Source organism: Strongylocentrotus purpuratus, unplaced genomic scaffold (genome assembly GCF_000002235.5).
Source record: "Strongylocentrotus purpuratus isolate Spur 01 unplaced genomic scaffold, Spur_5.0 spur5_scaffold_1, whole genome shotgun sequence".
Taxonomy (NCBI): Eukaryota; Metazoa; Echinodermata; class Echinoidea; order Camarodonta; family Strongylocentrotidae; genus Strongylocentrotus; species Strongylocentrotus purpuratus.
In genome coordinates this window covers 43374335-43446423 of record NW_022145594.1, presented here as the reverse complement: position 1 = coordinate 43446423, position 72089 = coordinate 43374335, and the positions used below count along the sequence as shown (strand labels likewise).

Below are 72089 nucleotides of genomic sequence, written 5' to 3'. Positions count from 1 at the left end.
GGACCTGCATTGTTTTTGTGAATATAATTAAGCAGGTCTATACACGCATATGATTTATTAACTAACTTCTCACTGCATTTTGAAATTTCTCACGAATTCCATAAATACTTATTTGCATTCCTAATAACAATCTCAACAAAAAGGAATGAGTAGATTTTATTTTCAAATTAAATTCTTGTATATTGAAAAAAAGAACACACTAAAGTTTCTATTGAGAGGAGGATTTGGAAATAGTGTTATACAAAAATAATTCTATATGTATTCTTATATGGCTTAAAACCTGTTTGCATTTATAAGTCCTACTCCTACTAACACTGAAATTAAAAGTACCCAGAAATATATATTTGCTAATAATGTATTTAAGGTATGCATAACTCTGGGTTTCATGTGCACAAGACCCTTAAGTCAGGTTTGTTGCTATGGAACAGTTTGGTAAATTTAAGCCTTCATTAAATTTAGCTCTTAAAAAAGTATATGACATATTTTTTTCAATTTTCATACAAAATCAAACTTGGACAAATGTGGATATTGATTATTGATCGAAACAATATCAATCTAATACAGACAGGAATTCAGCAGAATCAGTACATGTGCAGTTTGCTTTCATTCCATGTTTCATGAGTGTTCCAACATACCAAGTGAATGGCCTTTAAAAAAGGGTATTTGGATAGAAAAAAAGATATATATATATGTACAACATATAATTATTACTGCTGTTTGTGTCAATTAATGACCATCCATGACATTGACATTGGAACACACATACGATACCTGTATGGATGATGCCTTTGCTTTCAATGTATAGTATAACTCCTCATTGAGAATCCTTCCAAGTGTCAAGTCAGTCAGTTTCGGCATAGAACAAAATGCTTCTACTAGGTGATACGATGAGGCTTGTGTGGGAAACAGGAGATCATCAAACTTGAGAGTCTTGACCTGCATTGTTTGTGAACATAGGTTAGGCAGCATGTCTCCACATGCGTATCTTTTATTTACTAATTTCTCACTGTATTCTTTATACATTTCACACAAATTCCATTAATTACATAGTTGTATTCATGATAACACTCTCAAAGAAAATCATTGAATACATTTTATTTTCAAATTCAATTCTTGTCTATTAACGCCTGTCTGCACTAGTTTGGCCAGGAGGTATTAGAACTCCAGGCCTGGTCATTGACAGGTGGTTTTTTCATCAATTCAGCTCTCAATCAACATAAGAAATTTGGGATCATTGGGGACCAACGGGTACCACTTGGGCATTGTTTGTTATATAGAGGGCGGAAGTAGCTGCAAGTAATGTAGTCCCGCTTTAAGAAGAAGTAAAAAACAATACAGTTCTATTGAGAAGATGATTTATTAAAGAGTGATTTTTAAAAAACATTCTATATAAATTCTTTGTAGGGCTTCCAACCTGTTTGCATTGATAAGTCCTACTCCTACTAACACTGAAATTAATAGTACCAAGAAATATACATTTGCTATAAATGTAGTTAAGGTATTCATAACTCTCGATTTCATGTACACAAGACCTATAAGTGAGGAGGTTTGTTGTTACGGTACAGTTCGGTTAATTCAAGCATCCATTAAAATTGGCTCTTAAAAAAACTATATTACATATTTTTATATCAATCAAACTTGAAAAAAGGTTGAATATTGATTATTGATCAAAACAAATTTTAATCTTATACACACTTGATTTTCAACTGAATCAGTACGTGTGTAGTTTTGCCTTCATTCCATGTTTCATGACTATTCTAAAATACCAAGTGAATGACCTTTAAAAAAGGGTGTTTGAAAGAAAAACGTATATAGGTGTGCACCATATAACTATTACTGCTGTTTCTGTAATTCAATGCCTCTCCATGATATTGACATTAGGACACACATACCTTTATGGATGATGCATTTGCTTTCAATGTAGAATAGAACTCTTCATTGAGATTCCTTCCAAGTGTCAGGTCAGTCAGCTTTAGCATAAGACAAATTGTTTCTGCTAGGCGATGAGATGAGGCTGGTGTGGGACACCGGAGAACATCAAGCTTGAGAGTCTGGATCTGCATTGTTTGTGAATATAGTTAAGCAGCACTTCATACATGCATATGTTTTATTTACTAATTTCTCAATGTATTCCTACATTTTTCACAAATTCCATTAACTACGTATTTGCAGTCATAATAACTTTCTTAACAAAAATGAATGAATATATTTTTTTTCAAATTCAAGAACACAATTAATTTTTAATGGAGAGGATGATTTAGTAAGAGTGATTTAAAAAAAAATCTATATGTATTCTTACTAGGGCTTCCAAATTATTTGCATCGACAAGTCCTACTCCTACCAACACTGAAATTAATAGTACCCAGAAATATGCATTTGCTTTTAATGTATTTGAGGTATTCGTAACTCTGGATTTCATGTGCACGTTACCCCTATTAAGTCATGGAGGTTTGTTGAAATGGTACAGTTTTGTAAATTCAAGCCATCATTGAAATTGGCTCTTAAAAAATATTTTTCCTGTCAATCAAACTTGGAAAAGGTTGGATATTGATTTCTGATCAAAACAATGTCAATCTTATACACATTTGAATTACTACTGTTTGTGTTAATAAATAACTCGCCATGACACTGACATTAGGACACACATACATGTATGGATGATGCCTTCGCTTTCAATGTAGAATAGAACTCTTCAGTGAGATTCCTTCCAAGTGTCAGGTCAGTTAGGTTTAGCATAAGACAAATTGCTTCTGCTAGGCGATGAGATGAGGCTGGTGTAGGACACGGGAGGTCATCAAGCTTGAGAGTCTGGACCTGCATTGTTTGTGATAGTTAAGCAGCACGTCTATATGCGTATGTTTTATTCACAAATTTCTCAAAGTATTCTTACATTTCACACAAATTCCATTAATTACATAGTTGTTCTCAACCAAAATGATTGAATAGATTTTATTTTCAAATTCAATTCTTTTCTATTGAGAAAAAGAACACACTAATTTCTATGAAGAGGAGGATTTAGTATAAGTGATTTTTAACAAATTATATATGTATTCTTAATAGGGCTTCCAACCTGTTTGCATTGATAAGGCCTACTACTAATATCACTGAAATTACTAGTACCCAGAAATATGTGTTTGCTATTAATGTATTTAAGGTATTCATAAAGCTGGATTGCATGTGCACAAGACCCCTTAACCCTTACTGTACTTGGCTTTTTTTTTAGCATCTCCATGACTGGGGGGGGGGGCTGGTAGGCAAAAGAATTCAACTTACAAGGTATATTTATATATACACTGCAGTGTATTTAGAAGGGAAACAAATATCAAATTCTTGTCTATTAAAAAAAGAATACACTAAAGTTTGTATAGAAAGGATGATTTTAGTAATAACATTTGTTTATATTCTCTAATTCTATATGTATTCCTTATAGGGTTCCAACCTGTTTGCATTGATAAGTCCTACTCCTAAAATCACTGAGAATAATAATACCCAGAAATATGCATTTGTTATTTTATCAAAGGTATTCATAGCTCTGGATTTTATGTGCACAAGACCTGTAAGTCAGGAGGTTTGTTGGTTTGGTATAAGTAGGTAAATCTAAGTCTTTATTAAAATTGGCTCTAAATTGTTGTTATAACATAAAGAGTAGGCTTACGGTTGCATCATGTGAGAGGGGGTAGATTAGAGAGTCCTGAAATGGACTGTTGGTAATCTTTCTTGAGCATTAGTAGGAGAGGATGGATAGTAGGAGAGGCTCAACGTAAACAGGCTGGCTATCCGTTTACATTACCATGCAAGCCGATACTTAGAAGCAGTATATAAAATATGTTCCTATCAATCAAACTTGGAAAAGGTTGGATTTTGATTGTTTATCAAAAAAATGTAAATTGTATACATGCTTGCTTTTCAACTGAATCGGCACATGCATAGTTTGCTTCAATTCAATATTTCATGACTATTCGGTGAATGGCCTTTAAAAACAAACAGGTTTTTGGAATAAACTAGATGAATCTTCAACTGCACACAGTGAAAAATGATGCCTCCACCATAGAGCAATTTTACAAACCAAAACAGAAGCAATATTTTAAATTCAAGTTTGATCGTAATCCATTAACAGGTTCTCAGAATATTGTGATTACAAGCTACCGGTAGATAGGATAGATAGAAAGGGTTTTATTTTTTAAATTCCATCACCGCAGTCTTACAACTAAATTGCCATTGGAATACAATTGAAAATTAAGTACAATAGTCCTAAAAACTATGACAGAATATACTTTGAAAAATCAAATTAAAACTCTCCATAAAATTCAATGAATGCGGAAAGGAAGGAGGGATCAGTAAGAAGCAAGGAGCAAGAATCAACGGAAGGTGAGAATAGAATGAAATAGAAAGAAAAGGGTATTAAAGTAAAAGGAATATATCAAGAAGATGAGGTGGAAAACATGTGTAATGAGCCTTCTATTAATTAGCTTTAAAATGTACAGATCCTCATGACTTATACAAACCATGAACATATAAAACATGTTTTAAAAATTAGATAATGAGAGTGAGAACAAGATAGAGAGAGGCAGAGAGAGGGGAGGAAGAAAGAGACAGGCAGATAGGGAGAGAAATAAGAGACAGGGAGAGATAGAGAGAGAGAGAGAGAGAAAGAAAGAGGTAAGCAGATACAGAAAGTGAGAGTGAGAAGATAGAGATAGAGGGGGAGGGGAAGAAGAAAGAGATAGGCAGATAGGGATATAAATAAGAAGAGACACGGAGAGAGAAAGACAGATAGGTAGACAGAGAAAGAAAGGCAGAAAGAGAAAGTGAGGATGAGAAGATACAGTGGGATTACGCAAAAGTGTACGTGTGGGACCAGGCTCATCTTCCTCGTCAGAGTCAGTCTCGCTCTCCTCTGAATCAGAGTCGGCTGTTGGAACAGGGTCCATCACAAGTTCTCGTACCTGATCAGCAGTGAAGAAGTCCCGTCTCCTCCTAATAGGGGCCATCCTAGCTCATCAGAATATTTGCAAAAGCAGTTTCAAAAACTCAATTTTTCTCGGAAAATGTCAATGTAAACAATGTCTGCGAAAGCGGTGCAATGAAGTGTGATGTGTATACAATGCGAAGCACGCGTTACTATTGTGTGTGTGTGCGTACAATAGAATTAAATGCGTTCCGTGTGTATTGTGAATGAAATGTGACTTGAGTCGAAGTTGGCAGCCCGCTGTATGTTCCGCTAGCCGAACGTGGCGGGCAAAGAGTTAAGTTCTGAGTAGACATTCCAAGGCTGGATACGAGGTACACCGTTCTCCTGTAAGGGTTGATATGCTGGCCGTGAAGGAACATCTGCTATTTTTCATATACATGTATGCCCCTTTAATCTTTGACCTCATGACCCCAAAATCTAATTGGTTCATTGGCTCTGCAAGATACATACAAGTCTTGAGTTTGATGGTAATCCGTCCATTGGTTCCAATGATAATGCGATCACAAGCTATTTTTGCATGCATGAGCTATGTGACCTTTGAACTCGTGGGCCCAAAATATAGTCACTTCATTGGCTCTGCAAGATACATAAACTACCCGAGTTTGGCAGGAATCCATCCATCAGTTCTTGAGATAATGCTATCACGAGAACAGGACGTTCGAACGGACAGACAAACCTAAAACATAACGCTTCCGGCTACTTCGTTGTGAATGAATAAAAAACCTATACATGTGCATCATATAATCACTAATACTCTTTTGTTTCTTCAATGACCTTTAAATCACATATACATTAGGACATGCATACCTTTATGGAGAAGGCATTTGCTTTCAATGTAGAGTAGAACTGTTCAGTGAGATTCTTTCCAAGTGTCAGGTCAGTCAGGTTTGGCATAGAACACAGTGCTACTACTAAGTGATGTGATGAGGCTCGTGTGGGACACTGGACAACATGCAGCTCGAGAGTCTGGACCTGCATTGTTTGGGAATATAGAAATATGCATTTGCTTTTAATGTATTTAACTCTGGATTTCATGTGCGCAAGTCAGGAGGTTTGTCGCTATGGTACAGTTTGGTAAATTAAAGCCTTAAATAAAATTGACTCTTCAAAAATATAAAAAGACATGTTTTTCACATCAATCAAACTTGAAAAAGGTTGGATATTGAACATTCATCAAAGAAATGTCAAACTATGATTTCAACCGTCGATTGTCTGATGAACACAAACATTTGCATGTTTGTAGATGTTCACGTAGCGAACAAGATGGTATAATTAATTTTTTCCTAATAAGCACTACTGTCCTTTGGCAAGACATTGATCTACTTTTGCCGCACTCAACCCAGGAGATGTAAATGGGTACCTGGCAGGAATTAATTCTTTGAAATGCTGGAGCACTGCAATGGCAGCACAGCTAGAGCCGGGGTAATAATCTCCAAGTTTGGAAGCGCTTAGTGATTGTAATAAGCACTATATAAAAACTGAGTATTATTATTATTATTATTATTACATATTATCTAGAATCTTGAACATGAACTGAACTAATGTTTCCTTCATTTCAAATTCATGAAGTTTCATTGTAATATTTAAAAAGGCATAGGTTAATTTGCATGAATTATGAATATGCAAATTACTTGATTTTTTTCTTTTTTCTGAAGTATATTTAGCACTGCAAGCTTAACTATCATTTCACCAACTTCCTTACTGTAGAATAATATTTATCCACTACCCATCTGCATACTACTGCTCATAGCCGGAAAAATAGTTGGAAATTCATCAATTTATTTTTTTTAATTTATTTAATGGTTTTGTATTTCTTATTATATCTGTTTTATTTCTAATGTATTATTTTGTTCTGGGATGCATCAAGTTACTTTGAGAAACATATAAAAGCAATTTGATATCAATTCATATCTCCCACTTAGGAAGAAACACATCTAAACCTGCATTCACACTTCTGCTTGTACATGAATAGATGCAATTATGGCACTTTTTGATGAGATGCGCATACACATTTTTTATGAAACACCTTACAGGTATATCCAATTTCGACGAAAATGATATCAAAATGTGCATAAGACTTAAGGGAAAAAGGTCTTGCAATGATAATTTAAAACTCCAAGGGGTTGTGGCAAAATCTCTGAAAATGTGGAAGGGGGAGCCTCCCAGGCCCCTCCCCCAGTACAGTAAGGGTTAAAGGCCAAGTCTACTCCAATTTTCAAAAATTATAGCATGTTGTAAATAAATCACAGGTTAAAACTGGCAAATATCACAGGGCGAACTTCAATCAGGTGTTTTTTGGGGGGTTATTTCGAGCAAAACATTTCAATTTGCCGCACGGATGTCAGATTGGTGATCATGTGATGTGACGTACACTCCTCACAACGAAATCGCATGCCGCACCAGCGGTATAAATTCAAGATGACGATGTGCCAGGCTTACGGTTGTTCAAATCGGCCAGATGTTAGTAGTTATTTGCCATCCCAAACCCTTTGAAAGACAGAGAGAGATGTTCCCAATGGCTAAATGGGTAAAAACAGAGTGGTATGCGAAGACACGTTTGAATGCACATGCACTGTATACAGAAACGGTCTAGTATAGTAGTTGAGACGATGACGTCTGTGTCAGGACCCTACGTCACAAAAAATGTTGCGCAATTCATTATGGGGAGAGCCGGCTCGATCATTAACTTGCTTTTTGCTCATTGACAAAAATTAATAAAAATAAGTCCGAGTATCAATTTCCAAAACCAAGTTATATATTGGCTTCTTAGATTTTTGTCTATCTAATCCGCTTAACTTTTCAGTGGATTGGACTTGGCCTTTAAAGGGATCGTTTAACAATGTTAAATCTGAGATACACGGCTCTACCTGCTATCAGTGTCTGTGATATGGTGTAATATTGAAGCCCTAAAAAATTGCATTTCAAAATGATCAAGAAGTGCCTCAAAAAAGTAAAAATCTTTGAGTGACCGGTTTTACCATACTCGTTATCCCCCATAGACTGTAGTATTATGAAAACCGTCAGGCAAACGGTTTTCAAAATTTGTAATTCCAATCATAAATATCTCGATAATCAGACAGGCGATCGGCCTGTAAAAGTCATGGGGTTCCTGACTGACCTAAAGGTTTATAATTATCATTGCATCATGAGCTAAATCCAGAATTTTGTTTCAGAATCTGAGACAAAGTTACCGGATCCCTTTAAGTCAGGAGGTTTGTTGCTATTGTACATTTTGGAATTAAGTATACATTTAATTGGCTCTTAAAAAACTATACAACATATTTTTCATATCAATCGAACTTGGAACAATGTCAATCTTATACAATCTTGAATTTTAAGTGAATCAGCACATGCATACATGTAGTTTGCTTTCCTACCATGTTTTGTGACTATTACTACATATTCGGTGAATGGCCTTTTGAAAATAAAAAGTGTGTTTTGAATAAAGAAACTTATACATGTGTATCATGTAATCACTAATATTTTTTTTTCTTTCTTCAAAGACCCTTTAAACAACATATACATTAGGACACACATACCTTAATGATTGACGCATTTGCTTTCAATGTAGAGTAGAAATGCTCAGTGAGATTCCTTCCAAGTGTCAGGTCAGTCAGGTTTGGCATAGAACAAATTGCTTCTACTAGTTGAAGCGATGAGGCTGGTGTGGGACACAGGAGATCATCAAGCTTGAGAGTCTGGACCTGCATTGTTTGTGAATAGAGTTAAGCAGCAAGTATATACATGAATATATTCAATTTTATTAATTTCTGCCTGTATTCTTACATTTCACACAAATTCCTTTAATTACATAATTGTATTCATAATGACATTCTCAACAAAAATGAAAGAATAGATTCTATTTTTAAATTTGTTACTCGTCTATTGAAAAGAGAATACACTAAAGTTTCTATAGAGAGGAAGATTTGGTAATAATGATTATAAACATACTCTAAATGTATTCTTTAATGGCTTCGAACCTGTTTGCATTGATAAGTCCTACTCATAATAACACTGAAATCAACAAAACTCAGAAATATGCATCAAAGGTATTCATAACTCTGGATTTCATGTGTACAAGATCCCTCATTCAGGAGGTTTGTTGCTATGGTACGGTTTGGTAAATTCAAACCTTTATTAAAATTGGCTCTCAAATAACATTAAAAATACTTATCAATCAAATGTCAATCTTAACAGACTTGAATTTCAGCTAAATATCCAAATGCATAGTATTCAATTCAATTCAAATCAATTCAATTTATTTGGCATGAAAACAAAATTACAAGTCATACATATAAAATACATAACAGGCCAGGACCTCTAAGAAGCAACTTGTCCTTGGTAAATGAGGCCCCTATCAAAGTCAAACAAAAAGTATCAAATTCTTGTCTTTTAACCAAAAGGAGGAGATAGCTGCACCAACTTTGGTCGCCGATCTCATTAAAAAACAAAAGAATACATGGGCTCGCGGCGACGTCATGCCCCCAGCGGAGATTAACGGTATTACTCATAGTGACAAGCTACAACCTAGAACGAGCAGAAAACAGACTTCAAAATGTGGAATACAAATTTTCTGTAACAAGAATACAACCTTTGCTGAAACCATTAACAAATTAACAAACACATGGTTCAACTTTATGCATCAAAAGAAGTCAATTGCCACAGCTAATGTCTAATACTCAGTTACTCAGATCATAGTCCATACTCATTCAGCAATCTATGAAAATATGGGACAGGACTGTTTGTAAGTCTGTTAGTTCTGCATCTTGGTTCAGCAGACACACTCTGTTTCCTGAGGACTCTACGTTGTTCAGCTGGGTTGAACTATCCGTGCATTGTGTTGTACTTAAAAGTATCACAAGCAAATGAAAGACACAACTTATCCCGACGATCAGACAGCGTCAGCAAATTTGTCAAAGTACGAGCATTTCGGTAGAAAATTTACAGATTAGACAGAATGATTCGTAGGGCACGTTTCTGGGCGCTCTCAATAGCAATTGCTTCCTGCTGGGTGTGAGAACTATGCCACACTGGACATGTGTATTCCAGCACAGGTATGATGAAACCGGTGTACACTGCTATCATAATAAGAATAATATTGAAGGTTTAGGTGCGCTAAAAACAATAAGTACCATAGCGCTTACAAATACAAATAAATGAAAAGGGGACAAAATGTACAGTACAGGAAGTATATCACAAAGATCATTGGGGGAAAAGGTGAGTTTTGAGGGATCTTTTGAAGGTGGCAAGACAGGTAAATTCCCTGATGGAAAGAGGGATGCTGTTCCAAGTCTTTGATGCAGCTACTGCAAAGCATTTTTCAGCTGTTGAGAGTCTAGATTTGGGAATGTTAAGTTTACATGTGTCGGTTGCTGAACAAAGATTACGAGTTGGTGTATATATATGGAGGGTGTCATTATGATTGAGAATTTTAAAAGCATACAGACAGAATTTAAACAGGACACGTTGGTGGAGAGGTAACCAGTGGAGCTCCTTAAGTAAAGGTGAAGTATGAGTTCTTGACCAAAGGCCAAAGATTAATCTAGCGGCATGATGCTGGACAGTTTCAAGTTTCCTTCTATCTTTAGCAGATAAAACAGTATAAAGACTATTGCAGTAATCCAACCTAGAAAGAAAAAGAGCTCGGACAGCATGGTGACCTGTCTTTAAATCAATAAATGTACAAATCCTCTATAAATTGCAGAGATGATAATTACAATTACGGACTACGTGGTTTACATGAGGGGTCAATTTGAACATAGTATCGATGCATACACCAAGATCTGTAATTTTAGGAGAGAGAGGAATGAATTGATCATTTACTTTAAGGGGGTCTATTCGCTATTCATAAGGACCGCTATTCATAAGGTCCGCTATCCATAAGGACCGTTATTCATAACGTGTAAATTCCCGTACTTCCTGGTCCGCTATTCATAATTGCAAAAGAGGGTCACTATTCATAAAGAAATAAGGTTCGTTAATCATAAGGACCGCTATTCAAAACGTGAGATGAGGGTCGCTATTCATAATTCATATTAAGGTTCATTAATCATAAGGACCGCTATTCATAATATGAAATCAGGGTCGCTATTCATAATACGACGAGAGGGTCGCTATTCATAATACGAAATAAGGTTCATTACTTATAAGGGTCGCTATTCATAACACGGGAAGAGGGTCGCTATTTATAATACGAAATGAGGTTCGCTGTTCATAATGCAAAATGAGGGTCGCTATTCATAATACGAGAAGAGGGTCGCTATTCATAATAGGAGTAGAGGGTCGCTATTCATAATAGGAATAGAGGGTCGCTATTCATAAAACGAAATGAGGGTCGCTATTCATAATATGAGTAGAGGTTCGCTGTTCATAAGAGGAGTAGAGGTTCGCTGTTCATAATATGGAATGAGGGTCGTTATTCATAATAGGAAATGATGGTCGCTATTCATCATAGGACTAGAGGTTCGCTGTTCATAATAAGGAAGGAGAGTTGCTATACATAATACGACTAGAGGTTCGCTATTCATAATACGAAATGAGGGTCGCTATTCATAATAGGAATAGAGGGTCGCTATTCATAAAACGAAATGAGGGTCGCTATTCATAATATGAAATGAGGGTCGCTATTCATAATACGAAATGAGGGTCGCTATTCATAATATGAGTAGAGGTTCGCTGTTCATAAGAGGAGTAGAGGTTCGCTGTTCATAATACAGAATGAGGGTCGCTATTCATAATAGGAGAAGAGGGTCGCTATTCATAATAGAAGAGGGTCGCTATTCATAATAGGAGAAGAGGATCGCTATTCATAATAGGAGAAGAGGGTCGCTATTCATAATACGAAATGAGGGTCGCTATTCATAATAGGAGTAGAGGGTCGCTCTTCATAATAGGAGAAGAGGATCGCTATTCATAATACAAAATGAGGGTCGCTATTCATAATAGGAGAAGAGGCTCGCTATTCATAATACGAAATGAGGGTTGCTATTCATAAAAAAAATGTAAATTAAATAAGCAATAAACATTAGTATCGAAATAATGGATAGAGGATACCCCACGGCTGTAGCGTAGGCGGGAGGGGGCCATATGGCCCCGAATATTTGTAGAAAACATTTATTGAAAACATATTGAAAACATTTCTGAACAAAAGAAAATAAAAAGGCGTGCCCCCCCCCCATCAGTCCGACCATTCGGCCTACCCTTCCTGCAGTATTTCCGTGGTACAAGTACATATTACTGAAAATTCTCGTCCAACTAGTTCATAGATGGCGTAGACTGTTTGTGTTTCACGGGGGGGGGGGGCAGCGGTTGGGGGTTAGCAGTGTTGCCATCAAGGGGTTGATCTATCATGTCCCTTACCTTCAGCAAAGGATGGAAGCGACAAAAAGGGGGTTGTAGGCAGGGGCGTCGCTACACCTTTTTCAGTTTCAGGGGGGGGGGGTGAAGAGGCCACCGAATACCGACAAAAATAGCTACCATTTATATATTAACATATATATGTTAATGTCAATGTCCTATAAATCCGGGGCCCGGAGCGAAATTATTTTCACCCCCCGCCCTTCCGGTGCGAAGCGCGGAAGCTTTGACGTTCCATTAAAATATTAGAGAAAGAAGACGATTAGTTGTACCGTTCACTACTCTTAATCCTTGTCTGAATTCATTTTTCCCCGTATAAGTGCCCTTCAAAGCTTATTTTGATCCCTCCCCTGTTGTTTTCTAGAACTTCCATGATGACCTAGTACATTGTATAATGCTTTACTTGCAGATGGTTTACCTAGTAAGATGCATGTGCTTGCTTGCATTGAGGTCAATTCAGGTCTTACATATTGATGAGCTGTTTGAAATTAACTAGGAGGTATGCGCGTATTGGGGAATGTGGCTTGCTGCTTTACTTTTTTTTTAAAACTTCCCACGACATGTAATGAGTGTTTAGTGTACATTATATGGGACGTACAGTGATAGATGGAAAGTTATTTCAGTATATTCGAAATGACTTTGAGGTAACTCCTTTTTCCTCCCACATCATCAACATTCATTCATTTCATTTCATCTACATTAGTTCATGAAATGCATTCGAAAAATGAAGAAAAAAAAGAAACGAAAATAACCCGTTAAAGCGCGGAAGCTTTAACGTTTCATTAAAATATTAGACAAAGAAGACGATTCGGACGATTCGGACGATTCGGGCGACTCTTAATCATTGTCTGAATTCTCAAAAATGTTTCTTTATCCGATAAAAAGTCACACTTCGTAGGGGAAAAAAAATTACCGACTTAATACATCTCACCGACTTCAAACTTCTACATAAATATAGTATACGAAGATCGAGCAAGAATACCGACACAGAGGACCCGACACAGCAACAAAATTATCTATGTGTATCTTTCTTGCTCCCTCGACGTGGCGACTCCACCAAACATACCCCTCTCTCTCTTTGTCTTTAATCCCCTTTTTCTTTTGCTCCTTTTCTTTCTTTTTTCTGCTTTTCCTTTCTTTCCTCTCCTTCGTCTTTGTCTTTTTTCTCTTTCTTTCTTCTCTTCTCTTTCCTTTCTTTCCTTTCTTTTCCTTTACTTTCCCTTTCCCTCTCTATTTTGTCTGATATCACTGTAGTTTTGGGTTTTATTTAATGAGTAATTTTAAAATAAGAGCCGTTTTACTGTTTTAATTTACTGGATCGTACCATTAAAGTCGCAGGGTAGAAAGATGCATTTTCCAACCGCGTCAAATTTAATTTACGTTCTGACATTCGGTTAAATGGGTTCGTGTTGTTAAGAATCTACTGCTTTCTGCTCCACCAAACGTCCACATGCGGAGTCGTTTATCAACTAAATTATTCAAATTTATGGATGCTTCCTTCCCAGGTGTTTGTGTTGTAGAAGCATTTCATTCACCTGCTATCATTCTTTGTACTTCAATTGCCAGAACGAAAATTACATTTTGGTTTTATAGTTTCATCGATCGGAGTCGTTTATCAACTAAATTATTCAAATTTATGAATGCTTCCTCCCTAGGTTTTTGTGGTGTTTATGCATTTCATTCACCTGTTATTATTCTTTGTTAGAATTGTTAGAATACAAAATGCATTTTGGTTTTATAGTTTCATGCAATAAGTCAATAAAGTCAATAAAAGAGTATGTTCTGCACAATAAAAACAATGTGTGTCCCTATTGTAAAATGTAATTTGTCCCCTTATTTTGTAATAGTTAATTTACCCATTCCCATGATGGAACTACCTGCCCGGTGAAGCCAGTGGCCCATGACCCCTGAGCACTCAACACCGTGTGGGAGTCAGTTTTTGGTTAACTTCTTTTATGAGACAAATACAAGCAAACGTTTCCTTATGTTATGAATAGCGACCCTTTTCTCCTATTATGAATAGCGAACCTCATCTCGTATTATGAATAGCGACCCTCTTCTCCTATTATGAATAGCGAACCTCATTTCGTATTATGAATAGGGACCCTCTTCTCCTATTATGAATAGCGAACCTAATCTCATATTATGAATAGTGACCCTATTATGAATAGCAACCCTCTACTCCTATTATGAAAAGCTCTTCTCCTATTATGAATAGCGACCCTCTTCTCCTATTATGAATAGCGACCCTCTTCTCATATTATGAATAGCGAACCTCATTTCGTATTATGAATAGCGACCCTCTTCTATTATGAATAGCGACCCTCATTTTGTATTATGAATAGCGAACCTCATTTCCTATTATGAATAGCGACCCTCTTCTCCTATTATGAATAGCGACCCTCTTCTATTATGAATAGCGAACCTCATTTCATATTATGAATAGTGACCCTATTATGAATAGCAACACTCTACTCCTACTATGAATAGCTCTTCTCCTATTATGAATAGCGACCCTCTGCTCCTATTATGAATAGCGACCCTCTTCTCATATTATGAATAGCAAACCTCATTTCGTATTATGAATAGCGACCCTCTTCTCCTATTATGAATAGCAACCCTCTTCTCCTATTATGAATAGCGAACCGCATTTCGTATTATGAATAGCGAACCTCATTTCATATTATGAATAGTGACCCTATTATGAATAGCAACCCTCTTCTCCTATTATGAATAGCGACCCTCTTCATCGATTATGAATAATGACCCTTATGAATAATAACCCTTATGAATAGCGACCCTCATTTTGCATTATGAAAAGCGACCCTCATTTCGTATTATGAATAGCGACCCTCATTTTGCATTATGAATAGCGACCCTCTTTCTGTGTTATGAATAACGACCCCGATTTCTATTATGAATAGCAACCCTCTTCTCCTATTATGAATAGCGACCCTCTTCATCGATTATGAATAATGACCCTTATGAATAATAACCCTTATGAATAGCGACCCTCATTTTGCATTATGAAAAGCGACCCTCATTTCGTATTATGAATAGCGACCCTCATTTTGCATTATGAATAGCGACCCTCTTTCTGTGTTATGAATAACGACCCCGATTTCTATTATGAATAGCGACCCTCTTCTAATATTATGAATACCGACCCTCTTCTTTGATTATGAATAGCGGTCCTTATGAACAACGACCCTCATGAATAATGACCCTTTTCTCCAACTATGAAAAGCGGACCTTATGAATAGCGGTCCTTATGAACAGTGGACCTTATGAATAGCAAACCTTATGAATAGCAGTCCTTATGAATAGCGATATTGACCCACTTTAAGCCGTACATCTGATATGTATTGCAGATGGCGAGCAGAAGAACAGAAGGCCATGAATTCAGTTTTGTTATTATTAAGTTGGAGATAGTTGGACGACATCCAAGTGCATACACAGTGATATTTGGTGGAGTGTTTCGATAAAGTTTTCCAGAGAGCATGGATCAAAAGAAGTAAATAACTGAATATCATCAGCATAGCAAATATACTGTAAACCAAGTAAATATCTTTAACGATCGCAACATGAAGAGACAGCGGTTTGCATAAGAAACAATGGCCTCTACCTGTGTATCCCATTTAAGATTGTCCTGAATTGTAATGTCTAGGATTTTGGTGTCATTCACTTGCTGAACCGGTTTTACTGAATGACACCTTAAAGGTGACACATTTGCTTGGGTTTAGCTTAACATAGTTTTCTTAAAGGGATAGTCGAGTTCTGTTTTCAGACCGCAAATGCCTTCAAAGTAGTGCTGTAACATCACGGATATCTCCAATTCCGTTTAACCGCCAGTCAAAACCGGACGGTTTTCGGTTAAACGATTTTAAAAAAATAAAAAAATAAAAAATAAAAATAAAAAAAAAATAAAAAAAATAAATTAAAAAAAAATTTAAAAAAAATTAAAAAAAAAAAAAAAAAAAAAAAAAAAAAAAAAATCGTTTTTTTTTTTTTTTTTTTCTTTTTACCGACTCTGTCGGCAACTTTCATTTAACTGCGAGGTGTATTTAAAGGGGCCGATTTGTGCTTGTGAACTTGTCACAAATAATAGTAAAAATGTTGTTTTTAGAAGAATGTGTAAGATCATTAATGTAAATTAAAAACAGTAGAGGACCTAGGACAGAACCTTGTGTAAAAGTTGGATGAATTATTATTATAAACTACATATTGAGATGATGAGATCTATTACAAAGATTACTTTCAAACCAAGATGACAGACAAATTGGAGTGTTGTTCTAATTTTGGAGTGGTGAGTCAACACACAGATTACTGAGCTGGGAGACATTGCCAGGCATAGTGCCAGGTGGAGGGGCATAAATCGAAACTTTAAAAAAAAAAAAAAAAAAAAAAAAAAGGGAAAAACGAAACCGTCCAATTGAAAACGGAATCCGCCATGGGCGGTCGGATACCGGACGATTAAACGTTTGACTACAGCACTACTTCAAAGTGCATGGTTATTGCTCTTATTCTAATCTATGACATTTATAGTGCCCTTTTAGAACCTAAAATTGCTATGAAGGTAATTTTAGACCCCAAAATGTGTGAAATTTAGCCAATACGATCAAACCATTTCAGCTCCAATTTCAAAACAACACGGTGACCATTATAATTTTATTAAAAATAACAATACATGAGCCGGCTAATTATTGTGGGTAATATAAGCAACACGAAAATGCCATCAACAAAAAAGCCAACATCGGCATTGGCTGAAATACGACGTAAAAGGCGTTATTTTGTTTTTTTCAACGGTTTTTTTCAAATTTTTCAAAATATCATATACTTGTGGTGGTACACAAGTATTAGAAATCGTTATATTTCAGCCGTCTCTGAACCGATTTTAACTCATAGCCTGCCATAAGGCTGCATGCACGCTATCGCTATGCTGCTTCGTACATGCGAGAGAGCTACCTATTGAGTGCCATGTGCGTGCAAGGGCGCTTTCGTAATAGCAGTTATTGTTCATGCTCATTGGACTGTGCTGTGTGTTTTGCACTCGCCATTCATAGAACCATTGCGTTAATCAGATTATCTCCAAAACAACCTGGCACGGGAGGATTTGGGGCTTGGCACACTGGGGATTAGCCCTGTGGCATGATAAGAGTTAATCAAACAAAGATGATTTTGTCATCTAAATATTATGTTCTTTCAAATTTGACACTCAGTTTTTCATTATCTCACAAAAAAATATTTTGTGTAGCACCCTCTGCAACAGAACTCAACTATCCCTTTAACACACCAATTTTCCAGATATGACAATGCATGACGCAATGTTTCATCTTAGTCACATGGTTTTTGTGATCTGGCAATGGACATAACATTGACATGTTTCCAGTGATTCACCAATTGATTCCGCATTGCAAGACCAACAAGTTATGTTAGAGGATACCAGAGAAACAGAGCAAAGATTAAGTGTGATCATAAGTTGCACTGCCTGTATACAAATGTAGACTCCCTTATGAATTAAAGATGCAAGCTTCTAACCAGCATTGAAGAGAGTGAACCTGACATCATTACCATCACAGAGGTATTACCGAAGTTTGGAGGAGATAAAATCCAAGCAGCTGAACTTAAACAAAAAATGGCTATCACTGCTTTACCAATGGAAATGATGGTAGAGGTATACGTGTTTACACAAAGAAAGGGTTCAAAGCCACACAAAAAATAATGACCTATCAGATATGGTTTTCAGAGAAAGTGTGTGGTGCGAGATCAGTCTCCAAGACAAAGATAAACTTCTTGTTGGATGTGTATACCGTAGTCCAAATGGCACAAGTGAGAATAATGAAGAGCTACTAAACCCTGTCAACAAAGCTTGTGAAAGAGAAGATTCACACCTTGTGATAGTGGGTGATTTCAACTACTCTGAAATTGAATAGGAGTCATGGACATCATCAGCAAGTGATCGAGGCACAACTGTCTTCAAGATAACTACCTTTACCAAGTAGTCAACTTCAATAAAAGGAGAAGGCCAGCAGCCAAGTTTACTGGACTTAATCATTGTGAATGTAGATCAGATGGTGGATAGCAACCATGTTGTTATCGAGTTTGACCTACGTACGATGCTAGGCTAATAACGATGATGAGAAATCAAAAAGATACCTCTATGCTAAAGGTGACTACGATGGTCTGAGAAATGACTTGGACAAAACTAAGTGGAAGGATTTAAATAAGGTAGACGTTACTTCTGCAGAACAGAAAGACAGTGAAGTTCTTCAGGAAGACTTGGATAATGAGCAAATGGTCTGAAAGATGGCAACTGAGATTCAACGTAGACATCTGTGGTATAATGCATTATAGTAAACAGGTAGTGAAGACGACGTACAACATGGAAGGAGTAGTTATAAGAAAAGACCTTGAAATTCATGAAGATGAGAAGGACCTTGGTGTAACTTTTGATCCATTCCTAAAATTCAGAAAGCATGTGGGTGTAACAGCTAACAAGGCCAACAGGATCATCAGAGTAATCAAAAAAATATTTGACCATAAAGATGAAGAGATCTTCAAGCCACTCTACAAGACACTGGTGCGTCCTCATCTAGAGTATGCCAACTGTGTGTGGAGCCCATTACTATAGAAAGGGATAGAACTACAATTGAAAAAGTCCAGAGGGGTGCAGCCAAGATGATTTCATCACTGAGACTTACCATATGAAACCTGTCTTCAACGGCTCAACTTACCTACCCTCTCATACAGACGCCTCCGTGGTGACTTGATTCAAGTCTACAAGACCATGCATGGTCTGAATGATATCAAGATGAACAACCTGTTCACAATGAAGGAGCTGGAAACCAATCTAAGAGGCCACAACAGGAGGATCCACAAGGAGCGCGCACATCTCAACATCTGCAAGTATAGCTTCACACACCGTGTAGTCGATACCTGGAACAAACTACTGATGTCAGCAGTGAATGCACCAACCATAAACAGCTTTAAATCAGAGGTGGATGCCTATCTTTCAACACAGCTTGACAAGTTTAGTTATAGGCCCAGCAGGTGATAATCCTGTTAAGTCTTCCCACAGATCCAGCTATGGAAGGAATGAACTCTTTGCAGTAGTGTACTGATGAACTATAGGAGGGCATTACAAGACATTGTCTTTTAAAAAATTGTCTAAGGAGCCAGAACAGACAGGTGACAGGTGAATACTTTTGGTCAACACGAGAAAAATTAGTGGTCCCAAACGCGTGCCCTGCGGCACTCCCGCCTCGATGTGCTGCCATGCTGATCGAGTGTCATGATAACGAACAATGAACTCATGCACGGTTAGGAAATCACAGATCCAAGAGATGACCAAGGGTCGTACACAGAGGTGTCACGTAAAATAACCACCACTATTACTCAACACGGGAATGAGAAGCAAGGCTCGACTAATTATCTTGCAGAACCAGCACAAGAGGAAATCATGTTTCTCACTGAATCAAAGTGGCATGATTTTGATGAAATTCTAAGTTGCCTCAAATCATGCTTTGGTTATCAAGAGACCACGCAGACAATTAGTAGCCAGTTCTAAAATTGTGTACAACGAGAGGGAGAATCACTTAGTAATTTCAGTCGTGCCCTGTTACACACTTATAGCGAGATAGAAATTGCCGTCGACACACAAGCTCAAGGAGAAACGCTGAGCCAACTGAAAAAATAAGGCTTTGAGTGTCCAGTTCGTCAAAGGGGCATGTGAGGCTTGGGTGAGGAGAAAGCTCAGGTGAATTCAGTTGACCCATGAATCCAGCAGGTTCGCTAAGGTTAGGGAAGAGGATCTCCAGCTCCAAGAGACCCCCAATACCCAGAGTGAGAGAAGCAGATGTTGTGGTGGGAAGGACAGTCATAAATGATTTACACCTCTTGTGTGACAGATGGTTGAACAGCAGAAAGCAATAATGACAGAACTAGAGTAACCCCGGGAGGAAGTAGCCAGGCTAAAAAGTGTGAAAACCTCAAAGGAAGACAGATGGAGGATGCTAAAGCTGTGGTCAAGAGGGGACATCTCAGGCAAAACTGTCCCAACGTGCCTCAAAACTTCAGATAGCAAACCTCAGTACAACTTCAGAGATGCCAACCTTATTTGTCCGTAACAAATGGGGGGGGGGGGTCTTTCCGGAACGCAAGACACCAGCGCACAAAAGACAGCCACCAAAATATGACCTTTGACCCTATAACAGACGGTACTCAGGTGGCAGCATCACCAAACACCAAAGATGTGAAGATTGTACTAAAACACACCTCCATACAACATTTGAAAGAGATCTGTCAAGAAATGCGGCAGTTAGAGCGCATAAAAGACATATGACCTTTGACCATATAAAGGATGGAACAATGAGGGCAGTATCACCAAAAAGGAGAGATGTGTAGATTGTACCGAGATACATCTAAATACAAAATTTGAAAGAAATTTGTCATGAAAACAAAAAATGACCTGTAGAGCGCACACTAGATACCTACCAAAATATGAACTTTTGACCCTATAAAACATGGGACACTGGTGGCAGCATCACCAAAAACAATAGGTGCACAGATTTCACCAACATCCACTTTCATACTCAATTTGAAAGAAATTCATCAAGAAATGATGCAGTTAGACCTCACACTGCAGTTAGACCTCACACTAGAGTGCACATGCACAAAAAACACATGACCTTTGACCATATAAACGACGGAAAACGGGAGGCAGCATCACTAAAATCCAGAGGCTTGTAGATAATACCAAGATACATCTTCGTTCAAAATTTGAAAAAAAATCCCTTGAGAAATGTGGCCTATACAGCGCACACAAACCATCCACAAAAATATGACCTTTTACCCTATAGAAGACGGAACACTGGGGGCAGCATGACCGCCTTCCATGTTCCATGGGGCGTCCCTGAATTTGAGAGAATGCCACAGGATATTTGCAACAACCCAAGCCTTATCCAGAGAGATATGTATCTTGATGACGTTCTGGTGTTCTCCAAAACGTTTTAGGAGCACCTAGCAAGACTTGGAGAAGTCTTTAACCAGTTTAAGAAATATGGCCTGAAGCTGAAAGGTGGAAAATGTCAGCTTTCCAAGAAGGAAGTGGCTCATCTAGGGAATATCGTGAGAAGGGTGTCATGGTTGATCCGAACAAGGTATCAAGGATCAACTCTTGGCTAGCACCCCTAAGTGGATAATAATTGATCTCCTTCCTTGGGCTCGCATCCTACTATTTGAGATTTGTCCCTGGCTTCACTAGACTGACAGCCCCTCTTCATGCACTAACCGCACAAAAGTCTAGAAAGAAGACGAGGAGGAAGACAGGGAACACTGTATCAACTCCAAGTTTTGTGTGGACCACAGAAGCAGAAGTGTCCTTTCAGAAGCTAAAAGATCGATAGACTGTCCTCAACGCCAGTCCTTGCATACCCAAGGTTTAGAGAAGAGTTTATACTCGAGGTTGACGCTTCTCTTAAAGTACTTGGTGCCTGTTTGTCACAAACAGATGAAAATGGTCATCTGCATCCAATTTCTTTCGCAAGCCGTAGCCTACATGGAGCCGAAGAGAACTATCCCGACTTTTCAAGCTTCAAGATTGAGCTGCTAGCTCTCAAATTGGCGGTGGTAGAAAAATCTTCAAAGTACACAGCTGGGGGCAACTGAACAAAGATGGCTAGTGGAGCTAGCACCCTTCCAGCTGGATATCAGATATCGTCTCAACAGATGCACTGATGCTCTAGAGTAGCTATGCTGTTGTCCTGGAAATGGCAAGGAAGAAGTGAAGAGATGATTGAAGCTCTGACAATTAGTACTGTCCTTCCAGCGGAAGTTGTAGTAAATGGGGAGCAGCCGCCAGAGGAAGAGCCTCCAGTGCTACTGGAGTGTACCTATTGTATTCCGCAGAAGAATTTGAGACCCTTCAACAACAGGATGATGCACTATCAGTTTGCAGATAATAGCTCATAGGTGGCTGGAAGTCAAAGGATGAAATCAAGAGAGAGAATACAGAAACAAAGTCCTGGCTTAAAGAATGGAACAACATCATAGGATGTGGTGGAGTACTGTACCGTGTGAGTAAAAAATAAGTTTACACCTAGAAAATTGCTAATTATTTTTAAAATCATCCATGAACAGTTAATTATTATACTCAGCACTCAAAATACACGGGGGCGATTCGCCCCCTTGAGCTCCATAATAGCCCCCGTCAGGTTGCTCACGGGAGCATTGCAAAATTAAAAATTAAAAATCGCCCCCGTGGAATTATAAAATAAAGATTATCTTTTCTGTTATAACTTTAACACAATATTCAGTTTCAATTTTCAAACCTTAAACCAATGAAATGGAACTTAGATGAGAGTGCAAGATTTCTCGTTCAAATTTGTCGGTTTCTAGAGAGTAAAGGCCGCCATTATTGTAAAGAAATGTACGCTTATTCGCCGGAGGATGGCGGTATATATCCCATCTCTACGAGTATTATCGATACAAACCATAAAAATCATTACTGATTTTATTATTTACGATATAAATCTACGTATCTACCTATTCTACTTTGCTATTGTTGCACCTCAACATTGCATCACCGAAACTTAAAAACACATCGCCAAATTGCTCATACCCCCCCCCCAATAGCGCCCTCCGTGACCCTTGCGTCCGAGCGCTGCCAACGTAACCTCTTCCTCTTATCACGAGTTCCCTAGAACACACCTTGGTAAAGGCGCTGGGGATGGAGGGAGGGAGGGAAAATAGGTAGATATGTAGATTTATATCGTAAATAATAAAATCAGTAATGATTTTCATGATTTACATCAATAAATCAATGTATCTACCTATTCTACTTTGCTATAGACCAGCACAGATTAATGCCGGGTGGTAAAAACCAAGCAAAATTATCAAATTAATGAGAAATAGACGACGAAGCCGCCTTCAGAGAAGCGACCGCGAAGGCTCGTTCGCCCGCGGGCACATCTTTGAGGTAAAAAGCAGTAAAAGAACTTGGAGACTTCCAAAAAGCTGCCTTACAGATATCTCGAACTGAAACTCCATTGAAAAGAGCCCAAGACGTACTGACACTGCGAGTATCATGAGCACGAGGAGTCCTGCCAGGCGTCAAGGCCTCAGGGCCCGCAGCCTTGATAGCCAGGACTAACCACCTGGAGATCGTATCCCGAGATGCCGCCGAATGTGGCTCTCGAGAAACCAGAAAGAGCTGATCCAACTTGCTAAAAGGCTTCGTCTTGTGAAGATACCATTTGAGGGCGCGAACGGGACACCACAGCTTGTCCCCGGAGACCGAAGACAAATCCGACAAGGGATGGAGCACCACTTCCACTGAACCCGACGTGTCAGATTGATTCTTAGCAATAAAAGAAGCCTTGGGAATCAAACGAACCCCACGTCCTTCCCAGCGGATATGCCCAGGGGCAACTGAAAGGGCATGAAGTGAGCTCCTACGCTGACCAGAAGCGATTGCCATGAGAAAAACCGTCTTGATCGTAGTATGCAGAAGCGTCGCAGAACAAAGCGGTTCAAAGGGAGGGCGTGCTAAAGCTTCCAAAACCTTGGGTAAACTCAACGCTGGCGTCAGAGGTCTGAAGAAGGGTCTCTTAAGGGAGAAAGACTTCAAAAGAGCCGCTAGCTGAGGAGCAGAGGAAACCGAAGTACCATCGGCAAACCCCGAATGAACTGCAGCTATAGCTGACCGATAGCCACGAATCATCGACAGAGCTCTTCCCTTGTCAAACAAAGAGATCAGAAAGTCAGCAATAGAAGGTAAAGACGCCTCTCTAGGGGCGACGCCCACCTCCTCACACCAAGTGTGAAAAGCATCTAACCTGGAGTTGTAAACCGTCCTGGTCGACTCTCGTCTACTCTGGACTAGAAATTGTGCAGCACGTTCGGAGAAACCTGACGAACGAGCCCTCTCCCCGATAACGGCCAAGCGGTCAGATGGAGGATATCCGGCCGCTGGTGTAGAATACCGGACAGAGGTTGCGACACCAGATCCGGATGACATAGCAACGACCACGGAGTCCCCACCTCGCCGGCCACCAAGGAGCAATGAGAATCACCATCGCTTGATCTTCCCTGATCTTCCTGAGCACACGGGGAATCAACGCGAACGGGGGAAAGGCGTAAATCCTCCACCCCCCCCCCCCCCACGGGATCGCGAAAGCGTCCAGAACAAAAGCTCCTGGTTCTCCGGACTCTCGAACAAAATCGAGGAAGACGATGGTTGAGCAAAGTTGCGAAGAGATCGATGTCGAGAACACCGAACACTCTCACCAGTTGCCTGAAGACAGTCGGAGACAGAGTCCACTCCGAAGGAAGGCATTTGCCTCTGGAGAGAAAGTCCGCTATGATATTCTCTTCGCCCGGGATATGTGATGCAATCGGAAACACCCTCGCCCCCTTGCACCACGCCCAGAGTTGAGAGGCCAACTCATTCAGAGCCACAGAATGAGTGCCTCCCTGTCTGTTGATGTACGCCATCACCGACACGTTGTCCGTAAGTATCAGAACTGAGCGACCCACCAGACGAGCACGGAAGTGACGAAGCGGAGCAAACACTCCCATGAGTTCCAACACATTGAAGTGGGGCAGAAAGTCCAGATGACTCCAGTCTCCTGAAATCATTGACCCCTGGCAATGACCTCCCCAACCCAACAGCGACGCGTCCGTGGTGACGGTCACGGAAGGGAGAGGAACTCGGAAGCGTTTGCCCTGAAGGAGGAAGGAACGACGAAGCCAAGGACCTAGAAGACCCTTGATTCTGGACGACAGGGGGATCCACGTCAAAAGAGAACTCACGCCCGGCTGATAAAACTCCAACAGAAAGAATTGGAAGGGTCTCATCAATAGTCGACAATCTGGAAGAACGTCGACTAGACTGGAGAGATACCCTAGCCACTGAAGCCAACGCTCGGCTTTCACCCGACGTGCACATCTCAGAGAACGAGCCGTCCTGACTATCGTCTCGACCCTGTGGAAACTGGGACAAGCCAGCTGATGACGAATGTCCAGCTGAGCACCTAGGTAAGACGGCGTGCGAGTCGGGACGAACTCCGATTTCTCCAAATTTATGAGAAATCCGAGATCTTGAGTCGTGCTGATCAGAATCTGCACATGATCCAACAGCAGAGCCTCCGAATTTGCAACCAACAGCCAGTCGTCCAGATAAGCGAAAAGACGAAGACCCCGTCTTCTCAGAAACGCCATGACCGACGCCACGACTCTCGTGAAAATCCGAGGAGCAGGGCGCAAACCGAACGGGAGCACTCTGTATCGGTAGAATTTGCCCAGGAAGGCAAACCCCAGAAGGTCCCGCGACAGCGGATGTATCGGTATATGAAAATAAGCGTCGCGAAGATCCAAAGAAACCGCGACGTCTGCTGGATTCAAAGACGGAAGGATGGTTGCCAGATGATCCATTCGGAAATGAACTTTTCCCAGATGAAGGTTGATCCGCTTCATGTTGAGAATCATTCTTAAAGAACCCGAGCGCTTGGGAATCACGAACACCGGCGACAAACAAAGACACGGGTGATCATCTACTTCTTCTATTGCCCCCTTCTCTAACAGAGACACGATTTCGGAGGAAATGTGACCCTGATAAAGAGGGGACATGATCGGCTCCGGAGGACGCCATTCGGAAGAGGTTCCACAATATCGATGAAGAACCCTTCTTGCACCACCGACAGAACAAACGCGTCGCTGGTGATCTTCTCCCAAGCCGGGAGAAATCTCCGGAGCCGCCCGCCGACCTGAGACCCAAGCACTCGGGGGAAGCCATCATCTAGAGAAAGACTTCCCCCCTCTACGAAAGGGAGTCTGGGAAGATGAATATCCCCCGCGACTACCCCTGGACGACCTACCCCTAGAAGTCGAACCACGAGACGACGCACCACGGAAAGAAGAATCACGGTAAGACGAATCTCGAGACGAAGGACGACCACGATCCTGGTATTCCTCCTCGACCGGGTACCAGTCCTGAGGGCGGCCCTTAGACTGGCCAACGTTCTTACGAGAAGAACCCGAACTCTTCGAACTTTTCCTACGAGGTCTGGAGGAAGGAACCGGCTTTTGGACATCGCGAAAAGCAACGGACAGGTCTCGAGCCTGCTTCTCACCATCAATCTCGGCTTGCAGTAGAGTAGTGAAACTATCTCCACAAAGGTGGGGGCTGGCCACTGGAATCTGCGGAAGCAGTCCTGGAATTTGGCGTGGTCGAATGCCCAAACTGGTGAGCACAGCCTCCCGACGATGCTTCTCGATGGAATGCGAAGCCACCGCAAGCTGTGAGAAAAGAATACCCGATACCTCTCTCATGACCTGCACCAAGATCGAACGATCCTCAACAGTGATATGGAGATCGTCCGCACTAGCCAAAAGCTCCACCAGCATGTCCATAACAACGGACATCCGGAGACCAGAAGCAATCAATGAAGAAAGATCAAACAGCAAGTTGTCACTTTTATCAAAAGGACCACGAGTCCCAAACTTCTTCCCCAAACGACTGGCCACAGCCACAAGTTGGGAGAAACCCGTTTAGGACACAAATACGACTCATCATCCTGAGGAACGAAAGCGTACTTGTTCACCTGCCGCTTAAGAAATCCCGTCGATGACGACAAGTCTTTTGCGGCGTTCACAAATTCTTCTTTGTGTAGATCAGGAAGAAACAGTCCCTGAACTGCTGAAGAGTCCGATTTAGAAGACAGGAAGCCCCGACGCCCCGACGATAACTCCGGGACGACACAAGAATCGGGCACATATTTGTGAAACAAGGCTAACGATTCCGCCGCCAGAGACACCAACGGAATAGACGCATCATCCCCCGCAGCTGAACCAGACGACTGAGCGATGGAACCAGTGTCCCAACCATCAACCGAGCCCCCCCTATCTTGACCAGATAAACAGGGACGATCCCCGCCTATCGGAGCGCCCAACGATGCGTGAGGTGGAGAAGCAAGAAGAGAGGACCCCGGCGGAATACGACAACTCGAAACCCGCACCGGCGACTGCTCAGGAGAGATCGATGCATCTTCGTAAAGCTCCGAAATTAAATCAACCGCGATCGGATCCGAAACTGAAGTAGGAAGAACCGGAGGAGCCGACTCGGGCATCGAAGAGCGAAACGCGTCAGCAAAAGCCCGCATCCAATCCGAAAATTCCGGCGGGGGTTGGAGGCACCGACGGAGGGAGAGTAGCCACCAAAGGCGGACCCCGAGGAGCCGCAAACGGTCCCGTAACATCAGAGCGCGGTTTCTTCGACGGATAAACAAAATCCGAGGAAGAACCGGCCACAGCGTCCCGGATACCCCGCCTCTTACGAGAAGTAGCGGCCGATGAAGAAACGGGACAGGTATCCGATAAAAGCCCGACGGTAGGAGCTCCACGCAAACCGAAACGGAACACGCACCGAAGGAGAGGTGCGGTTAGTTGAAGCACCAGGATCCGACTCGGCTGCACAGGTATCCGGACCAAAATCCGGAACCGGCAAAGCCGACAAAGGAACAGAAGAACCGGTCGGTGACCGGTTCAAGTCCGGATCCACGGTAGCAACCCGAATATCCGTTGATGGATTTGTGCACCGACCAAACAAAAGACCTGACGGAACAATTGATGGCGGTGCAGAACTAAGGTCCGTTCCACCCAGAGTTGATACCTCTGGGTTTCCGGGAACCGTCCCGAGGGGAGATAACATCACCCCCTCGACCATTCTCATGGGCTTGCCTTGCCCGCATAAATGTCCGCTGACATTTGCATCCCCGGGGTTTGCGGTGTCACCACCACTCCCGAGGGGCGTAACTAACGAAGACTTGCTAGAATCCTTCGTCTTCTTTCTCGCGACAGAATTCGATTTCTTCTTAGAAACACCTGCTAAAAGAAAATTAGAACTGCGAGACATATTAAACCTGCGGGAAAGAAAGATTAAACAAAGGGTACGAGCAATTATCAAACAGAATCAAATAAACTACCAGTGACTGAAACACCCCACCGACTACCCCCGCACGCACCCGAGACCTCGGAGTGAGAACGGGAAAGCGCGAAAGAGGAAAAGAACAGTTGTCGGTAAGAAAACGTTCTAGAATACTGATAAATAAATAAATTCACGGAGTGAAACTACTCTCTAACGAAAAGGAAATCATAGAGAATAATTATAAAAGGCGAAAATGCGAACCAAAAAGCGACAAAAGAGGAAAAGATTTATAGTGTAACTTATCCGTTCGGATGCGAAGAGATAAGAGGAAGAGGTTACGTTGGCAGCGCTCGGACGCAAGGGTCACGGAGGGCGCTATTGGGGGGGGTATGAGCAATTTGGCGATGTTTTTTAAGTTTCGGTGATGCAATGTTGAGGTGCAACAATAGCAAAGTAGAATAGGTAGATACGTTGATTTATTGATGTAAATAACGGAAGCTCGCAGTGCAGTGCGGCCGTCAGCAGTGGCTATACTGTGCAGTTAGTACCAATACGTATGAACGCTGCCGCCCCATATCTGCTGGAGCTGGAGGCGATCGCGTACGGGCTGAAACATGGTCATGGAGAAGTTTTTCACCGTGAAATGCGTGAATCCTCTGAAATGTGTTGATTCCAAAAGACCAGCAAATGAACCTCAACCAGTAAATCAATATTGAGATAGAATATGAAGACGTTGTGGAAGTATATGTTAAAGGTAATACAAAGTTTTGGTATGGGGTCATGAATTTGATTCTAATGAACATATTGAAAGCATATGCGATCCTACAATATTCAGTGATCGTTGTCGCGGTTGAAATCAAGTCTAAACTTATGAAATTGTAAATTAACTATTTATGTTGTATAGCTCCCTCATATTAGGTCAAGATATTAATTAAGCTATAAAACAATGTTTCTTGAAAAAAATCTACCAATTAGTTATTCTCATTTGGTAATTAAATATCACAACTACATATTCTGATATTGTAAGGGTCGTAGCTACCATTATACGGCCGTAGGCGCTATTTGAAATTTTTCAAAATTTACCGAGAGCACCGGTAAATGTTTATATTCAATTTTTCTCGAAAGCAGAAGTGTTTTAGGTGATAAATTTTCTAGTGCTTATAATTCAGCCACAGGGGCATCCAAATATATCGAAATTGTAAAGAATCACGATCCACCCAATTTTCAAAATTTCCCAAAACTTTGTATTACCTTTAACATGTGCGGAGTCACTGGGGAGGGGGTGGTTAGGGGGTTAATGTGATGTGAGTAGAAAACGCCATTATGTGTCCAGACCCACACAGAATTAGGGGAGCCTTCCAAAGTTGCGACTGTGCCGCGACGCGTCGGGGCGCAGAGCAGGATATGAGAACAAAGGAGGCGCCTTATTGCGCCCATTTGCGCCTTTTTGCGTCGGATACGAGAGGACTTCAGATGGTTCCCAGCTCATTAAAATCTGGCTATTGTTTGGAGTCTCATTGTTACGAAATTACACTGCCGGGGCGCGCCCCGGTGAAGCACTTGACACTTGTGAATGGGAGCTTAAACTTTGAATAGCTTTCGCGCCCTTTCGCGCCCGGTCCGGCGCATTAGTTATTCATGTAAAGTGCCTGCTTGTGTGTCGCTCTCGTCTTGCGAGATTTGACTCTGAAAAGCATTACTTTGGATACTGATTTGTTTTAATATTATTTTACGTACATGACATTGGTTACAATGTTTGTTCTGATTGTTTATTTTCCTCTCAACATCGGAGTTCTGTAGGCGTTAACGTTGGCATGATTGTTCATTATTTCATCTCCTCCTGTTCTGTTCATGATTGTGTTCAGTATATTGACTTTAATACAAATTGATTTGTTCACGACAAAAACAACTTTATTTTATACTTACCCCACTCTCTCTGACATTGTTTTCCTCGTGCATGTTTTGACACTTTATTTGATTCATATTACATTAAAATTGTGTATATTTCCTCTAGCGATGTTATCGCATGTTTTGTTTTCTTTAATTTTCGTTGAATCTTGTAAACAGTTCTGTCGTATGATCATTATAAATCATATAATTATATCATCAGTCTGTTATTTCAATACATAGATCCTTTGAATCTTCTTAAAATTAGATAACGTATTTTTAAATCCTTGATGTTGAAAATGATACTTAATCAAGAATGTCGTAGTTTCTCCTTGAATTTGATTTAAAAAGCGTTTTATCTGTATTACGATTTTTGTTTATGCATATGATATCCGTATTGTCGGGAACATCATCAATATGTTTCGTTAGAAGGAAGACGCTCATTTTCAGAATGTTCTTTCTTTGCAAAACACTAATGTTACGAACAAAATTAAATACACTGTACCTGTATCATCGGGGATATCGCAAAACTCCCAGGGAGATTATCAATTGCAAATCAACATAGTAAATTATGCCTAAATCGTAAGAATAGAACATGCATCAAAAAAGAAGAGCGTTACCAGGAAATAATGTTTGAAATTTCACCTCGAACATACTGGCCCGAATTCACAAAGCAAGGTTTGAGTTCAGACCAAGGTTTGAGCTCAAACCTCCTTTTGTTTCGCCAAACCTCCCTTTGTTATTTACAAACCAGGTTTGTAAATAACAAAAGGAGGTTTGGCGAAACAAAAGGAGGTTTGAGGTCAAACCTTGGTCTGAACTCAAACCTTGCTTTGTGAATTCGGGCCAGTATGTTCGAGGTGAAATTTTCTTCTTGATTTCTAATTTCTTCTTGAGATATTATCTCAGGAAGAAATTAGTTTATCATTCTGTTTCAAAGAATTTTAACGAATATTTCTTTACGAAGAAGGGGGGGGGGGGGTTACAGCCGCGGCCAGTTTTAGATCTAGGTCATTGTTGAGAAGAACTGAAATACGTATATATTGTGCTTAATTGGGGCCACGTGGTATCGAAAGAGCGTAGTGCGTTCTAAAACAAATAATACAAGCCATGGCAATTCGTTCAATTGCTTCTCGTAACAGAACTGTCTCACTAGCTGTCTAAAAAATGATCCATCATGCGCGTGTTGGTATCAAGTAGTAGACGGAATTTATAATGATTGCGTTGTTTTGGGCCATTTTTTCTTAAGGGGTGGGGGGGGGGGCTAGCCCTTATTCTTCTTCTACTGGGTCATCACGAAACACAAATAGTGTTTAAATTTTCCGCAATCCCTTTAGCAGGCGCGGATCCAGGATTTCTTAGGGGAGGGCGCCCAATTTTTTTTTTTTGCTCTTGAAAATGTGAAAATCGCGCTGGCCGAAAAGTCGCTTAGTTTGGGGGGGGGGGAGGGAGGGGGGGGGAGGGGGTAGTGAGCACAATTTTTTTTTTTTTTGCTCCCGAAAATTTGAAAATCGCGCCGGCCGAAAAGTCGCTCAGTGGGGGGGGGGGGGGGGGAGGGGGGGATAGTGTGCACATTTTTTTTGTTGGCCCTCGAAAATTTTAAAATTTTGCACCCCCCCCCCTTGATCGCCAGGGGGGGGGGGCAAACCCCAGAAAAGGAAAAAAATAACCCCCCCCCCCCCCCCATGGATCCGCCACTGCCCTTCAGCGCCGAGGGTAGAAAAGCCTATAGAAAAGTCAGCTGGACAATAGCAATTTAATGTTGGTCGAACAATCAGGGAGAAATACTGGGCACACATGTACACAATATTAGCCCACGTCTTCAATATAACCAGGAAATCCTGATATAACTATTTAAGCACATGCTCACAATATGAATTTCAAACCTGGCTATTGTTTGGAGACTTATTGTTATAAAGGGGTACTTTTCATGCACCAAAGTCCGGCTCGTCTAGTACACAAAAGTCCGGCCCGTATTGACTTTACACACCGGACTTAGGGGGCTGTTTTCAAAAGGAGGGAACATGCATATGCGTACCCTACATAACACTCAGTGGGGGGGGGGCGGTGCGCTTAACGGCGAAGCGCTCTTTGTGAATTGTGAATTTGTGAATGGGAGCTTAACTTTGAAAAGCTTTCGCGCCCGTTCCAACGCATTAGTTATTCATGTAATCCCCGCGTGTGTGTCCGCTCTCGTCTTGAAAGATTTGACTCTAAAATTTTCACTTTGGCTACTGATTTGTTTCATTATTATTTTCCGTACATGACATTGATTTAGATTCTATTTCTGATTGTTAATTTCCCTCCCAACATCGAAGTGTTTTAGGCATTGACGTTGGCATATGATTGTTCATTTCTGTTCATCAATGTGTTCAATACTTCAATTATATTAATTTGTTCACGAACAAAACAGAAACGATATGTATAATTGTATTCTTTCTGTATGTTTTGGCACATTATTGTTTCATATTGCATTATTTTGTTCTGTCATCCGATCGAAATAGGTCATATATCTATATCATCAATCTGTTCTTTCTCATGCAAGATCGATTTAAAGAATAGAAACGTAGGTTCTCTAAATCTTCGCAAAATCAGCTATTGTATTTTAACACCGTGATTTCAAAATGATACTTATAATCAAAGACACTGTAAGATTCTGCTTGAAATAAGATTATAGGGCGTTTATAAATATGTCATACGAAACGAACAAACATCTGCAAATTAAAGATATTACAGAAATGATAATCGTATTGTCGGGAGCCTGCATTATCAAAACGTTTCGGTAGATGGAAGACGCTCTTTTTCGAAATGCACTCACCAAAATTCTGCTCGAATCATAAGGAACACTGTCTCCCTGCAAAATTATAAAACTAATTTTACGAAGAAAAAACGAATATCTGCATTATCGGGGAAATCGATATACTCCCAGAGAGATTATTATTTGCAAATAAACATTGTAAATTATGTTTGAATCGTATGGGACCTTGAAGAAAGAAGGAGTGTTTATCGGACACGATATTCGTTATTTTCACCTCGAACCATTCGAAATCGCCTATATATGTTCCAAACATGAAATTTGATTGAATATTTCTTCGCGAAGAAACTGTATTGGTGGTGGCATTTGACGTAACAATTTGTTGTCATCAATTGCTCGTGAGGTTTTGACGTTTCATATTTGTTAGCTAGCGCTAGTAAAGTCTTTTGTTTTAACGTGCACTGCATTGGTGCACTGTATTTAGTTATAAGGCCTGAACACGTCATGTTTACATTGGGTGTTATATAGCATACGGATATTATAGTACATGTAACTTTTACAAGGACATTGTTATTGCAACGCAATGACAAAAGACAGCTCTTTGAGCAGCTAATAGTTGGTGCGCCCATTGTTCCGCTCATAGGCGGCTATCACCAATTACCGGGCATTATTTGTTATTGCATCATTAGTTTTCTATTTATTTATTTAGTTTTGGGGAGGGGATATCGTATTACGAATTCATGACCCTTATGCATAATGACCATGTTCTAAAATTACAAATAGCGGTCTTCATGAATAGTTGTCCAATGAATAGCGGTCCTTATAACTAGCGAGCGGAGCCCTCCTGATGGGCCTCTGCCATTTACGTCCGGCCGTTCACTTCGCCGCCCCCTCCCTTACACACACACACACACACACAATACGCAGCCTTAATAGTGTACCTAAACAAGAATCTATAGCAAGTCGGACAATTATAGCGATCAAACAATAGCCTTGCTCGGCCGCGTGAAATCCTGCCACAGCATTCGAACTTTTTTTTTGTATTCGTTCCATAGAACTCTACTTTATCTTAAAGCTAGGTGAAATGAAAAGAGCGTCATCATGAGTAGATCTTTTGTTTGATGTTATCCTTCTTCTCCCTAGTTAAGTCAAACCTCAATTTAGGCCTATCCATAAAAAGTAGCTTCCTGTACCGTTTGCTTTTTTTTTTTTTTACCTGACTGCTACATGAAGCATATGCTCTGAATTAGGCAAACAGGGGACCGGCTGCTTTAAGACCTCTCCGAACGAAATGTAATGTTGAGTTTTGCCTTACCAAAGGGCACTAGCATATCGACTTGGTTTCTAACCAGGGAGCTCCCGGTTACGAGCTGCTCTGCTCTACCACTGGGCTAAAGCGCCTCCCTCCTTTTAAAAAGATCTTTTAAAATTTGCGTTTTTTTTTTTTTTTTGATTAAGAATCAAAACATGTTTGGTATGTTTTTGTATCTGTGCAGTATGATTTAAAAATTTCACTTTCGCCACTTAATTATACAAATCTACGAATAAATGATTCGAATGTTAGAGCAGAAATCGATGTTTGTATTTGTGTCCCTGCCCGTTTTGCGATCATTTAGTACATATAGCGCAAAGTAGAAGTCGAATGATAAATTATCACCATGAACTGCTTAATGTTTTGTATGGCATTTCCATTTGCTGCTCAACTTTATCGCCATCAAGCTACGCTTTTTGTTTACATCTTCATGACACACATGTTTTATAATCTCGATATAGTTCCTAGACTCTTTTTCCTATTCATTCCACTTTTAAAAAGAGCTATGGAATTATTATGATTTAAAACGCATTATGGACGGGCAATTTTCGAAGGCAAATCTCTGGCGTGATATCATGCCACAGCATTTTATGTTTTTTTCCTTTAGAGCGAACTTTTCTTTTGTATTCGTTCCATACAGAACTCTACTTTATCAAACAGCGAGGTGAAATGAAAAGAGCGTCATCTTGAGTAGATCTTTTGTTTGATGTTATCCTCCTTATCCCTAATAAGCAAACCTTCAGTTTATTAGAACCAAGTCAAGGGAGGAGAAGAAGAAAAAAAGAGGATTTGACTGACAAAATATATATTCTTCCAAGCTCAGGCTGTGGCAACGCGTAGCGTGAATATGAATGACGGGAGAGAAAGATAATTCCTTTGTCCATTATTAGGACGCTAGAATAATATCGCGATGTGGGAATTATACAAATATGTTGATAATCATTCAAATTACAAACATAACAAGCGTCCTAAACAATTTGCCGACTATAACCGCATACATGTATTCATTCACATCATTCGCCTTTTATTTTTTTGTTGTTAGGGACAATCAAGCTCGCAATTAAACAGCCATTAATGGTACATAGTCATCTTTATTTCACATTTCATACAGTCGTCACAAAAATTAAAAGGAGGCGTATTAAACCCAACAAAAATAAAATGTGTGTTGATTGCCCCCCGAAACAAAGACGCTCCCACCAGACAAGTTCATGCTGTGCTGTAGCAATGTACATCGCAAAGCTTCCACAATGATTGGAAAGATAATACCCCGCCCGTTACGACGCAAAACGGCGCGAGAAGAATAGATCGCGACGCGAGAAGAATACATCAAGTTTTTACAAACAATGGAATGTTTATCAGAACGAGAACCGGAGGAGGGGAAGACAGGCTTTGGCCGACAAATACTTGCTATATATCAAGTTTAAGCTGTACCGCGCATCCCGAGCGAGAACAATGACGCGAAAGATAATCTTCCATCGCCTGGTAGGGCGCAAAAGGGCGCAAGAAGAATAGAGCGGGTTTATACCAACAATAGACAGTTTCTTTTCATATGCAAGAATCAGATGAGGGTGACTATTGCGCCCCTTCGCGCCCCTTTGCGCCTCAATGCGTCTCTTGAGACGCGACTGTTCTATTCATCACGCCCCGACGCGTCCGAGCACAGTCGCAACTTTGGAAGGCTCCCCTTAGTAGATGCCAGGAAAACATCACTTACAGGGGTTCAAAATAGCACCCAAAAAAAAATTGTCTCTCCGCTATGCTGCTCGTGGACAATGCTCTGTATTCGGTCATATCCTCCCCCTTAGCAAAAAGCTAGATCCGCCCCTCGGTAAAGACTTAAAGTAAAGAAAGAATGTGAAGGTTGCTCCGAATAATGAAGTGGAAATAATGTGCGACGGGAAGAAATCGAGAGAATGTCATCAGGGGATGAAAGTCAGTAACAGATATGTAACTTGTAAATTTGTAAGAGGGAAAATGCTGACTTAAATAAATGATAATGATGAAATAGCTAAGAATTGAGGAGGAACATGGATACCAATTCAATGAAAATGTGCAAAAAATTAATTTGAGCCCTGATTATACTTCTTATGAAAGAATGTTTTATCCCAAATCATTTAGTATCATTTTTGCGTGTATGTGTTTACGCTTGGATGAACAGGAGGCATTGTTTGCAAGAGTGCAAAAATTGAGTTGAGCCAAAGTTGCTTAATAATGTGTGATCCGTTCAAATTTCAATAAACCGCTAAGCCCTGTTGATCGGGAGGTAATGTCTTTTTTCATGACCGTGTTAAAGGGGGGGGTAGGGAGGAGGGGATGGGCATTGTACCATTTAATCAATAAAATAAGCAGAGAAAAGAAACTTGCGCCTTGTTATGAGTGACAAACTGAAACCAAGCCACTCTGTGTAAAGATGGCCCTGAGTTCTCCATTTTTAAGGCTCGTTCAGACACCCCCCCCCCTAAAAAAAACCTGCCGTGGTTAATATTTGTTTTTTATGTTTGAAAAGAATTACAACTGACGGTGCAACTCAAACAAGGCGCTTATTCACTTAACTCTGTGTTATTATTAAAGACCAAAAGGTAAAGCATACCGGTATGCAAAAAACGACTTGTTCAAAAGTATCAAAGTGAGAGAATGAATTGAATGTATCAAATGAGATGCATTGCATATGCATTTTGTAGAAGCAAAGTCACACACACACACACACATACACATGCACAAATGTTCTTTGATATTAAAAATTTGATATGTGATATGTGTGGCATGATTAATTTTGTTAGGGATGTTATTTGGATCTGCAAAGACCAAATTAATACCAAAATCCCAACCATTTTATTCAAGCATCACATAAGCAAGAGGACACATTTTTTTTTTTTTTTGGTCCCAAAAAAATCGCAACGACTCAGCCGACCGCTGAATAAGCGGGGGGGTGGGGGGGGGGGGGGGGGGGGGGGGGGGGGGGGGGGTAAGAGGACACTTTTTTTGTTTTTTTTTGGTCTCGAAATTTGGAAATTTGACATTTTGCTCCGTTGGGGGGGGGTAAGGTCACCCTTTTTAGGTCGGCCATGGGAATAATTTTTTTTAATTTTTTTTTTTAATAATTAAAAAAAAAAAAAAAAAAAAAAAAAAAACCAAAAGGGGGGGGGGGGTTTTAGGTTTTTTTTAGGGGGGGTTTACACACAAAAAATTTCCAAAGGGGGGGGTTTAACCCCCTAAACCCCCCCCCCCCCTGCGTACGTGCCTGCACCAGACTCTCAAACACTCTCAGAGGCAGTTGCTTGTTCCAAAGGAAAATACATGTATGCTACAGATGGCTCATGCTCAATGGGGCCATCAAGGAATAAACAGAACTTAATTAGCAATCCTGCAAGAGAGATGTTTCATGCCAGACATGTGTCGTGATGTGAGAAGACACATTGAGATATGCTTTGTTTGCATTGAGAACTCCCAAGATGACATCTGTTGGCATTCAGGCTCCTGGAACTTCCTGAAATTGGATAAGGGTCAAGGTGGATACGAAGATGTCTTGGTAATTACTGATGCATTTACCAAGTTTGCACAATTAATTCCCCGGCAAAAACCAAACTGCGTCTATTAATTGTAGCACATGCCTTGATTGACAGTAGGATTGTCCACTACAATGCTGCTCTGTGAAGTGACTCAGATCAGACACGAAACTTTGAAAGTTCTCTAGTCCGGGAATTATGCAAGCTGTATGATATATAGAAAACACACACCACACCCTATTACCCACAAGGCAACAGGCAAACAGAAATTTACAACCAAACGTTGTGCAGTATGACATCCACACCACGCTTGACCACCCTATCAGAAATGGACAAACAAATCGGGATGAAGACTTTGAGACAGAGCTCACATTGTATATGGAGATGAAAAGACAATTGCATGATGACCTCCCCATGAGTTCACAACTCAGCATTGACACGAGGTTGTTACTGAAGAAATACATTTTTGAAGGCCATCATAAACTTGACGACAAACTGTAGAGTGATCTGAACCTCCAATAGGATTGGCTGGGAGTAGCATGAAGCTGTGCCTCCCAGAGTTCATATTTTAAGAAATGCTGTGTTTCGTCAGGAAACAAAGATGTTGTGATTTTCTGTAGACGTCGACCAAGAAGCCAAGGTTTCTTCGACAGCATTCAAGTCGTATTTATAAGCATACCATATGGTGCTCCCCGCCCCCACTGTAGGTTTCCATGGTAAGTATTCACACTTGAAGGCTTTTGGTAACACCATGAGGTACCCTTAGTGAAAAGACCATTGATATATTCTTCTGTCAAAAGAACCAGCATATCGTCGGTGGGGTGACAAAACCTCGTATCTCAATTTTTTGAGATTTTGATTTGTTTGCATAATTTTGTACCTAATGGCCTACGACACCACCTGATAAATCCATGGAAAGCCTCCTTCTCGGTTTTTCACAAATTCCACACAAACACCCTTAAACTAAACCTCGTAACTTTAACCCCCTTTGAAACGGCACTGACAAAAGCTCGTAACATAAGATACGTAATTCCTTTTCCTCGTAACTCACACACGGCCTAACAGTACCGAAGTTAGTGTATTCAAATCCTCGTAACTTATTCAACCAAAACCTTGTAACTCATTCAGAGTTGAAAGTAAGAACTCGTATCTCAATTTGAATACAAACTAAAAACTTGTATCTCAATGTAGATAAACGCAAAAATCTTGTAACTCACTTTCAAATATAAAAACAATTATTTTACTGTATTTCAACAATGACATTAAAAATTGTATAAATATTCCAGTTTTAAAAAGAAAGGAAGATGTCACAGCACTAAATTTGTTGAGACAGGAATTTTTTTTCGCTCTCCTGAAAATTCATGATTTTTGAGATACAAGGTTTTGTCACCCCACCGCCGATATATGAGACATTTAAAGGAATTGCAGAAAAGTAATTGCAAAAAGTGTACAAAAAGAAAGAGATGGTGATGGAATGGAATTGAATTTAACACTTACACATTTGCCACACTCAACCCAGGTGATGTTAATGGGTACCTGGCAGGAATTAATTCCTTGAAATGCTGGAGCGCTGTATACGGCAGCTAGGCTAAAGCCGGGGTAATAATAAATGCGCCTCTGAATAGAAATGCCTATTATTATTATTATTATTATTACATGTATATAACAATTGTGGATGAACTACTCACCTTTGAGTTTTTTCCTTTCCTTGCCAGTGTTTCAAAAAAACAACGATGGTATGCACCCCGAAGGACAACTTTCCTCAATGATGACATGGAGCATATTATCTTTGCCACCTCAAGTGACATAGTACGTCCACAATCTCTATCAATATGGAGTTTAACCTGGATAAAATGACAAAGTGATTACAGATGTGATACAGAATATACTTGTAGATGTTCACTTGGATGTTAGGCATATAAATGTGTACTAATTAGCTAAATGAGTCCTGCTAAAACTACACAGAGTAAGAGGGAAAAGGAGATTATGAGTTTACAGGCTGACGACTACCGCCACAACATTTCATATCAAATTCTTTATTTTGCAACAGTAGAAATACACGTACCTCATCATAGTTTACCATTTACTCAACAGAGAATCGTTAAACGAAATAAAAGGAGAGTAAAGGTCTAGGAACAGGCTGCAAAAGAGATTACCGGTACTAACATTTGTTTTTCTTGCATGTTCACACCATCTGGTGACTCAAACCTAAAGCATTTATGTTCATAAAGAACATAAATTACAAGGGTGGATAAAGTGCAACAATTTAAGCTTGAAGAAGAAAAGAAGTAATATATTGATACCCCCTGAACAAATATATATTCAATCTCACCAAGGGAGAGTGAAGCAGAAGATCTCAAGTTATAAAGATGCATTGCCTATCCCATGTACATGTATGTTAAGAGTTGCAAATGCCCAGCTATAGTTGCAGCTGCTATCAAATTCAAACTGTGCTGCAATGATTCTTATCAATAGCACCAATTTTAGACAGGGCCAAACTAGGATATCAGATAGATTCCTTTGTCCATTGTTAAACATTTATAAACCATGAATTTGAATTTCAATTAGGCAAGAGATATTTTGGGGGAGGGAAGAAATGTGAAAACTATTGTGATATGTCCTCTTTCCCCAAATTCTATCTCATCTACAAGGTAGAGGCACTGTGCATATAGGCCTTTTTCGTAATGTAACCAAATCTAATGCACAAGTCTTTGTGAAGTGCCTCAATACAAATTATTTCATTCACCTGATAAGAATAATAGTATTTCAATAGACAGAATCCGAACTGCCTATATTAGTTGTTGTCAGGTAGGACAAACATTATGGCTTGACCTACCTAGCAACACTTAATATATGCAGTTGGCATTCTGACTATTGAAATACTATTATTCTTAGCAGGTGAAAGAAATAATTTGTATTGAGACACTTCACAAAGACTTATGCATTACATTTGGTTACATTACGAAAATGGCCTATTGTACATGCACGTGCCAGTATACATGTAAATTGAATTGATGTCCTTGTCAATGCCTTGTACATGTCAGTGTTCTGAACTCTTTTTCTTATTGCTCCTAAAATCATATTCGTTTTGCACACAGTGCTTGTTATTCCCAAGTAGATCCCTTTCTATATCCAGATTTCTTTCAAATTTTGTATGCATATTCTTTACCATCCCATAGTGTGCACTGAACTCTTCACTTTCAGAAATTCCTTCAGCAAGACTGTTTCAGCGAAACATGAAAAATATTTGTTTTTTCCAAGATTTTTGCAAGATACCGTATTGACCCTGACCTACTTCTAGGGTCAAGTAAGTGTATACGTTGCAGAGCACATTTTTCCACGGATCTGGTCTGACATATCATTTCAGACGCTTATTTAGAGGCCAGAATTCCAGGTTTAGGAAAATGGCAACGGTATTTCAGAGTCGCTAGCAATTTCCACAAAACAAGTGAGTAAAGCTTGGATAAGATATTATAAAGTGTATGATAATGAATTGGTGGAAATTAATGATTATTTGGTGTCACATTCGAGTACAAAGATGTGTTAGTAATGTGCATGTTAATTAATGTGTATAGAAGTGTGCAGCGTAATGTGTACGTTTACATTGAAAGTATGTGCGGTATTTAGTTAGTGTTTAATTCACACATTTATAAAGAGGGATTTTGTGCTTTTTAAATCACCTACTTATAATGACATTAGTCAGAGGTTGATTTAAGGTTGTTTCAGTTGACAAATTATAAATATCGGTATGGACATATGAAATAAGTGTCGGATAAATTAGAGTTATGAAAGAAAAAGACTGAATTACAGTCAGGTTTTTTGGAATTTATAATGAAAGTTCAATGAGTCTAAATAAGAAAGACAAGTTTGACATACTTTGAGTAAGATGGGATTTATTTATTAAGCATATATTTTAAAGGTAGTCTTGACTAGGAATTTATCTAGGCTGGGGACCTTGGTTACTCGGGTTTTAATGAAAGCAGTATTTCTGTCAAGATATGTTATTTTGACATCGAGTTTAATGGGGGTTTAGGCCTTTTAGAGAGTTTTTGGATATAGAGTCAATTTAATGAATGCTATTTAAGGCTTTTGATTATACATTACCGGATAAATACATACTGATTTAGTTCAGTACATTTTATGTGTTATAGACATGTATACTGAGGATGCTTATTTTTATTCTACTTTCAGGTTGAATAAAATAGCTCAACTGGCATATCGTTGAGTTCATATACAACCAAGCGGAAACCTAGTCCTGTCTTCATTTTTTGAGCGTACCAACAATTCAACTTGTTCCAGAGCCGGTACATCGAGAACTGAAGTAATGCCGACTGATGACATGACAAGCCTAAGGTTGAAGAGGAGAGGGACCAAAGCCAAGTTCACCAGGTTGGGGAATGTTTTGGATTTCCTGATAGAGGAAAAGCGGCCGGTGGAAGAGGTGAAGGAAGCTTTCAAACAAGCCAACCAGGCTTACGTAGACCTCCAATCCAAACACGAGGCCTATACAGAGAAGATTGAGAACGATGAAGAATTCAACAAGGAGGAGCTATGGCTTGATGAGTGCCAGAATTATTTCTGCAAGCTACAGATCCGAGAGAAGGATTATATCTCTCAGATGTCTTCGTCGCAAGAGCCTCAACAACCAACAGAGAGAGATGAGGAGAGCTCCCAGAGAACTATTGTTCAAGCAGAGTCGAACCGGCCTCAAGCTCCTCGCTTCAACATGGAGAGGCCCAAGTTACCAACGTTCCAAGGAGACATAAGAGAATACAATGTATTCAAGGCTGATTTTCAGCATGTTATACATCCACACTACGATGAGAGGGATGCTTTGATGATCCTGAGGTCTTGTTTGAAGGGGAAGCCACTTCAACACATTAGAGGAATAGGGCGAGATTATGAAGCTGCATGGGGTCAACTAGATCTGCTCTACGGAGACTCAAGGATGGTAGCTGATGCTATTATGGAAGATGTATCCCGATTTCGTCCTCTGAAAGATGGGGAAGATGAGAGATTCTGTGACTTTGTGAATCTCATACGCAGAAGTTTCAATACCTTGAAGGAGGTAGATAGAGCTGAGGATATGAACAATAGTCACATGCTAGCCATCATTGAGAAGAAGCTCTATGTCACAGATCGACAGATGTGGTTCCGAAAGCAAGAAGGAACAACGGCGACATTAGAGGCACTGTTGAAGTGGATGGAGATTGAGTTGAGAGCAAGGATAAGATCATCTGCTCCAGTGAGGAATGATGCAGCCTCTAAATCCAGATCCGCTGTTAGTCAGGTCACAGCTTTTGAGGAAAGACAGCAAGACTATCGTTGCTGGATCTGCAAGAATAAGGATGGGCACTGGACTGACCAATGCAAGACTTTCCTTGATAAGTCTACAGCGGAGAGATTGGAGATGGTGAAGAGTAACCGAGCTTGTTATAGCTGTTTGAAGCAAGCCGGCAGAGAGCATCGAATGGCTACTTGCAAGAAAAGGAGACGGTGTCCAGAGACATACAAGGGGCAACCATGCAAGTTCTTTCATCATCCTTTGTTACATCCCAGCATGGACAACAATGCGGTGGGAGTAGCCCTTGTAAGAGGTACTGAAGCCATGCTACCCGTCATCAGGGCAAGGTTTTCAGGTTCAGAGCTGAAGATCCAAGGAAACGTGCTGTTAGATTCAGGGGCCCAGATCAGCATCATCCGACAAGGGCTCGCTGAAGACTTGGGACTGACAGGAAAGAGCATCAGTATCACAATAACCAAGGTGGGCTGTGTAGAGGAATCTGTGACAACATCCTTGTATAGAGTGCCGGTCAGTTCAGTAGATGGGAAGACAATCCATAAGATATTAGCTGTTGGATTACCGTGCATCAATGATGACATTGAGGAGGTGAACACTGATAATCTTGCCCGACAAGTAGGCCTCAACCCCAGAGAGTTACGTAGAGGTAGTGGGTCTATAGATCTTCTGATAGGAATTGACCACGCTATGATGCACGCAGGTGAAACGAGACAACGAGGCAACTTCATCTTTAGGAAGTCACCACTTGGATGGGTGGTGTTTGGAGCATCTAAGCTGAACCAGCAGTATCAGAATAGAGTGCTCAACGTGCAACTGAGTCCAGCAACTGACTTATCAGCGTTTGGACTACAGAGTCGATGGGAGTTGATGTGGGTTGTCATTGTGAAGCCGAAAGGATGACTAAAGTAGAGAAAGATGAACATGATCTTATCTGGAACTCTGCCAAGAAAGTGGGTAAGCAGTGGCTTGTTCCTTACCCATGGAAGGATAACCCAGAGAAGCTGCCCGACAACAGAGTGCAAGCAGAGAGAATGCTTCAGGCGACGAAGAAAAGGCTTGCAAAGAACCCAGAGCATGCTGAAGTTTACAAACAGCAGATGCAAGAGATGGTCGAGATGGGGTTTTCGAGAAAGCTGACCGATGAAGAGAAGAAGAGGCATGATGGGCCTGTCCATTACATTGGTCATCATGCGGTTGTCAGGCCGGAAAAAAAGAGCACACCAGTGAGAATTGTGTTTAACTCATCAGCAGTTTTCAAGGGACAGTGTCTGAACGACTACTGGTTCAAAGGGCCAGACTTATTACAGAGTCTGTTCGGAGTACTCCTTCGCTTCAGAGAACACAGAGTTGCGATATGCGCCGACATATCCAAGATGTACCACCGAGTACTGATTCCAGAATCCGATCAGCACGTCCATCGGTACTTGTGGAGAGGATTAGATTCAGAGAGAGAACCGGATGTGTACGTGAAAACTGTAGTCACGTTTGGAGATAAGCCTGCTGCAGCAATGGCCCAGATAGCTCTGAGGACAGCAGTAGAGGGAGAGTCTCAACATCCTAAGGCAGCAGAAGTACTGAAACGTGACACGTACATGGACGACATATGTACCTCAGTAAGAACGTCAGAGGAGGCGAAAGATCTTGTCAAGGACATAGATGAGGTGCTAGCTGACGGAGGCTTCAAGGTGAAGGGTTGGCAATCCAACGAACAGCTGAAAGATGAGACTTCTCAGATGAAAACCAACGTTCTTGAGAATCTGAGTGAGGAGAAGGTTCTGGGGATGGTATGGAACCAAAACACAGATGAGTTTTCATACAGAGTGAAAAGAAGTATGATCCCAGATCTTCCAGACGAACAGAAAGACACCACCAGCAAATGGACAAAGAGACGGATACTAAGCCAGATTGCAAAGATCTTTGATCCCATAGGATTTGCTTCAGCATTACTGGTGAAGGCAAAGATAGGAATGCAACGCCTGTGGCAGCTTGGTTTAGATTGGGATGAAGAGCTACCCTCCAGAGAAAAGGCAGAATGGGTAAAACTCTTCAGAGAGATGGAGAACTTAGATGGAGTGTCCTTCCAGAGATGTTTGACACCACCCGGTGCAATGAGACGACCTACATTATGTGTCTTTTGTGATGCATCTGAAGAGGCGTTTGGAGCTTGTGTTTACATTCGCTGGGAGTTAGAGGATGGCAGCTATGATGTTAGATTTGTGACGGCGAAATCTAGAGTAGTACCACTAAAGAAGTTGACACTGCCGAGATTGGAGCTACAAGCTGCAGTGGTTGCTGTTAGACTCGATGCAACCATCAGAGATGAGACCACACTAGAGTTAAGAGAGACAGTGTTCATGACAGATAGCATGATAGTGCTTGGATGGGTTCGAAGTCAGGCAAGAAGTTTTAAGCCCTTTGTGTCAGCTCGAGTAGGAGAAATCCAAAGCAAGTCGAATCCCCAACAGTGGAGACATGTGAGTGGAGCAGAAAACCCAGCTGACGACATTTCGAGAGGTGTTACAGTAGAGAAGTTAGAGAGGTGTAGATGTGGTCCTCAATTTCTAAGATCGCCTGAGGAGGAGTGGCCACAGAGTGAGACGAAATCTGAGATTTCGTCAATGGACAGTGAAAGGCGTAAAGTTCAACAGGTGTCGAATGTAGTATTGGCCTCAGAAAGCATCGACTGTGAAAGAGTTTCCAGCTGGAGAAAACTGGTGAGAGTCACTGCATATGTTCGGAGATTTACCCACAACATGAAGGCGAGGGTAAGATCAGGAGATGAGAGAGGGAAAGTGACGGCAGGACCACTTACAGCAGCTGAACTAGGTGATGCAGAGATGTACTGGGTCAGAGAGGCTCAGAAACCGCTTCATGACAGACTGAAGAAAGGGGAGTTCAAGACTCTAACACCCTACATAGAGAATGGAATCATCAGAGTTGGAGAAGGCGTGATTTCGTATGACAGCAGGCATCCTGTGTTATTACCTCATCAGCATCGCATCTCTACGCTCATCACTAAGCATGTCCATGAATTGGGGCATGATGGAGTTGCGACAACGGCAGCGAAAGTGAGAAGCAACTACTGGGTGATTGGCATACATAGGCTTGCCAAGACTATCAAGCACAGGTGCGTGATGTGTCGTAAGATGCAGCACAAGGTCGAGTCGCAGTTTATGGCTGAGCTACCAGAGATACGTATGACACCGTTTTCGCCTCCATTCCTGTATACTTCGTGCGACTACTTTGGGCCGTACAGCGTGAAGGTGGGGCGGAATAAGGTTGCTAAGCACTATGGAGTGATCTTCACGTGTCTTAACACAAGAGCGGTACACCTTGACCTAGCGGTAGATGTTTCTACAATGGAGTTTCTTCAGGTTCTACGTAGGTTTTTTGCGTTCAGAGGTCAACCGAAGGTCATTCTGAGCGATAATGGTACACAATTTGTGGGAGCGGTACGTGAGCTACGTGAGATGGTAAAGGGATGGGATAGCGATCTACTACGCGAGTTTTGTGCGGAGAAAGGTGTAGAGTGGAGGTTTACAACCCCTTCAGCTCCTCATCAGAATGGATGTGCTGAAGCACTTGTGAAGAGTAGTAAGTCCGCATTAAAGAAAGCTATAGGTGATCAGGTCCTCACTCCTTTTGAGTTATATACCTGTTTGGTAGAAGTAGCAAACCTCGTCAATCAGCGTCCAATAGGGAGGGTACCGAATGACCCCGACGATGGTAGTTATCTCTGTCCCAATGATGTTTTGTTAGGGAGAGCATCCAGTAGGGTACCCCAGGGTCCGTTCAGAGAAACGAAGAATCCGCGACATAGAGTCGAATTTGTACAACGAATCGTCGACTCATTCTGGAAGGCATGGAATCGCGATGTATTTCCAATCTTAGTACCGCGAAAGAAGTGGAATGTTGAGAGACGTAATCTTCGCGTAGATGACATAGTTATATTGTCAGATCAGAACGCCCTTCGAGGAAAATGGACATTAGGGAGAATTGTTGAAGTTTTTCCTGGAACTGATAATAAGATCAGAAACGTGACAGTAAAGACGGCTAATTCAGAGTATAGAAGGCCAATAAACAAAGTGGTCGTATTATATCCAGCAGAAGGATACGAAGAGTAGATTGAACAGAAATATGTCTGTCTATAGTATTCACAGAATAACAAATTTATTCACTTTCTATGTTCTTGTTCAAAATCAACTTTTTTCAGATAGATGATAACAAAGCTTTGTTGGTGCAAATTTCAATTTTTGCTATTGTTACATGGGAATTGACTTTTGGCACAGTTTACACTGAGAACAAAATTCAACAGTTTGAAATTATGTACAAAGTTTAGTACATTTTGAATACATTTTTGGTATTTGAGATTTTGAGTGATATTTGCCATTTATTAGCAAATTCAGCAAAGAAAGTTTGCAGAGAAAAGTTGATTTTTATGATTATGTATACAGGAAGCAAACTGGTATGGAATATCCATTTGATATTTTTGGACAGGAAATGTAAATTTGTGTATTTTCATGCAACAATTGTTTTTTCAGGTTCGTGCAGGCTTATAGATACTTTTCATTAGCCTTGCTAATAGTTTGGATGGTAATTTAGACTGTTAAAGTGTTAATTACGTAGAGTGAGAAGAAGTATTTTTCACATCTTAGCTATGAGTCATTTACAGATTTTGGAGTGAAACACTGAAGAAAGTATTTTGTTCTATTTTGAATGAGAAACATTGCGTACTTTTATGAAAATGATGTCAATTTTATTGTTGCCCTCATTGGGGGGAGGTTGTTTCAGCGAAACATGAAAAATATTTGTTTTTTCCAAGATTTTTGCAAGATACCGTATTGACCCTGACCTACTTCTAGGGTCAAGTAAGTGTATACGTTGCAGAGCACATTTTTCCACGGATCTGGTCTGACATATCATTTCAGACGCTTATTTAGAGGCCAGAATTCCAGGTTTAGGAAAATGGCAACGGTATTTCAGAGTCGCTAGCAATTTCCACAAAACAAGTGAGTAAAGCTTGGATAAGATATTATAAAGTGTATGATAATGAATTGGTGGAAATTAATGATTATTTGGTGTCACATTCGAGTACAAAGATGTGTTAGTAATGTGCATGTTAATTAATGTGTATAGAAGTGTGCAGCGTAATGTGTACGTTTACATTGAAAGTATGTGCGGTATTTAGTTAGTGTTTAATTCACACATTTATAAAGAGGGATTTTGTGCTTTTTAAATCACCTACTTATAATGACATTAGTCAGAGGTTGATTTAAGGTTGTTTTAGTTGACAAATTATAAATATCGGTATGGACATATGAAATAAGTGTCGGATAAATTAGAGTTATGAAAGAGAAAGACTGAATTACAGTCAGGTTTTTTGGAATTTATAATGAAAGTTCAATGAGTCTAAATAAGAAAGACAAGTTTGACATACTTTGAGTAAGATGGGATTTATTTATTAAGCATATATTTTAAAGGTAGTCTTGACTAGGAATTTATCTAGGCTGGGGACCTTGGTTACTCGGGTTTTAATGAAAGCAGTATTTCTGTCAAGATATGTTATTTTGACATCGAGTTTAATGGGGGTTTAGGCCTTTTAGAGAGTTTTTGGATATAGAGTCAATTTAATGAATGCTATTTAAGGCTTTTGATTATACATTACCGGATAAATACATACTGATTTAGTTCAGTACATTTTATGTGTTATAGACATGTATACTGAGGATGCTTATTTTTATTCTACTTTCAGGTTGAATAAAATAGCTCAACTGGCATATCGTTGAGTTCATATACAACCAAGCGGAAACCTAGTCCTGTCTTCATTTTTTGAGCGTACCAAAGACCGTCCACGCGCCTTTTTGACCGTTTCGGGTCTGTTTTCATGCCTTTCGTTTGGCCTACCTATCTCCACTATATCCTAACAAATTAGAATAAATACTGCAAGAATTGCTCTTTATCTTTATACAAGTTGCCCTTCAAAATGCCATCTTCATACTATAAATTTGAGTCCAAAATCGAAAAAAGAAAAATTACAATAACTTTGTCATAATTCCTTTTTGTCTGAATTCTTTTTCTTTATCTTGGTATTGCACACGTTCCTGCTGAATTTCATTCACAAATGGTCATGCATGACATAAATCGCACCTTCTAAAGTTATGGTTGTGTTGGTGTGGCTGTATAGTTCTGGCCATCATGCCTGGCTGAACCTGTACCCTTTTTTTCATTTAAATACGTCAAGATAAACATGTACCGGTACCCTTTCCTGCCAAATAAAAAAAGATACACCCTAAAACAAGAGGACATTCCATGAAGCTAGCCAAAACAAGAAGCTGCCTTGACATCAGGAAAAATTTCTATAGCCAGAGAGTTGTAATTAGCAAATGGAACAAACTGCCACAAACTGCCATTGATGCTCCCACACTCCCCAAGCTTCAAACGACAACTATCCAACCTGGGTTTTTAAATGGGTCCCATGGGACCACCTTACCCCTTCACACCACACTATCTACCAGTGCTGTATCTTCCTCACCACTATGGCGAGGTGTGGCCTTCAAGGTATATTAAAGGTATATACCACTAATCAACTATGCAAAAATTGCTCTCGAAAATCATCCTTCCAAAATAACTTCAACTTGCGCTCAATATGCGAACTTGACCTTGAAGAGATTCATCAGATTGGTAGTAATTCCATTGATTGAATTTTCATAGTTTCACAATCAAAAGTTTCGGTTTTACCTTAGCAACAAGTAGGCAAAAGTCTCATAGGTAAAAAAAAAAACCTTATTGATTGTGAAACCATGAAAATTCAATCCATGGTTTTTAATACCTAGGTCTATGAAACTTGGCAGACATGTATAACATCAAACTATTTGACCACTGTCTGCCCAAGTTCAGTAAAATGTTGAAATTAGTTATTGTTAAAAATGCTGAATTGGCTATGCATCGCATTACAATGCGTTAAATGCTTGTATGGTACTAGTACAGGCGCGGATCCAGGGTTTTCCAATAGGAGCCGGAAATTTGAAAATTGCGCAGACCGGTTTTCAACTCAATATACCAATACTGGCAAGGTCATATTAGAAGCACCATACCGGTAAAATTTTTGACATTTTCATGGGGGGGGGGGGATATAGCCGAGAAAGTAATTTTCTGGTTTCACAATTCGGCTAGTGAGCTAAGCGATTGAGCACAAAATTGAGCATAACATGTATTTTGTGAAAGTGATATTATCAAAAATTCATATTCGGGCAGCTTGCTGTCCCCCCCCCCTCCCCCCAATTACGCGCAGAAGCTTTGATGCTTCATGGAGTTATTAGAGAAAGAAGAGGAATCGTTGTACCATTCTCAACTCTTAATCCGCGTATGATTACAGTTCCCCCCCCCCCCTCCCGCGGAAACTTTGACCTTTCATATTTTAATGAAATAATTAGAGAAAGAAGATGATTTGTAGTTCCATTCTCGATTCTTAATCCTTCTCTGAATTCAGTTTCCCCCCTCCCGCGCAAAACGCGGAAGCTTTGATGTTTCATTAAATATTAGAGAACGAAGACAATTATTATGTTGTACCATTCTCGACTCTTAATCCTTGTGTGAAATCAGTTTACCATCGCCCGCGCAAAGTGCGGAAGCTTTGACCTTTCATTAATTATTAGAGAAAGAAGACGATTTGTTGTACCATTCTCGTCTCTTAATTGTTGTCTGAATTGAATTTCCTCCCGCGCAAAGCGCGGAAGCTTTGACGTTTCATTCATTTATTAGAGAAAGAAGACGATTCGTTGTACCATTCTAGTCTCTTAATCATTGTTTGAATTCCTTTCCCCTCCCCCCCCCCTCCCGCGCGAAGCGCGGAAGCTTTGACGTTTCATTCAATTATTAGAGAAAGAAGACGATTCGTTGTACCGTTCTCGACTTGTCAGAATTTTCAAAAATGTTTCCTTGTTTGCTCCTCTTACTGCCCCTACAGCCCCTGGCTACACGCCTGCTTTAAAGGGAAAGTGGAACAATCATGATTGTGATCAATTAGGTTAGTAGAAATGAAAGAGAGATAAAAAAGATCTATTACACCAACCATGGATAAATCACAGTTGGGAGCGTCATATCATAGTTTTGTGTTATCGGGGAGGGCCAGGGCGTAGCAGCCAAGCGAGATTTTGCAATGTTGAATGCTGGAATTATGCATTCTAGAAAATCCCCAAGCCCAGTATGTCATTCTTTCCGCTATATTTATTTCTAGCTATATTTCTAAATTTCCTGGGGATTGCCGCCCCTGTCCATGATTACTACCAACATGAGTTCAAATACAAGCACAAGCGAGTTGGTATGAGCTGAATCCAAATGAAGGGCAAAATAAGAGTTGTGAAGCGGCCCTATACCGTTAATTTAAAATTTGACTGATGAGTATATAGCTTCTATTTAAAAGACATCCAAAATATTGTGCCCTTTTCAAATTTCTCACTAAAGAGTGATGACCTTTGTAGCGCAGGGGCTGTTTTTAACGTTTTACTTTGAATCCGCGGCTCAAGATTTTATGCGGCCGGCCCGGCCCCCTCTATTCAATAACATTTGCCAAGTCTTCTGGAATGACCCCAAATCTCCTGATTACAGTTTTTCCCTTATTCGTCGTTACTGTCACTTAGCGCCATTTCCTTGTCTTTCCCCCTTTCTCACCCGACTTTTGTCTCCCCCCCCCCCCCACCTACTCAGTGTTATCTAGGGTACACGCATTTATGGTCTCTCTCTTTGAAAGCACACCCTCTATCTCCGATTCTCCGGTGTGTAAAGTCAATACGGGCCGGATTTTTGTGTATTACGGGCCGGATCTTTGTTGCGTGAAAAGTAACCTATTTTCAGAGATTTGGGGAACACAAATTAGGTCCCTCCTAACCGCGGAGTGGGAGGGGAGGGGGGGGGGGGCTTTCTTCCTTTTTTTTTCCTCCTGAGTCCCTCCCTCTCTCTCTCTCTTTCTGTTTCTTTTCTCTTCTTTATTTTCTCTACTCTTTTCTTTTTTCTTCTTTCTTTTCTCTTCTCCTTTTTTTTCTTCTCTTCTTTCTTTCTTTTTCCCCTTCTTTTATTCCTCTTTTTTCCCTTTTTTTTGCACCGCCAATAGGGGGGGGGGCACGGCCATTTCGCCCCCCCCCCCTGGATCCACCACTGCTAGTACATTACGCACGAATGGCAATGGTGTCAAAATGTCCAAAAAGAAATGCCACTTCAAATGATACCATACACATTATATGTTCACACAGAACATTTTGAGTAAATTGAAATTGAAAACAGGTAACAATTTGGATTAAGCAGGGTTTCAGCCCAATTGTAACATGTATTGTCTATGACATCAATTTTAGGACTGACTTTCGCCCCCTTCCCTTCTCCTATACAGTGTGTATTTTAAAAAAAGGGTACCAACTTTGTTAGCTTCTAATTAAAAATTATATCCGATATGACTTTGAATCATACGTCATATGGTAAAGGGTAACTTTTTTTGTCCCATGATACCCTATTCATGACATGTTAGATAAAACCATATTCATGATCATGATACCACGGAAGACTATTAAGCAGCAGGCTTTTCAATAAGTATTGTAAAAATCCTCTTGTACCAAGCTTGGACTGAAGCAATGAATGTTGGTCAAAAGCCATTATAATAATATATCACATTTATAAAGCACTTAAAACAATGTTTATAAGCGCTGAACAAAACAAGGTACAACATAAAGTAAAACATACAGTAATAATAATACATAATTATAATTGTTAACAATTACAGAAAATTAGTAACTTACTTTTAATAAACAAAACTGCCCTATAAATTACTATTAAACAAGAAATACTTCAAACTTCCTAAAACAAATCTACGACAATCTGTTAGAATAATCTAAATGAGAAGTAACAAAACCATGGATAAATCGTTTCGTAGACTGTCTGTAACATTGGATTTTAAAAAGGCCTTCGATTTGGAACCATATATAATTTTACTGAAGAAAATGAAATGTTATGGATTCGATGCTCATTGCTTGGCATGGTTTGAAAACTATCTGCTAGTTAGGAAACAATTAACAGTCATAAATGGTGAAAAGTCAACTCCTTTACATATAAACAGTGGCATTCCACAGGGTAGTATACTTGGCCCGCTTCTATTTATTTTAGATATCAAATTTATCAAAATTGTCAAGCATTGTACTATATCGTTATATGCAGATGATACATGTCTGTACCACGCTTCCAAAGACAAACAAGATTTACAAAATCCTCTGAACAAGGATTTACACTCAATATCGAAATGGCTTAATAGCAATGAAATTTTATTGAATGAAAAGAAGTGTGATTCATGGTTATTACATCAAATCATAAACGAAGGTCTTTTGATAATATCAATATCCAGGTACACGTAATCTCTCTAAAAACTGTTAAGACAATGAAGTATCTTGGAGTTCTTTTAAATGAGAAAATGAATTGGCAAGATCAAGTCCCACACGTAAAGAAAAAGACGTTATCCAGTATATATATTGATTAAAACGTGCGAGACCATACGGGCGTACAGTTATATAAAATCCTTGTGCAAATTCATTTTTTATCATTGATCGGCATTATGGAGAAATGCTTGCAAACCTCATCTTAAGCAAATATCAGAAATTCAAAATTGAGCACTACAAGTAGTTCCGTCTGTCGATAGCCGCTTCAATATAAATCTACTCTCTTCTATCCTAAAAGTTGACCCGTGTTGATACCGTTATACGAAAAAACATGCCCTAGCACTAATCTTTAAATTAGTACACAATTTGCTCCCTAAGTCATTATGCGAACGCATTTCCCTAAAAGAATACACTCACAGGCTCAGGAATTCTGTTAATATACTCACTTTAGAAAAACCAAAAACCAATTTCAAACGAAAGGGATTTATCTATTCAAAGTGTCCAATTATTCAACGCCTTACTTGAAAAAACTTGTCTCTTGTCAACTACCCGGCAATTTGAACTGGAAGTAGACGAATTGTACTTGTCTGTCACTCTCACCCGCTTCTCCTTCCATCTCCCTTTTCTCACATTCTCTCTCATTGTTTTTTTCTCATCCTATCCCATTCTACTCTTCCCCTATGCCTTTTGATTAAAATGACACTTTTTATGACACATATCTATGTCTGTTATTTTCATTTAATATGTTAGCTTCTTACTTACTTTTGTTCTTCCTAATTTATTTATATGAAACCTTTTATATCATATATCTATATTATGATGGCCCTGGAGGGACATCGCGAATTATTCACGACGAAATTCACGATATCGTCAATTTTGTCGTGAATAATTGGCGATAAAATTCACGTCATCAATAAACGAAATCGTGAATTAATCACGACGAAATTCATGAGACGTTTTTACCATGATTTCAGTAAAAATGGTTGGTTTTAAAGGTAATACAAAGTTTTGGGAAATTTTGAAAATTGGGTGGATATAGTGAATCTTTACAATTTTGATATATCTGGATGCCCCTGTGGATGTCATTACGAAAAGCTCTCGTTAAAACTATACCCCACCACTATAGCACAGCAGTCAATGTAATCTGGTGGGGTAGCACTACCCCAGATTCGTTTCTCTTGTTAAAACTTTGTAATCTGGTGGGGTAGCAATACCCCAGTTTCGTTTCTCTCGTTAAAACTTTGAGAGAGCTACTACTATTACACAGGCACCAATGGGAATCTGATGGGGTCTCACTACCCCACTTTCAATTCTCTCGTTAAAAACTTGGACAGAGCCTTGAGGCTTTGAGTGAGAGATTAAGATATTGGATTGTAGCTGGACTCTACATCATCTTACGTAATACTAGTGTAAACAAACTCTTACTGGGGTCTGCCTGAAAGGAAATGAGAAGTAGGAAATAAGTATTTTACTTGTTTTAAGATATTTTCATGTCCTAAAGTCACTAATAATTTAGATGAAGACCAAAATGAAAGTTCGAACGAAGCAAAATGACCCATAATTGGCGATATAACAACAATTTTAACTCTGGCAGCGAACCCCTGCATGTGTCTCTTTCTCCCTTCTCCCTTCCTTTCCCCTTGTATCATGCTTATCTCTCTCTCGCTATCACCTCATCAAGGTCTCGGTGGGGGTGGATTACAGCGCTAGTGTTTACTTAGGGCTTATCACAATCTCAGCTCTAGTACAAGTAGAAATGGTGAAAGTCAAATGGGGGTTTCAATTTTAAACGACGAGTTTTCGTCATGTATTATAAGCACTAAAAAAATTAGCCCCTAAAACACTTCTGTTTTCGAGAAAAATTGAATATAAAAATTTACCGGTGCTCCCGGTAAATTTTGATAAATTTCAAATAGCGCCTATGGCCGTACAACGGTAGCTGCGACCATGAAAATCTCAGAATATGTAGTTGTGATATAAAACTTCCAAATGGGAATAGCTAATCGGTCGATTTTAGTCAAAAAACATTGTTTTATAGGTAAATTAATATCTTGACCTTGAGAGGGAGCTAAATGACATAAGAAGTTTATTATTTACAATTTCATGATTTTAGACTTGATATCAATCGCGACAACGATCAATGAATATTGTAGGAACGCATACGCTTCCAATATGTTAATTTGAACCAAATTCATGACCCCATACCAAAACTTTGTAATACCTTTAACTTTATATTAATATGCTCTTTTTGTATTTTATCTTTGACAAGATAAGGACGAGGGAAATTGTAAAGCGGAATAATTACCCGGTATGCATTTAATGGTCTAATGTAGATCTAGATGCACCAAATGCAATTTTCCCATAGGCCTACTCTCATTTCCATGCTGTAATATCTATTGAGTATTGTAATTGATCAAGAGCCTAGGTCTTCTAATATTAGTAATAATAGCACTAAATTTCTCAAACTGAGTCAAGAAAGACTGAAAGAGTCGATGTAAAACCAATACTAATAAGTAATAGCTAGCAGCAGCTAGCAGAATAGTAGCATTCTAGTGCACTAGCTGTATAGAATACACTCCAGCAACGCATTTTAGCTCGTGTTGACCTCTTTCACTGCACTACGTGTTAATAGGTAGCATTTGAATACATGAATAGTCAGTGCACTCCTACCATTTTTACAGAAATCATGGTAAAAACGTCTTGTCGTAATCGTCTTCAAGGGTCTGGATTGTTTATCGCTAGATTAGGCAGGCCATGTAAGCAAGGAAAAATAAAATTGACGAAGTAATTGGCGACGAAACCAGCCAGGCGTGAATCTCGTCATGAATTTTATCGCCAATTATTCCCCACGAAATTGACATCGTGAATTTTATTGCCAATTATTCACGACGAAATTGACGATATCGTGAATTTCGTTGCCAATTTCGTTGTGAATCATTCGCGATTTCGTCTATTGGCAATGTCCCTTCAGGGCCACCATACTTTATGCTTGTAATTTTATTTGATGCAATAGCTTGTTATTTAATTTTTGTATTATATGCATGTATGTCATCTTCAAGTAGTTTTTCCGATGTATTTATTTATGTATTTATGACCTCTTCTATGCTGTTTACACAGACTTACTGAAAAGCAGTCTTTTAAGGCTCATGTGAGTTTTACCGTGAATAAATAAATTCAATTCATTCAATTCAATTCAAATTCAAGAAGTTAGTAGGCTGTTCAAAATAATTCAAGATTATCCTATGGATTGAGACGAGGTTCTGTGAAAGTCTAGATTCATTACAGCATTTTAAACCATGAAGCACAATAAAAAGATTGAAGACCAAAGAAGCACATGCACATGGCCTAATCCACATTTGTTCCATCGATCAGCCCAAACTTGATACAAGGCAATTTTGACAACACTTTCTATAGACCATGGTGCTCAGTCACCCATGGCAGAAATACTATGAATAGAGTATCATTATGGGACCTAATTTGGAAATACTATTTTTTAAACACACTGTATTCTGGGCGGCCAAACACAGGGCATCTTGAAGCAGAATTGTGAAAATCATTGAAGTGTGACAATTTAGATGCCATTTTATATCCTGCATTACAATGTAGTTACATGCGTCATGTATTGTTAGCATGCATGGCCATGCATGTAGGCCGATTTATATGGAAAACCATAATTGCGTAATGATGCATATCTTGTTGTGTATATGGGATCATCTAATTGCTTTATTTATCTGCTCAAAACAAACAAAATATGGGCATCAATTGCAGTTCTTGTTTCCAAATTATTACTGTTGAAACCTCTTTGATTTTATGTATTTACCAACAGCAATATAGTTAGACATTTCATAAAATGATATTTCCTTTTCCAGAAGAGAAACTGCTGGCTTTTAAAATGGGCCAGATAATAGCACATGTGCTAGTCGACATGCACCCTTCCATAATTATACTGTTGTATTGTATTAAGAAAATTGCAAAAGAGGTCAAAGAACTTGTACAAAAATGGATGAACTAATTTTGTTTATCAAACTATGATCAAACTTACCACATGTCGACCATGACTAGCTACAGTGTGTGCTGTCCTGTATCCAGGTCCTATGTCCAGCTGAATCTCCTCTGATGAAACTCCGTCATTCACCAAGGCTACTACATCTGGGTCCTCACTCTCAAAGGCTACATCAACAATGAAAGGTAACTCATCACCCATGACGACTGAATTTCTGTCTACTCTCTGAAGCATAGACTTCACTACGTGGGTTGCAATACTTTTGTTTTGTGACACAGTAAAGTACAGGAGATTCCTAAACTCCTCCTTCCTTGGCAGCACTACTTGCTCAATCAGCTTGTTGAATTCATTACGATCTGATTCATACAGGAAAGCAAGATGGACTCCAGCCATGTACTCCTGAAACAGTTTGTGAGGGAAGAAGACTGGCAATTGCACATGAGAACTACTCTTATGTATGTCCATGCTATTGGTAATTCTGTCCTCCTGAGACAAAATCCCAACCCGACAGGCCATGTCCTTGGATTCTGGACATATTTCGAAAGCATCTTCATTGAAAACCAATGTATTATCTAGCAGACCGTCAAGGGCCTGTTTGGCAATCGGTCCAAGGAGCTCATCAATTTTTTCCAAATAGGCAAGAAGTGAGGGGCTGCCTACTTTCTTTACCATTTTCTGAGCATAATGTTCTTTTAGAAAGGCAATCATTTCTTTGAATATCTGAGAAAAGGTTTTCAGTGACTTACTTTCCTCTAGTTTTTGCTCGTCAAGTTCTTTCCACATAAGACACAGCATGGCTACATATATAGGATAGTGGGCCATGTTTTCAGATATGACATTCTCACTGGTGATCTGGATAAGCCGATTTGCTTTATCATCATTCTTTGGAAAGTACTTGTGAATGTAGACTGACAAATTCTCTCTGTTGAAACCTTCAACATGAATGAATGTGTAGAGCTTCATTAGATCACCATCTGATCTAATCTCTAGTGCTCTCCATGGGCGAGTGGTCACCAAGACTGGGCAAGAGGCAAGTTGATCTGAACAAAGAATATCTACAAGTCCAATATCACCAGTCCCAGATGAGCTTCCACATGCCTCTGAGGAGGTGACACTTGGCTGTGATGGCTGAAGTTGCATTTGATCAGTAGGCTCTGATTCGCAAGATTCTGTCTTCATGATTTTGCAACTGACCTCGTCTAGCCCATCAAATGCGATGAATACCTTGTCAGGATTTGACCGGATATACTCAGTGATCTGAGAGACCGTTGCTGGATTGTTTTTGGCCAGATAAGACTTTGCAATCTTGCCAATACCATGTTGCTTAAATTCACGTAGAGGAACAATCAAGACCCACACAAACTGACTGAAATACCTCCCTTCAATCCAGTCCCAGGCAATCTTAGCACAAAATGTAGTCTTTCCAGCCCCTGCCTCTCCCTGAACCATGATCCGCTTCGGGAACTCTCCATTGACTTTGAGATCAAGGATATCATTGTAATCTAGCATTTGCTTCTCTGTCCCATGTTCTTTTTGTAGGAAGAGATCAGTATACATGTCGTCAAACTGCACAGTGGAAGCAGGATTGAGAGGATCAGCTCTGATCTTACAGAGAGTTGACCTGTACTTGAACTTGAAATTCTTTGCACACTGCTCAACCAGTTCAGGAGAAAGTGGTTTGGTCTGAGATCCAGCTAGAGGAGGTTTTGTCTGTGATTCGAGCTGTCTTGATGGCCATTCTAAAAAATACATAGATAATCCAAATTTATATGATTACAGATAAACAAATTTTGATACATCTGAAAGAATTTTAAAGGCCTAGTGTGACCTGCGACTAGGAGCATGTACTCATAAAGACACAAAGTCCTAGTATACATGTTTGTCTGAATTTATATGACTTTATTCAATTTTAAAGGCACTTAAAATCTGAGTAATTTTTGTATACATGTACTTGTATATGAATATCACTGGAATAATTTTTCCTTGGACACTTCAGCAATGCAAAGTTTCCCTGACAAGTACTGGTATATCGTATTTTGAAGAAAAATAAGATAAATATAGTGACTGCATCTCCAGTATGCCCCTGCCTAAATTCATTTAAGATCAAGGCTTGAATCAATCTTTAATATCACAATGAGAACATTTAGCCTTTACCGGTACACATGTGTATATATATATATATCTATTTATATCTGCGGATTCTTATATATCAATTTATATCTGTGGATGCATATCGGTGTGTTGGCTCAGTCAGTAGAGCGTCCGCCTCACAACCGGGACCCCAGCCGCATAATACCAAAACGGGAGTTGATGCTACCTTGTTTGGCGTTCAACAATAAGGGATAGAACAACGTCGATCTGGCGCTGCTCAGTGGCTGCCGGGCTCATAATCAATTGGGCAAAAAGAATTTCTATTATCGGTTTAACTTAATAAAATTTGGAGTGGACTTTAAAATAATATTATTATTATTATCATTATTATTATATATATATATATATATATATATATATATATACATAGAAATACATGTTGATTGTTCTTTACAAACTTTGACCTGACAATCCGACATCTGATCACTGTCTCCCTATGGTGACGAATACCATATCTATTTTTTTTTAATTTCAGCAAAAATAGCTTAAAGTGGTTGTTGATATGGTGATAATCGTTTCATTTTGCTGACCTTTGACCTTCTTAACCCAAATTATAATCAGTTTGTCTAAATATGGGAAAGCATATCAAAACCAAATTTGAAATTTATGACTGAAACCATTCTTGAGACATTGCAATAATGGGGCTAAAACCCTAAAAATTAATTTAATCTTACCCTTGACCATTGACCCACTTATCCCGAAATCTAATCACTTCATCTCACTTTGGTGATGTATTTTAACACCAAGTTTGAAGTTCACACCTCAATTGGTTCTAATTGACATATCATGAAGCTAAATCCTGTAATTTATCTATGACCCACTTACATCCAAATCTAATCAAGATTATCTTCCTATGGTGAGACATACTATCCCCAAGTTCATACCTCTATATTTTCTCCGGCAATTGGTTCTAATTGACATATCATGAAGCTAAATCCTGTAATTTATCTATGACCCACTTACATCCAAATCTAATCAAGATTATCTTCCTATGGTGAGACATACTATCCCCAAGTTCATACCTCTATATTTTCTCCGGCACTATAACCTTTGGTGGGCGGATGCATAATTACAGTTATCATAACAAAATGACGCAAAAGAATATAATTTGTTTGTAGAACTTATGCACATAAAGAAAGCCGACATACATTGAAATTTTAAATATGCATGTGGCCTGATGAAAAATTTGTCGCTTCTGTATATTGTGGCATATCTATAAAACACAAAGCACTCACTACCTCTATGGTAAAATAAATGGCTTCACTTTTATGCATGGTTTTCTATGTCTTGTGGTGTAGCAAGAGTTTCTGTTTACCTCTGATGTTTGGAATTGGAGGTCCATTGAGTAATTCATCCGATAGGCCTCCCAAGTCATTCTCTCGAAGTTTGTCTGCCAAAAGCTGTCGTTTGTTTGAGTGTGGAGGTTGCTGCATGACATTCCATTTCATAAACACATCCAGTAACGCATTGGTGTAGTTCTTCAAATTCTCAGCCAGAATTGCTTGTAGTTGAGCATAGGAGAACCCTAGAGATATCCCTACAGCGTTGTAGTAAGATGGAGCGATATCCTTGGCCAGCTTCAGAAACTCCATTTCACTGATAGTATTGTAAAATGAATAATAAATCAATGGGGTACGATAGGATATTAGTTACAGAGCATCTTATTGGATGAGAAGCTATCATGTGACACTCAACAATTTATATTACGTACGCGCTCAAGGGTGCAATATTACAGCCTGGGGATATCAGAATATATTGCCTGTGATATTAACAATTGAAACATATTGCCCCAAGTTGCAGGTGAGGCGGTATTGTTCTGGCAAAGGTAATTATTCCCCAAAAAGCAGAGTCTGGCAGTAAATACAATTATAATAATGATGATAATTATGATAATAATTATACGGAGAAGAGGATTACTACTACGTGTAATAATAATGATAATGTTAACATGTACCATCATTACTAGAATTGATGATAATGATGATGCCCATGATGATGATATTGATGATGATTACGGTATCATTATTATTCTGATTATATATATTATTATTCTGATTATCATTATTATATTATTATTATTATTACTATTGTATCATCATCATTATTTTCTTCATCATCATAATTATTATCTGTATCATGCATAATCTATGTATACTGAGTTCGTTCGATAACATGATGATCACAGGTGTCATATTACCCCATTCACGATAATTGATCACATAGTGTGGTAATTGTCTTTTTGAAGAAGGTTGAGTTCTAGTGGAAAGATGAAAGAAAATTCGAGAACAGACGGTCTTCATATGCCCTCATTTTTTAAATACCCTCATTATTCAAATATGACAATTAATTTGTTTCAAACCACACTTTCCTGCCACACGTTTGTACATGTATATTGCTGTATACACATTTCTATGTCCAGTACATGTACATGTGACTTTTAGCAAGACTGGGCAAAATGATCATTTTGACAGCGCCAAAACCTCAAAGTATATACCAACATAGATGGCGCCATTGAGATAGAGGTCCAAAGAGATTCGATCATACACAGTATGTCCTCCGTAGGAGGACTAGAGGGCCAACTAAAATGTTGACCTTTGACATTTCATAGGTTTTGCATTGGATGCATTATGGGGGTTTTGTCCGATTTGAACGACGGTTTTGGAGGGTCAATGAATATTCATGAGCAATGACGTAAAGAATACGCCAACTACTGTTTGTTGATTGGCCATCGACAAAATGTTTTATGTATTAGGTCATGCATAAATCATTTTTCTCATTCCCAAAATTCCCTACGATTTGAGCACGAAAATGGCGGTTGTATAAACTGCAACTTTCAAGTTATTCAATTACGAACAATGAAACATTTTTCTTTTAAGTGAATTTCTATTATAATAGAAGTTTGTCAAGTACATCTCAGTGAAGCAGAAAATCTTCAGGCGAACATTGACATCGAAGTGATACCCTATGATATCAAGAAAAGTAAGTAAAGATCCATTTTGTTTGAAGGTCTCTGAAATTATTGTGATGTGTTCGTCATTGCAGTGAGCAGCTCTCCGCATTGTCACAACGTATTACCCGGTTAACCCCCTACCCCATCCTCTTTTCTTTCTTCTGACCAAAGAATATTAACTGATTGAATGAACTCTAAGTTAAGTCATCGACGGTAATATTTTTAGAAACAATCATGATTTTACCGTAGGTTATTTCATTAGAGCACATCTCATAATTTTAAGTTCAGTTCATAGCTTGATTACCGATAGTAATCGGTCGTAGATGTGGACCTGTTGTAGACTGCGCAAATGGCTCATTGCTAGTCCAAGCCGATGAGATCTCGTCAAGCGGAATATGATTTTCAATCCGCCGGTGCTAGCCGGCTGTAACACCAAGAAGCGACTGCGTTTCCTGAGCTGGCGCGGCTATGACTTTACAGTGTGTTAGTGTTACAGTAAAGCCTAGATCTAGACTAGTATTCATAGCATATTCTAGCCTGAATTTTCTGTCTCTTTCGTTCGTTAGCCTCTGATTTGGGTAGGGTCGGCTCCTCTCTTTAGCCGACCCTACCCAAATCAGAGGCTAACGAACGAAAGAGACAGAAAGATTCGGGCTAAGCTGGCCTAGATCTAGATCTAGCAGTTGCACTGTCTTAAGTAGATCTAGAATTCTATAGAAGTCTAGACCTAAACAGCATTTAACCCCACATCTAGTATAGATCTAGGCCTAGATCTAGGGCTAGATTCTAGGCCTAATGTACTCTAACAAAAAAAGACTAAATAAATGCTTGATGTAGACTTCCTCTAGATCTAGGTGGATCAATGTGGAAGTTATGGAGGGGGGGGGGTGCACAATCATTCTGTGCCCCCTTTTTAAGATGTGGCATAGCCATAGGGACGGGTCTAGATCTAGGTCCAGAGCCACCTACTAATAATATTAAAAATAGGCAATTAGATCTAGATCTATAGCTTGCAGCAAAGACTTCCAAAGCCATGGGTCTAGGCTCGTTTTTGATCCACTAGACTAGACTAGTCGTGCACATGTGTCATTATTGTGATCCAGGTCCAGATTCAGCTTAGTTTGAATGTAGATCTAGGCTAGATCTACCAACAACAACAAAAACAAAACAAAAAAGGTGTCTCCCCCCCCCCCCCCCCACCTCCCACTTCCCCTGATTTCGGTCTTAGTTATGTCATTGTGCCTTCTTTGAAATAATTAGTTTATTTTCAGGATTTTATGCCACTCCTTAGTTTTATGTTGGTGAGAATTCTGGATCCAACCCTACATGTACATATGACATGGATATTTCTTTCTGTAAAGGACATGAACAAAGTTATAAACTGATAACTAATGCATGCATTTGATATTAGCAGGAACCTTACTAAGTTTCTGTTTTCTTTTAATTGTAGATGCTATGGAACAAAGAAGCAGATAATGATCACAGAAGTGCAACAAAGAGCACCAGGACCTGATCAACAAATGTATCTAATCAGGAACAGGACACCTAAGACCTAAGTTGAACTTTGGCAAGGTATGTTTGTATGAAGTTCGAAAATATTCAGGCTGTATAATCTAAGCCCATGCGAACACCACACTCGACTTGGACTATATACAAAGATTTGGGGAACTGTCATCTTGTGTTGCATTATATCTTGTAATTCTCATTTATTCTCTAGCTTTTTATTTAGGTGACAAACTATGGTGTTGCTAGTTTTTCTCTCAGCATATGAAAAGATGTACTCAAAGGTATTTTTCCTAAATATTACATTATATCTAACAAACTTTTGTTCACAAAAGTCTAGCAAATAATAACTTAAAATAAATTGGAAATTACTTTTAAAATAATTGGAAATACATTTAAACCTTTACTCTTCTCTTCAAAAAGGCCCTATCAGATAAGCATAAGTTTATCATTTTTTAATAAAATTAAAATGCAAGACCTAAAAAAAGTGGGGAGGTACTATTTTTGAAAATCCAATATAATGCAGCAGTTTTAATCTTATTTGATTTCTCCTCTCTTTTTGTTTTTTATTATGCAGGTTGTCCCATGCAGAAGGTTTGATTCCCAGACTTCTTTTGTACAAGTCCCTTGTCTACCCTCATCTTGAGAACTGTTCCGGTGTCTGGGATCCCTACAGCATCTCAGATGTCCAGGACGCTACTTCACAATGGGGACCACATGAGAACCAGCAGTTTGACTGAGATGATCAGCACCTTTTAGTTGCCTACTATATCTACAACTACAAGGCACTCTGCAAGAAGACTGGGAATGGTGCACAAGATAGTCAATGGTCTCTCCGCTCTCCCTTGAAAATTTCCGCACTGCACTACTTATAGCTACTTGCGCCCTCTATATAGCAAACAATGCCTAATCGGTTCCTACTGGTCCCCCATGATCCTCTTTTTCTTATATTAATTGAGAGCTGATTTGATGAGATAACCACCTGTCAGTGACCTCGCAGGGTGGTCTAATCCCCCTGGCCAAACTAGTACAGACAGGCTTTAACAAATCACGAGCAGGAAGTACCATGACATGACCCTCCAGTTGCACCAAGCCAGAAGCGACATAGACAAGTTTGTATTTGCCCAACACTCTGTCCCAAAGTTAATGGAACTGACTTCCAGCAAATATAGTGCATAATAAAATAGCATGTTGATATTATTGAATATTTTTTTTCAAAATCTACAGTAAACTTTTACAACTGAAAAATTTGAATTCGAGAGACAGCCCCCCCCCCCCCCCCATCCATTTGCCATCCTTTTGTTGATGTCATGTTGGATTTAAAAAGATCTTTATAGAAACAAAATATGTTCATAAATGAGTTCATAAATGTTAATAAATTAGTTGATACTGCTTAATTCTGTTCTTTTCATTTTCTTATTTTGTGAAATATATGTGATGATGCTGGTGATTATGATGATGTAGGCACTCTGTAATGATAATGCTGTATGACTGAGGTGAGATGGGGTCTGATGCAGTCTTGTGTAGAATTGAGTATGGTGTTCGACCTTTTGATGTTTGTTTATATCTGGTATCAGCGAGATAGATTTAACCATCTTTCCTAATGAAAGAAAGCGGAAATGTAACAAGAGAGTGGGCAAGACTAATGTATAAATACAGTATAAAAAATGGTTTACAATAAAGATGGGGGGGGGGTTAAATAAAGAATAAGTCAATGCCAAAATGATGAAAGCATAGGTAATTGGGGTGTGGATGGGGGAGGGAGGTTAATAGAGCCTATGGAAATGTCAATATTGAAAGGGGTCCCTGTATTGAAAATGTTACTGTTGGAGGGGGGGGGGGAAATTTCCAAAAAATACAGTGGTGACGAATGCAAAAATTTAAATTTCATTGGGGACGGGGCACAATATGAAGAACATTGAAGTCGAGGTGAGAATGATTCATTATTTGGACACTAAAAATATGAATATATCACTTGTTAAGTCGGCTAAATGATCAGTGCAATTTTTCTGATTTAAAAAATATTCAAGTTAATAAACAAACAAAAAAAAAGAGGTAAAAAATGAATTGAGGTACCACAGTGAAATGGGGTCATCATTTTTGCTTTTTAACTGGACTGAATTTTTTAAAATGTACTTTCCATCCTGGTGACAGTGAAGTTTGTGGCCCCAACTAAGTCAACCATTTAAAAGTTTATTACCCCCCCCCCCCCAACACACACACATCCCCAACTCTGCATGAACTTTGTTCTACATTTATCCGGCCCAATGAAGGATTATGTCGATATAGTAACGCATGCGCATTGTCTTTTTTTCATTGCGATAATATGCTAATAAGTGGAAAAGAGCTCATGAATATTCCAAATTTTAATTTAAATAGTTTGCTCGCTACGCGCAGTCCAAAATCCCCATTTCGCTGGTGCACTAAAGATTTGTCGTCTTCATAGGCTAATACATGAAAAGTGGAAGCAGTGTGCACTTTTGACCCTCCAAAATCTCCCCATGGCTAGACGGATGCAGAAGCGGAGTTGAACCCCCCTGTAGAGGTCACGCATTAACAGCCTCCTTAGAAAATCCTAACTAAAGGTACCGGTACGCAATTTTCAACTTCTCCGTTAGTAATTTTTAACTAGCTTCAGCTATGAGTTTCCAAGGAAACTACATACTGGTAAGGAAAAATAATCAACCAAATAAACAGGAAAACAATGATTTGGAAAATTGGGCATGGCAGGCTTAACTAATAGCTCAGCGTTGACTCCAACCTAAGACTCGCCACCATCCACCAACGCCGACTCTAGCCCATCCAAGACATCTCAGCATACGGACCAACCTATATTGCCTTAGTACTCAACATCTTCAAGGCGGAGATAGGAAGTATGTTTTCGACCTTAAACCACCAGATTAACAAGAGATTTGAACATGTTCTTCTTGAAATTTCCAGATTTAAACGTGAAATGGCTACAGTGAAATTGTCTATTACAGAAATAGGCGCTAGCCTAACCAATGTATCAGATCGCTTAATATCTTGAATCTGTTAAGATTCCTGATCTGTGTCGAGAAGAAAAAAAATGTAGAGAAAGAATTACAGGAGAAGCTTCTGAAGCTACAAATTCATGACATAAGGCACCTTCTGGTGTATGGTGTAAGTACCCAACTAAAATGTGTTTTAGGCTCGAATCCTTGTATTCATGAATTCCTGAATATATGAGATAAGGAGGCTGAGAAAATCCCATTGGTGAATGATCACCGGCTCCCGACTGTCCACAACAACAGAGCGCTACCGCATAACAACCGACCGGCACCTACGTGTATTATTGGGCGCTTTGCTATTAAAGATGAGCGATCGTGACAGGCTACTTCAGGCATTCAAGCAACCACGACATGCACATGCAGAGAGACAGGATGAGGAAGCACCACCACAACCCGTCGCTATTTGCACCGATCTTCCGCCCAGTAAGAAGCGAGAGAGAGTCCGCCTTACATATATGGCTTACACACTCCGCAAGACGCAACACCTTGCCACAAGCATTAGAGTCGTTGGGACTGCTAACAAGAAAGCGACACAACATCGGCAAACCGTACAGATGCTTCCAAACATTTTACAGATTTTCTCAATGATCATAACACAAATTAATTGTATACATGCACCTACAGATGAAACGGAAGTTGCAGGCATAATACGTGAATTGAAGAATAAACAAAGTTTGGGGCATGATAACATTAAACATATTGCTAAAAAAGAATTTGAATGAAATTGTGAAACCTCTGACTTATATTTGCAATTTATTCATCCCTACTGGAGTTGTTCCTTGAGCAATGAAATTAGCTAGAGTTATTCCTATATTTAAAAAAGGAGAAAACATGGTTTTAGGAAATTAACGACCTATATCCCTTCTAACTTGTTTATCTAAAGTTTTGGAAAAAATGGTTTTTACAAAGTCATGTACACTGTATCTATTAAAGTTCCTGGAAACACGTGAGTTATTATACCAGTTGCAGTTTGGGTTTCGTGAAAAACACAGCACTACTCAGGCATTGACAATGATTAATAAGATTGCTAGAAGGATTGATAAATATGAACATACTGTTGGTGTGTTCCTAGACTTCTCCAAGGCTCTCGATACAATTAATCATGATGTACTTTTGAACAAACTCAGTTATTATGGAATCTAAGGAATACCGGTATCATTGGAGTGGTTCAGGAACTACCTTCTAAATAGGCAGCACTGCGCATCTATCGTCAATGCCCTGTCTAATACGAAAGATGTAAGTTTTGCCGTCCCACAAGGTTCTATTTTGGGCCCCCTTCTTTTTCTTAATCATTTTTAACGATTTCTGCAAGTCTTCAGAGGTTTTATCTTTTATTCTTTTTGCAGATGACTCAAATCTTTCTTTTCCCATAAGGACCCACGTTTTTTGCTTGCCACCATGAACCAGGAATTAAAAAGTGTTTCAGAATGGATCAAAGCCAATAAATTATCTCTCAATCTCCAAAAGACACACTGCATGCTCTCCAGTAACACAATAAATGAATTTACAGTAACATAATCAATGAACTTCCAGGCAATATTGTTTTTTATTGTACTATCACTCAGTTAGAGATAAACCCACATATTAGTATAGGGTCCCAATATAAGTTAATACAAAAATACATGTCTCCTACTGATTAAAGGTAAAGACCAGTATTGGAAACGCCCCAATTTCAAAAAATGAAATGGAAGCTCTCATTACCAATCATGTGAAAGAATATGTTTTGACTAATACATGATGATAACAAATTTGCCGGGAAACCGCCTACTAATTCATATATTTGGTAAATTTGTTTCTCTCATGGTCTGTGAGAGATATAGGGTAGTCCCATATACATCTTTCTGTGTATAGTGCTTGTAACTTTACGAAGAATGGGCCAAATTTCTTATCATTTTGATGATTCCAGAACCTTACAGATGCTAGATGCTAGATGATCAACCTTTTCTGATCGATTCCACACCGTTTCTTTCACAATGCAATCGCATGACCATAACCATGGGAAGACCTCTCTCATCTCCCCTTCACTCTCTCTCTCTCTCTCTCTCTCTTTCTCTCTGCTTCGAATGTCTGTAGTGTGCAGCTTTGTCTTGTTTTGTCTTGTCCTGTCATGTCTCGTTTTATCTTGTCCTGTTATGAATTGTTTTGTCATGTCCTGTCTTATCTTATTATGTCAGTTTCCTGTCCTTTGTGTCCTGTCTTTTCATTTTGTTCTTTTGTATATTTTGATTATTAAGACACTTTAAAATGGTTCATGAAAAAATGTTATTATATTGTCTAAGGTCTATTTTACTGTGATTATCAAGACACTTTGAAATGATTCATGAAAATAATGTTCATATTATATTTATTCTTAGGAACCTACAAAAACAAGTAATGCTTTCCAGTAGGTTCCTGTTTTATTTCATAATTTTGAACTTACTTTGTCAACCAAATGTTATTGTGCAGACAGTTGATATGAAACGGTATAAATTTGATTTAATCAATCAATACTTTATATGTGCTACATGATCAACCTTTCCAATTGCTTCCACATTGTTTCTTTTGTAATGCAATCCCATGACTAGGGTCGATAACAAGGTTCATCCCCCATGGGCGTTACTAATAGGCATACCTTACTGAAGTGTTAGGACCTGGATTGGTTTCAACGTCACCAGATCTCATCAAGAGGATCAGGCGCAGATAGAGAAGGCAGAATCCATCCATGGTGTACGTAAGATGTCCTTCTCATTCAACAGAAGTAAAGTCCTTTGGAAAATGGTGACAAGACATGGTCGAAAATTCCTGCAAAACAATATTCAGAAATATATTACGTACATAAAACAGATGGAATGAAGATCTTTGAGAGTTTTGATTCACTACATCTAATAATAGGCTTAATAGCGTTAGGGGGCTTTCAACGCTAACGGTGAAACCGCTTTGCTGCAGCCTCCTTAAACCCGCTCTTTACTTGGCGAGAATGGGAGGGACCAGCCAAGAAGCTGTGCCTTGCAGGGTTCAAATTCGAGAAATGCTGTATTTGGGCAGAAAACGATGATTTTGTGATTTTATTTGTAGTCCTTAATCAGGGTATCAGGGTTTCTTTCATATCACAAAATAAGCATCACCACGTACAATGTACTGTACCATATGCAGTAAGCATAAGAAAGACGGGGCAATCTGGACAAAAGAAAGTGACCACAATTTCAAAGTGACAGCCTTTACTAGAAACTTCCTACTGCAATATCTTTGGTAATGCATTTGTCATATCAGCTGTAAGAGCTATATTTTGTTTTAATTAATAGCATGATGATAAAGCTTAAAGTTACAAAGCAGATCTTAGTTAATTATATTCTAAGAAGTGCTGCAGAAGACCTACAATTAAAGGGGGTGTAGCATGACGAGACTACGTGTCTTTCCCATGGCCTGACTCAGGGCCAATCAAGTATAATACGACTATGGACGATATATCGCAGTATTCATGTGCGTGCAACATACGCGGAAACCAAAGCGTGAGGAAAACTTTGGTCTGTTTTGCAAACACTAGTGTGCGCTGACCGTTAATCAAGTCCATTCGTTTACGTGCAGTTGTCCAAAAGAAGTTGTAGATTGGGTTAACCAGTATTTGCCATGCTACACCCCCTTTAAGAGATGAGTATCTTTGACAAGAATAATCATCGTTTCACCACTAAATGTTTCTCATCAAGAGCTTTACATTGATGTATCGTTTGACAATATTTGAAGAAGAAAAACAAAAAGGGTTATAAATATAGCTATCTTACGCCCCCATGTCAATAAGCCCTATGCATTTCTCGTTATCTTCCATCCCTTTTCATAATAATTACATCATGGACAAGCCTTAGCCTTGATTAGTCCCTTCCTCACAAAAGATCATGCTTTAATTTTGTTTTAATTCAATCACGTCACAGTGACAATTGCCCACGACAATGACATTGGAGTTTGGTCCACCTGACTTTGAGTCATCACAGATCGACACCCTTAGTTAGGCCATTTTCGTAATGTGCAAGTAATCAAATGTAGTGCCTTGTTACTAATTACTTCACACACCTGTGACAAATTATTGTATTACAATAGTCAGAATGCAAATTGCATACACTCTATGCTGTTAGGTACGCAAAGCCATTTTGTCCTACCTAGCAACAACTCTCTAAATCGGAATGTGTAAAAATGTGTTTATTTTGGTCCGCTGTGTAACCGTGAATCCTTCATGATTCAGCCGCGAACCAAAATAAACACATTTTTCGGGAAAATGTGTCAAGGAAAATCTGCTCTAACCTAATAATGGGCAGAAGGCGGCAGCCAAATCTGGTATCAACTTAAAGATACTATGTCCCTTTTGCAGCCAACATCAAATTCTGTAGAACTTTGCAGGAATTATGAATATGTCATGTATGGTCCTATCTGTGAAATTTAAATGTTAGCAGTGTCCTAACATTCAAATTATGCAAGGAAACCTGTTTACTTGCTAGACTTCACCGTCAGACACTATTGAGTGACTGACTGACTTTTTTTCTTCTTTGGTAATAACATACATAAAATGAGCTGTAAAGGGTACATGAGCATTTGTCTACATCAATAACCCACTTCTTGTAATGGCCAAAATTTGACTGATTGAATCTTTGCGCAGCATAAAACGCACTATTACTTACTGGCTCTATAGCTCTTAAGTCGATTCGACAACTAATAGTTGTTATTTTCCCACTTTCTCAGACATTTTCAAGTCCCCCTTTTTTTTTAGAGAAGTTCTAAATTAGTATTATCTTTCAAATGCTGTTGGAATTTAACTTTTTCATTTTTTTTATAATAATAATATCGAATACTTAGGAGCGCTAAAAACAATAAGTACCATAGCGCTTACAAATACAAATATATGTAAAGAGGACAAGAAAGTACAGTACAGGAAGTATATCACATAGATCATTGGGGGAAAAGGTGAGTTTTGAGGGATCTTTTGAAGGTGGCAAGACAGGTCATTTCTCTTACGGAAAGAGGGATGCTATTCCATGTCTTTGATGCAGCTACTGCAAAA

General features: G+C 39.4%; 2 protein-coding genes across 2 annotated transcripts; one reads left to right on the top strand and one right to left on the bottom strand.

Moving 5' to 3' along the window:
* Positions 1–23225: 23225 nt before the first annotated feature.
* Positions 23226–26731, bottom strand: LOC115921380. Its single transcript, XM_030978812.1, has 3 exons — positions 26203–26731; positions 24559–25902; positions 23226–24367 (listed from the first exon to the last, which is right to left on the bottom strand). Exons 1-3 carry the CDS (start codon positions 26729–26731, stop codon positions 23226–23228), a joined length of 3015 nt encoding a protein of 1004 aa, XP_030834672.1.
* A 17177-nt stretch (positions 26732–43908) lies between these two features.
* Positions 43909–48769, top strand: LOC115921379. The gene is made up of 2 exons (XM_030978811.1): positions 43909–46606; positions 48765–48769. Exons 1-2 carry the CDS (start codon positions 43909–43911, stop codon positions 48767–48769), a joined length of 2703 nt encoding a protein of 900 aa, XP_030834671.1.
* The last annotated feature ends 23320 nt before the right edge of the window (positions 48770–72089 follow it).

Excerpts from the sequence above, each read along its gene's own strand:
- LOC115921380 (XM_030978812.1), bottom strand. The coding sequence starts at position 26,731 with ATGCTGGTGGAGCTTTTGGCTAGTGCGGACGATCTCCATATCACTGTT. Across the intron at positions 25,903-26,202 it reads TCGTGGTTCGACTTCTAGGG|AGAAGGGGGCAATAGAAGAA; the intron begins GTAGGTCGTCCA and ends TGTCTCTGTTAG. Across the intron at positions 24,368-24,558 it reads CGCAACTTTGCTCAACCATC|GTGGGGACTCCGTGGTCGTT; the intron begins GTCTTCCTCGAT and ends GTGGCCGGCGAG.
- LOC115921379 (XM_030978811.1), top strand. The coding sequence starts at position 43,909 with ATGACTAAAGTAGAGAAAGATGAACATGATCTTATCTGGAACTCTGCC.